The following is a 72,089-nucleotide window of genomic DNA, read 5'->3' on the forward strand; positions in this document are numbered from 1 at the left end:
CTGGTGAGAATGTAGCCAGGCCCAAAGCGGACAATATCCTGCTACGGCGGAGCCGGTCCGGGGTGTGACAGTTTGGTATCAGAGCCACTCTGCCGTGTGGTGCGAGTGTGCCGACGAGGACGTCGGATCCCTTAAGGGGGGTGGATTGTGAGATCCCACATCGACCAAACGGAGATGGGGTGATGTGCCTTATATGGCACACCTCGCATCAATATAGTGGGAGGCCTTTTGGGAGCTCACTGGCTTCGGGTTCGTAGGAACTCCGAAGTTAAGCGAGTTGGAGGCTGGAGCAATCCCAGGATGGGTGACCACCCTGGGAAGTTGCTTCGTGAGCTCCCAGAAACAAAACCGTGCGGGTTGGTGAGAATGTAGCCAGGCCCAAAGCGGACAATATCCTGCTACGGCGGAGCCGGTCCGGGGTGTGACAAGAAATCTCGTTTTGAATGACTTATTTCTCTAAGTCTGAACTGAAGTTGGAGATTTTGATTTGTAGCTGGCTTCTTTCTTGTGGCTCAATGAGCTTTTGGTTGCTTCTGTTTGTTTGAAGGCTTTTGAGATCAAGTGATCATTTGAGTTTTGTCTTTGATTGATTTTTTTGGCTGTCTCCTTATGTGTTCATCTCCTCTCATATTTATAGAAAAATGCTGGAGTGAGATTTTTAATCTTTAAAATGGGTGGCAGATTTTTCTAAAAAACAAGATCTTTTTTTTTTTTTTCAGTGTAAAAGAAAAGGGAAGTTATCTTATTCTGGCAAGTAAACCATTAACAGTCAGTTCTACGGCAGTCATTTGTCTATTTCTCTGGAAAGAAATCCTACTCTTTGTAAAAGTTCAAACTGTCGTGATGGTTAGTTTGATTTTTCAAATGAGCAACTCCCTGCACCATACTTATCTCTTTTTTTTAGAAAATATAGCATGCTTATCTCTTGGAAATGGCACCTGCTTTGGTGCAAAACTTCTCTTTATATATATAAAAATTCTAACCTTCTTCTTTTGGCTGAGCAAAAATAGAGAAGTCCTTTTGTAAAACCTGCCTTCATTAATTTTCTATCAACCTCTCTGTAATAGTTGAAAATTTTGACTTGTCAACGCCAGGTAGTCACGTGGGTCTGTTTAGAAAAGATTTTCTGATTTTGTCAATCTTCTAGGTAGAGATTTAGATGGTGTAAAAAGGCTGGGCTAGTCTCTTTTTAGTGGATAAAAAGGCCCCAAATGTTTTGTCTCATGACCCTTTTTCTAAAAAAGAAATGGCTGGGCGTGCATATTTTCGCCCAAACAGATAGGATCCTACGAGGTTCCAATTTTTACAAGTAGATCTAGCCACTTGCTGAAGTCAGCTGGTGAGAGTTCCAATTTGATTTTTCACTTGGCTGATCCTTTAACCTAACTAGTTGGATTTTATTTATTTATTGCTATTTGTTTGTTGCATTTTCTTACTTGGCTAGGCCTCTTGGAATTGGATCTCCACCTGACTTGGCTTGGATTTGGAACCACTTGACCTAGCTTGAAATTGGAGACCACACCCAAACTGCTCATAAGCTTCTTTTTTTGTCCTATAGGCCTTTGCCGTGGGTTTGAGGTTTGTGGGAGCGCTTGAGTTTCTGGAACGGATTCATACGGTGAATCATCATCTACATAAATGGATTCACTCATTCGATGAGCATTCATAGAGGGGGAGGATTGGAACCCTTCAAAGGGTTGCCACTTATGAGCATGTTGGACAACATTCCAATAGTGGTCAAGGGGGAATGCTTTCTTGAACCTCTTAAAAAAAAGTCGCTTTGCATCAATAATCTACATATATTATATGAAAGAATTTAAATTAGTTGACAAAATATTAATTGACAAAATAAATTAATAAATTACAAAACTCACATTGTCCATTTTATTTTGGCCACTCTTGTTTAACCTTGCCACTTGAGTAAGACATTATGAGAATTTGTTGCACATTTAAGAGATGTTCGTCCAACGCAATTTCAAGCTTTTTGATGACCTTACTTGTAATAACCCAAGCCTAATTTAATTTTTAATTATTAATTTATTGGAGGAAAAGACTTAAATACCCTTAGAATAATTTATTAGGTTTAAAGTTGACCTTTTGACCGGGAAGGAATTTGAAAATTCCGATTGTACGGTTGCGTAAATCACATCGAATCGAGTCCATAGACACGTAGTGGGCTCGAATCGGAGTTATAACAAGGCAAATACGATCAAAATATGTTGAGGGGCAAAATTGTAATTTTTGCAAGTCATATTTTAAAATCTGATTCTTCTATCTCTCTCCCTCTCACTCTCTCTCTCCCCCACGACCAAAACCCCCTCCCCCGATATTGTGAAACAGCCGTAATGCTTAAAGACTCATTGTCGTCACCACCGTGAACCACCGGCCACAAGATCGGACCCATTCGAACCGCCGTCCTTTCTACATCCTGTCTCGACCACTTTCACCCGTTGCGGACCATGGAGCTCACCAGAAACTGGAGAAAACTAGCTGGTTTTCGTTCGATTTTTCACGGCTTCGATCCCTCTCCTACGACCACCAAACCGGATCTGTGATGGTTGGGTAGGTTTTCATCAATTTGTAGTGTAAGTAATCCAATTTTGAACCCAAAACTCAGCCGGATTTCGGGCTGAGATTCCGGGCACTTCCGGCCATTTTTCAAGGTATGTCCAAGAAGAAAAGTGATTCCAAATGAGGTTTTGCATCTAGGGTAGGAAGCTTGGCAGGCAGTTTGGAGTTTTTCGACAGCCAAAATTTACTCAAGGGAGCCACGCACTGCCGGCGAGTGTCGTGGCGCATGGGCCAGGTAATGGACCGGCATTATGTCCTAAAATGTTCTCCTGGTCCTCACGAGCGCTTAGGTACTTTTAGATTCCAATTTGGTTAACGTTCTATTTCAGGGTTCGATGCATTTGAACGGTTGGATCGTAATCAATTTAATATATGTTGATCTAGATAATTCCAGAATCATATAGGATTCAACGGATCGTGAATCGGAGTCCCAGATACTCCAAAATCGCTAACCCTAGGGTTCAATAACCATAATCGTGCGATCGTGCGATCGTGATCAATCCGACCGTCCGATTTGGAACAAACTTGCAGGAGATCATTATTACAATATGTAGAACTTACAGAAACTCTCGGATTGTCAATTGGAGGTCGTGGACCCCACGGGATCCCGGGTTGACCAATATGAAAGTTTATTGCTTAGCTAGACTCGCATCTTTTCAGACCGTTCTAACCATCCGAAATGCTTAAGTGGGCATAGGAATGATCTTAAATTTGGTGCACGCACTCTTGGTAGCCGGGGGTCAGGGTTTTGGGATTAAATATTTCTATTGAGTATTTTTATTGATTAAATATTTATGATGGCTTAAATAGGTACTCGGGCACCAGCTGACCCACAGGAGGGACCTTCAAAAGATCCAGCTAGCTCAGACCCTCTGTGAGTGGACTTTTGTTTTATAAATGATTTTTATGCAATCGAATTTCATTATTCGATATTGAATAAGTTTAATTGATGGTGATTTTCCTAGCATGATTGATGAATTTAAATATTTTTATTTATATGTTGCCTAGTTGAATATGTTTAAAAGGGGTATGGAAAGTAAGAATTGAGATAAATTGTTGGATTGAGTGGCAGCATAATTTAAGGATAATTAAGAAATAGTTTTATAAATTTCAATCATTTTCAGAAACATGTATTTATTTTAAAAACCACCCTAGGTACCCAAGGTTGCCTTCGGATTAAAAATGTTGCCTTCGGAATAAAAGTTGCCTTCAGATAAATTGGTTGCCTTCGGATATGACGATGTCCACGGACATCCTAGTTGCCTTCGGTTTTGTCGGCACCCTTGACATTTGCCCCACGAGTTTCATAGACGCCCGAACCGTGGGAGCGAAGAATGCGAATCAGGCGGACTAAATGTCCCGTGGGAGCGAAGAATGCAAGGATTGCGGCTCGGGTCGACTTTGTGTTTCCTGAGGCCTGCGAGGACGTGTCACTTCAGTAGCATGAGGAATTGACGGAAAATAAAGGAATTGACGGAAATAAAATGGGTATACCTAGGTGGTAGAGAAATATTTATTTTTCAACCTTTAAACTGTTTGATGATTTCTGCGAGTGTTTGAATCATTATATAAATATAAATATGCGTGTAATATTTAACTATTAAATTATTAAGAGGAAAGGACACTTTTGCCCTTAGAATATTCTTGTACAGGAAAAGTTGACTTTTTGATTGAGAAAGAATTTTACTATTCCACATGCATCATTGCGTAGAGCGTGACGAAACGAGTCCGTAGACACGGAGTGGATTCGAATCGGAGTTGTAACGAATAAAATACGGTCAAAATACGTAGAAGGGCAAAATGGTAATTTTGATATCAGGATTTTTAAAAAAAAACTAACTCTCTCTCTCTCTCTCTCTCTCTCTCTCTCTCCTCCCTCACTCTTATCTCTCGACCAACAGCCCCCCCTCTTATTTTTAACCCGTCACCTTCTCTCCCGTCCCGTCCCGACCAGCCTCGACCGTCGCCGACCACGGAGCTCGCCGGAAACTGGAGAAAACTCGTCGGTTTTCATTCGATTTTCCAGGCTTTCGTTCTCCGTCATCTGGCCACCAAATCGGACGAGTGAGGCATTGTTTTCTAGCTATTTTCCATGCTCTAGCTGCTGGTTGGGCCCGAATAAATTATTGGCCAAAACGACGCTCTATTAAGAAAAGACGTGAAGAGAAGTGCACAAAAATCCACCACATGCGAGTTACAGTTCACGTGCCACGCTAAATAAATAAATTGTCATGCTAGGAGTTGAGATAAAATATTCTTGATTTACGAACCCATGCTAAAATTAAACATAGCAACCCTTCCCAAGGATGATAAAATAAAAACATGCCAAGCGACATGCCATGCCAAGCATGAAATCTTCATTTCGCACACAACCACACTACAAGCCAAAGTGGGCCCGAGCCACTCAAACGCTCGAGGCTTGCTTGTGTGGGTTGTGGTATGGATGGTAATGAATCAACATGAGGCCCATTGATGGGCCGAGAAATGGAAGGTCTCGGGGTGCTTAGGAGCCTCGAGACTCAAGTCCATTTCTTAGGCCCAAACATGTGGGTGAGCACAAGAGAGAAAAAATAGCCCAATAGCCCAAGCAAAATAGCATATTGACACAACCAAAAAGCCCAATGTTTAACAAAAACAACCCACTTGCTTAAGGAGCCACCTTGGCCAATACAAAACCCCAAAATAAGCCACAAAAAACCTCAGCCCTTTGCTAGAAAATAGAAGCCACGTAGAGAAGGTCTGCAAGATCATTGAACAAAGTTGCTAGGAGGTTCCAACACGTGGAGGGAGCAATTTCAAAGCTAAAACATCCAAGGAACCAGGGGGTATTAGCGTGTAAAATACCAAAGAGAAAAACACACTTCGAACCAGCATATATATCCAAACTCCTTTTCTCATCAGACTCAACCATGGAAAAAAGGGAAGAAAGCGATAAAAGAGATGGCTGGGAATGGAAGTCTCCCATAGAGACAGCTGCGGGAAAAGGAGGCCTTGAGCTCCAAACTATGATCTGGTGCAAATAGGCAGAAAGGATTTCATCAAGAAGGGAAAATTCAAGGAAGGAGATGAGAAAGGAAGGGAAAAGCTTGGCCAAAATGAGTAGAAGCCATTAGGATTTCTTGGGAAGTGATGGTTTCCAGCGGCTATAAAATGAGGTCTCTTCCACCTAACAAAACTCAACTCAAACCCATGCCTAGAGAGCAAGCTGTCTCTCTAACTTGCAAAAATCCAGCAATCTCGTGCACTATTCACCCTCTTCTCCATTCTTCTCTTTGGGCAGACAGAGTCTCTGTCAAGCTGCCGGAAGAGCATTGTTCTTCATTTCTCTCTTCCTAGCCAAATCTCCCACAAATCTCTCATTTCTCACCTTAACACTTCCCTTTTTCCCCCTAAGAAAGCCTAAATTTCCCCTCAGTGCTAAAGCCATGTTGATTTTGCTTCCATGTCACATGCCACTCACGCTGAGCTTAAAAGCTTATCTGTAAGCATGAAGAAATTACCTGTAAGTTGTCATTATTTTGGTTGGTGAAGGTAACCAAAATACTTCCTAAGGCTCTGCTGCCATGTCGAAGTGTTTTCGGGGCTGAATTTTCGAATTCATACAAGGGGGACAATTCCATCAGTCTGCCTTTTACGGCAGCCCAGCCTATTTACAGCTGCCGAAAGAAAAAGCCACACCTGCTGAGTGTTGGGTATTATTGGCCTACTATGAAGAACGATGCGTACAACTTTGTGAAAAAGTGCCACACATGCCAAGTCCACGCCAATTTAAGTCACAAGCCTCCCATGCTGTTGCAGGATATGCTCACTCCTTGGCCTTTTCACACTTTGGGGCTTAACTTGATCGGGACTATCCATCCACCATCCGATGGCTACATATGGATCCTCACAGCCACTGAATATTTCACAAAGTGGGTTGAGGCGGTTCCTCTTCGGAAGGCCACGGGGGCTGCTATTGTAAACTTCATCCGTGAATACATCGTATGCAGATTTGGAATCCCGTACAAGATTGTCACCGACAATGGCACCCCGTTTGTCAATAAGCAAGTAGGCTCGACGCTTAGTGGCTATGGTATCAAGCATCGTCGCTCCACGCCCTATTACCCACAAGGAAATGGTCAAGCAGAGCCACAAACAAAACTTTGTTAAGGATCATAAGCAAAATGGTCTATGGGTATGAAGGAGGTTGGAGTGTTCACCTGCCGGATGCCTTATGGGCTTACCGCACCTCTCCAAGAAGTGCCACAGGTTTCTCGCCTTATTCGCTAGTGTATGGGTCTGATGCCATTTCACCAGTAGAGATTACCATCCCCACTACCAGAGTATCAGCCGTTAACGACCTCGAATGGGAGAGAAAGTCATGCTCGGATTGGCACCTGCAGGACCTAGAAGCTTTGGATGAAAAAAGAGCGGAAGCCGAGAGGAGGACAACGCTGTACCACAAAAATGTAGCCCAAGCCTATAACAGGACAGTCAAGCCTCGATCCTTCAAGCAAGGAGACCTCGTGCTAAAAGTCGTGGAGCATGTAAGAAGGCAAGTGTCGGGACCTTCCAAGTTTGCCCCGCAATGGGAAGTGGCTCAAGCCCTACTACTGCTAAGTTAATTTTATGCCTTGTACTTTTATTATCATATTTTCCCTCTGTGTTAAAATGAACTCCTTCTCTCTTATTTTCATATTTTGAAAAAGAAACTTTTGTATGATGCACCATCATGGTAGCAAGGGCTTTGCAATGAGAATAAAGGAGTATTTTGAAAAATATATATATTGTGTCTCTAAAGTTTTACTGTTTGCATATTTCAAATATCCTTTGCAAAAAAAAAAAGAGCAAAAACATGCCGCTTAGCGGTAAGGCATGCCAAGCAAAGTCACTCGGATGAGATCCCAAACCATCAAAAAGCATCACGCTTAAGAAAAAAAAAGAAAAAAGTATAAGGCATGAAAAGCCAATCTATTATAAAAAAAGCACACAATTTCGAGGTGCTGGGACAACATGATGCGCACAACACCTGGGAGTTTTATAAAGCCTGAAAAAAAAAAAAATTCATGCACATACTAGCTTGGCCTTTTAGGCAAGGCGAGAAGCTATTTTTCAGGCCTAAAGTCTAAATAAACCATGCAAAAGAAACTTTAGAAAAAATTCTGGTCCTGTCAAAATTTTGGTAGCATATACCTTGTTTTTAAGGGTATCCAACCTGTCAGGAAATCTCAAGCAGTTCACAAGGAAAAAATTTGCCAACTAAGCAGTACATATATATATATATATATATATAAGACATGCGAATTACAATATGCCTCAAGTATTCAGAAATTAATACAAGCTTCACTGGTTTAATACCAAATTACAAAGTCATGACGACGTAGCCGCTAGAATGTTGAGAAAAAAAAAAAACTACAGGCAAACCAAGATAAAGCTACACGTGCTAAAAGTTCATGTGTCCAGTAGTCTTAAAAAAAAAAAACATAACCATGCGCCAAGCTAATTGATTACCAAGCCAAGGAGGGATGACCTGCAAAAAAAAAAAGTATGTGTCAAGACTAGCTAATGCTGGAAGGAGTAGCATGATAAAAATAAAAACAAATAAGGAATGAGCTAAATACCTTGAGGCTACAGAGAACGCCCGAAGAGGACAGAGAAGGCCCTGGGAGATGCTCTGGCTGCTGCTTCTGTCACGCATTCAGAATTGTCAGCAGAAATGCCTTTAGCAAGAAGGAGGGCATGTAATTCCCGGTGTTTGTCCTCTAATTCTCGCTGTTTAATATTCAAGGAGTTGGCGGCAGCTCTTATCTCATCAGGACCGTGTGATAATGCCGTACTACGAATGGCCCGCGCTCCAAAGACGGCGCGTGCTATGTCCTTCACAAGGTTGAGAAGGAAGTCCACGTGAAAGCCTAGGGTTATGGCCTCACATATCGCGTCTCGCCAACAAAATCGTTTGTGATCAGTGATATCAAGAAGCTGCATGGTGTCTATCCCGTGAAGCGCTAAGCCAAGGGCTCGAAAGGTAGCACACCTTGAGAAAGAAGGGGTGATGTCGGTAGCTTCCATAAAGTTGCCGTATTTATCCATGAATTTTCTCAAGACCGCAACTGTCTTTGGATACACAAGTGCGCCTTGGAATGCCACATAACCGTTGAATTTGTGGCAAAGCGGAAGAAGCTCGTCGACGGACTTTGAATTAAGGGGGCTAATGTTGAGACCCAACAAATTCATAGTTGGGCCCGAATAAATTATTGGCCCAAAGCGACGCTCTATTAAGAAAAGACGTAAAGAGAAGTGCACAAAAATCCACCACATGCGAGTTACAATTCACGTGCCACGCTAAATAAATTAATTGTCATGCTAGGAGTTTAGATAAAATATGCCTGATTTACGAACTCATGCTTAAACTCATGCTAAAATTAAACATCGCAACCATTCCCAAGGATGATAAAATAAAAACATGCCAAGCGACATGCCATGCCAAGCATGAAATCGTCATTTCGCACACAACACACTACAAGCCTAAGTGGGCCCAAGCCACTCAAACTCCCGGGACTTACTTGAGTGGGTTGTGGTATGGATGGTAATGAATCAACATGAGGCCCATTGATGGGCCGAGAAATGGAAGGTCTTGGGTTGCTTGGGAGCCTTGAGACTCAAGCCTATTTCTTAGGCCCAAACATGTGGGTGAGCACAAGAGAGAAAAAATAGCCCAATAGCCCAAACAAAATAGCCCATAGACACAACTAAAAAGCTCAATGTTTAACAAAAATAACCCACTTGCTTAAGGAGCCACCTTGGCCCATACAAAACCACAAAATAAGCCACAAAAAATCTCAGCCCTTTGCTGGAAAATAGAAGCCACGTAGAGAAGGTCTGCAGGATCATTGAACAAAGCTGCTAGGATGTTCTAGCACATGGAATGAGCAAGTTTCAACGCCAAAACATCCAAGGAACCAGGGGGTATTAGCGTGTAAAATACCAAAGAGAAAAACACCCTTCGAACCAGCATATATATCCCAACTCCTTTTCTCATCAGACTTAGCCATGGAAAAAAAGGAAGAAAACGATAAAAGAGATGGCTGGGAATGGAAGTCTCCCATAGAGACAGCTGCGGGAAAAGGAGGCCTTGAGCTCCAAACTCTGATATGGTGCAAATAGGCAGAAGGGATTTCATCAAGAAGGGAAAATTCAAGGAAGGAGATGAGAAAGGAAGGGAAAAGCTTGGCCAAAATGAGTAGAAGCCATTAGGATTTCTTGGGAAGTGATGGTTTTCAGCGGCTATAAAATGAGGTCTCTTCCACCCAACAAAACTCAACTCAAACCCACGCCTAGAGAGCAAGTTTTCTCTCTAACTTGCAAAAATCCAGCAATCTCGTGCACTGTTCACCCTCTTCTCCATTCTTCTCTTTGGGCAGACAGAGTCTCTGTCAAGCTGCCGGAAGAGCATTGTTCTTCATTTCTCTCTTCCTAGCCCAATCTCCTACAAATCTCTCCTTTCTCACCTTAACACTTCCCTTTTTCCCCTAAGAAAGCCTAAATTTCCCCTCAGTGCTAAACCCATGTCGATTTTGCTTCCATGCCACATGCCACTCACGCTGAGCTTACAAGCTTATCTGTAAACATGAAGAAATTACCTGTAAGCTGTCATTATTTTGGTTGGTGAAGGTAACCAAAATACTTCCTAAGGCTCTGCTATCCTTTCGAAGTGTTTTCGGGGCTTAATTTTCGAATTCAGACAAGGGGGACAATTCCATCAGTATGCCATTTACGGCAGCCCAGCCCATTTACAACTGCAGGAAGAAAAAGCCCCCTACAATCTTGAATAAGTTTTATTCAAAGATTAGTGTTTTATTAGTTGATACATGCTTTTAAATGTTTTGAATTACATGCTACTGCGAGAGATATCTGTTATGGATATAGGAAAAGGAAATTTTAGCTAAATAACATATAAATGGCAGCAAAGTTCTAGATTTAACAGAAATTCAGTTAATTATCATATTTTTCAGAGATTTTAGATTTTCTTAAGCCACCTTAGGTACCCAGTTATAGAAACAGGTTGCCTTCAGATAAGACGATGTCCACGGACATTCAGGTTGCCTTCGGTATATGTTACCTCTGGATATGACAATATCCACGGACATCCAGGTTGCCTTCAATTTTGTCAGCACGCTTGACATTTGACTCACGAGTTTTGGGGACTCCCGGACCGTGGGAGCCAGGAATGCGGATCAGGCTGACTACGGTCCCCTGAATCCTGCCAGTTTGCGGCTCGGGTTGACTTTGTATCACCGAGACCTACCAGGGGAATTGACGGATTATCAAGAATTGACGGATTATCAGGAATTGACAGAATTAAAATGATACACCTAGGTGGTAGTTTTAAACTGATTGATGTGCTTTTAAGAGTTTAAAGATGATTATGAGTATGACTAACATATATTTATAAATATATGAGTGCATTGATTTCAGTATGTATATGATTAAAAGAGTGAATAGTTTTGTATAACTATTTTTATAGTAGGGTTAGTATGTTCTTATGCTATTTTTCTTAAAACTTTGTTTTTGGGTCCACTCACCTTTTAAATGTTTTGCGCCCCCAGGCCGTAGACGTGCATCTGAAAGCCACCACATGGCAGTTTCCACTTCCTGCATCTCTTCAGCTTAGTGTAGTGTCCTTGACCCTCCAAATGTTCTTCTTGTAAATTAATCTGTATAGATTCTTTGATATTGCCCTTGGGCTCGAACTTTACTGTTGATTATATATACGCATGCTGGAAGTTGGATTGGGTATATATGCTTGTTTTGACAGGTGTAATTTTGGGGATTGAACAAATTACAAGGGAGACTCTGCCGAATTTTTGGTAGAAGTCAAGGCTAAAATGAAGTTAAGTTTGTAACCAGAAGGGCAACCAGGTCATTTGGCTCGGCACTTGCCAGGTGTCGATCACGAACAGGGTTCGGCTCGGATCCCAAAGGGGAATTTGGGTCGGGCCGTGTCAATGCGTGTGTGACTTCTGTACGAATATATTATGCATAATGGGTTTTCTAACCGGTTTTACAGTGGGGTTAGTATGTTCATATATTATTTTCCAAAACTTTATTTTTCTCCACTCACATTTTTTAATGTTTTGCGCCCCCAGGCATGAAAGGTGCACCAGAGCTCCATCACCGGGTAGATTCCACACTTCGCTCCACTCCCTCTCTCTCTGATGTAGGATTTTCTTTTGAAATCATATTGTGTTGTTGTCAATTCTTGAATTAGTTGCTATGATGAATTGCCCTAGGACTTTCTGTATAGCCTGAGGCCGTTTAGTTCAGTTGAATGGTCTAGATGTAGATTGATTGCATGCTGGCAATTGAGATATGTATAAATGTGCTTTTGACAAGTGGAAATTCTGGGAAATGATCAGATTACAGGGGAGACTGCTGAATTTTGGGTAGAAGTCGAACTTGTAATAAATTTAAATTTTAACTAGAAGGGCAATTTAGTCATTATGCCCGGCACCTGTCAAGTATCGGACACGCACAGAATTCGGCTCGAATTCCAAAGTAGAATTTGGGTCAGGTCCTGTCATAACTTCCTGGGCATTGGGATGAAATTGTATGAATTGATCCCTTATCCAATTTCACATCGTTCCACTTGATTGACAATTCCCAATAATTGGATCTTCACTAATGATTATCCAAGCTCGGCATAGAGCAACATCTTCATCGATGGAGTAATTTGCACCTTTTTGCTTCGAACCTTCGGCCATTGGTGGAAAAGAGATTAACAAAAAATTAAATAATTTAGTAAGTGAAAAAATTTGACAAATTGATCAAGAGTGATAAAGATGTTGTGGTGTGTAAAAATTATGAGAGATATGGTGGATATTTATAGGAAGAATTGAGTTGCAAATCTATTTATAAAAATAAATAAATAAAAAAGAAAAAGAATATAGCCGTTTATAGTTGTTGGTCTCACTTGTAGCCGTTTATAGCCGTTGGTTCTACAACTTTTGAAAAAGTGGGTCAACATGATGGCAAGCATGCTGTTGACAGAAAAAAATAAATAAAATAAATAAAAGGGGCAAGTATGGCTTTCCACAGTCACAAGGAAAGTGAGAGACAAAATATGTGGCCTGCAGCTTTTCTCCTTGAGGGACCCACTGAGTTTCAAGGGCTTCAACCAAGCATATAGATTTAGCTAGTGCTCCGGTTGGGCTTCAAGTTTTAGAGCCCTGAACTTGCACCATTGGGGATGCTTTTTTAAGGATAATTTGTATTTATGAGAGCCTTATGGTGGTTAAACCCCAAATAGAGATCCTATTGGGGATGGCCTTACAAACGATATTGTAAAGTTAAATGACTTACTTTTCAGTTGTTACGTTGTAATTAGATATGAAGTTGGATTTTCTTTGTGGGTGAATTTGGTCCTTTGTTTTGTTGGGGTTTTAGGAATCACAGAAAAAAGAAAAAGAAAAACCATAGCACTGGCTCTCGTTGCGTTCTTGTTGATTGATTGATTGATTTATTTATTTATTTTTTCTTTTTTTTAATTATTTTTTTCAGTTTTTTTAATTCGTAACTGGTGAAACGGATCGTGTCGTGTTATTCACGAATTGTAATGGGTAGTGTTTGTGTTTAGTATTTTCCACTCGTTTTCTTAACGGGTTGTGTCGTGTCAACCCATTAAGAAAAATGGGTTGACACAAACACAACACGACACGATTGCCAAGTGTTGAGCTCCAGCTAGTTCTTATGAATACCTCCCACATATGAAATGGAACTGGTATGATACAATATGTTATAGCCGTAATAACCCAAAACAAAATATCTAAAAAGAAAGAAAATATCTAAAAAGTAAGGAAAATATCTTTTAGCAAAAAGACAAGTTTGCCCTCGCATTTTTAAATGGGGGAAATTTGACTTTTTAATCGAGAAAGAATTTGGGAATTCCGCTTACGCTATTGCGTAGAGCGCGGTGAAACGAGTTCGTAGACACGGAGTAGACCCGAATCGGAGCTGTAACGAAGAAGATATGGTCTAAAAACCGCGAAGGGCAAAACGGTAATTTGGCCAAAAAGTCAGATTTTTATCCCTCTCTCTCTCCTCTCCCCCGTCAGTTTCTCTCTCTTCCTCTCTCTCTCTCCCGTCGCACCCTAGCTGTGCGACCCTTCACCTTCTCGGCGACGGCCCGGCCACCACAGGCCGAGCTGATCTCCGCCGTGGGTACCGACGGCTCCGCCTCCCTCTCGCCGTCAAAACCTGACCGACCTCCACCCTTGGGCCGCCCGGAATTGGTCGGAAAGTCGTGATTTCCGACGGAGGTTCACCGACTTTCACCCGATTTTCCAGTTCAAATTTCTCCTTCGTTTCTGCACCAAATCAATCGAGTAAGGTATGGTTTCTCAGCTATTTTTCACGTTCTAGCTGATGGATGTATGGGTTTCGATCGATTTTAGCTCTAAAGCGATTAATTTTCGACTTGAATGCTGGCCGAAACTTCGGCCGCCAAAAACTACTGTTTCCGATCACTTTTTGGGGTATGTTCAAGAACAAAAGTGACTCCAAATGGGGTGTTTTACCTAGGGTAGGAGTTTGGAGTCTTGGTTCCGAGATTTTTCGGCCACCCGAAATCGCTTAAGACACCCAAATCTGCCCGCCCGTGCTGGGGCGCGTGGCCGAGGTTGGGGAAGTAATTCTGTGCAGTTTTGTGACCCTCGTGTCGTCACGAGCGCGTAGCATTTCGCGGATCTCGATTCGGAGTCCGTTTGAGCCCCGAACGGATTTTCCACATCGCGCGATCCGTGGGTGCAGTGTCGTCAAATCGTCGGATCGCGCTGGATTTCGGATATGTCGGTCTACATGATTCCAGGATCATGTAGGATTCGACGGATTGCGAATCGGAGTCCCGGATAATCCGACCGCTCGTTTCGGACCAAAATCGCAGAACAAGGTTCCTTCTCTGTAAGGAACCTTCAGAAGAGCCCAGATTGGCCATCAGAGACCGTGGACCCATGGGGTCCCGGATCGGCCGATCTGGCAGCTTATCGCTTACTGAGGCTTCGGGTCTCTTAAGACCGTTCTAATTATCTAAAAAGCTAGTGTGAGCATAAGAGTAACTTTAAGTTGAGTGCACGTGTTCCTAGGAGCCGGGGGCAGGGTGTTGAATTTAATTCTTTTATTTCAGCAGTCTATTGATTCATTATTCCTGGATAATCAGGCACCAAAGGTCCGGTCGACCCGCAGCCGGGACCTTCGAAGGGTCAAATTAGCTCGGATCATCTGTGAGTGGACTTTCTTCATGAATGATTTTATATAAATGAGTTATATAGAGGATTTCTATAAATAAGATTTCATAAGTAATTTTATATTGATTTTATATAAATAAGTTTTTATAAATGAGTTTATTTGAATAAATTTCTTTATTTGATCTTGAGTAAGTTTTATTATGGTTCCGATCATGATTAGCACAGTAATAATTCCATAGTTTTGTTGCTAAAGAGTTATAGAAAATAGAGTTTGAGGCTTATGGCAGGTGAAATAGCAGCAAAATTGAGATTTCAGTTATAAATCAGATTTTTCTAAAGGAATTTATTTTAAAACCACCTCGTACCCATGTTCTTTGGTGATTACCCAGAGTTGGACCGATGTCTACGGACATTCAGTCCGATTTCAGTTTATGTCAGTGCACTTGACTTTGCCTCACGAGTTACGGGGACGCTCGGACCGTGAGTGCCAGGATTTGTGGCTCGGCAGACTTGGTGTCCCAAGACCTGCCAGGATTGCGGCTCGGCTGACTCTGTGTCCCCGAGACCTGCCAGGATTGCGGATCAGGCTGACTACGGTCCCCTGCATCCTGCCAGAGCGACTCGAGCTGACTTGGTGTCATCGAGAAATCTGCCGGCGGGACAGGCTGATCATAGTCCCCTGATTTCGCCAGTTTGCGGCTCGGGTGGACTGCGTGGCGCCCGAGACCTGCCAGGGAAATTGACGAATATGACAGGGGTACAAATAGGTGGTGTTTTCAAAGGATTTTCAGCTCTTTTATTCAGTCATGATTTTCAGCTATTTCAAACCAGTTTCTTTGATATTTGCGCATTTTATATCTTTATATAATTGTTCAGTTTTACGAAGCCATAGGCTTACGATTATATTTACATTCAGATGAAAAACCTTATATTAAACACAGGTGAACTTTAGCCTTACTTATCAAGTTATTTTTTTTTTATGGGGGTTATTATGGTTATAAAATTGTTTTCAAGAACATTATTTTTGTCCACTCACATTTTCAATCTGTTTTTCGCCCCCAGGTCGTTGAAGTACGCGGGATCCACCACCGGGCCATTCATAGCTTCCGCGCCTTAAGATCAGGTAGAGTGTAGTAGAAAATCCTTACAACCCTAAAAAATTTAGGAAATGCTCTGATATCTGATTGGAACTGAGAAGCTAGAGTTGAAAGTGGTTACATGAGATATTCTGGCAGTTGGTGTGAATTTATTGATTGTTTAACAGGTGAAAAATTTTGGAATTGGTCAAAATACAAGGGAGACTCTGCCGAATTTTCGGCAGAAGTCTAAGGGAATTTTAAAGAGAATTTGAAGCAAGAAGGGTAAAAAGGGTCCTTTGTGCCCAACATTCGCCAGGTGTCGGACACGCACAAGACTTGGCTCGAATTCCAAAGTTTAAATTGGGTCGGGTCCTGTCAATAGCATCTCCAATAGTAGTAGCAAATTAAACTTTTTAAATTAAAGTTTATTGACCTATGTGGGAGGTAGGGGGTTTGGTCTAGAGTGAAGGGTGGTGGTCATGGGGGAATGGGGAGGAGAAGAAAACTAGGGGGGTTACGAAAATTGATAAAATCCTAACCCATTTTTCTCCCTTCTTGGAGATACACAGCAGCAAAGTAGACTTTCTCAATGCACTGCCTGTGAGTTTTTCTCTCAAACTCCATATTAAACTATCAAGTTTTAATTAGGTTAATTTATTTAATTAAAGTTTTTTTAGTAGTTCTCTTTTTTTCTTTTTCTTTTTTTTCTTTTTTCTTTTTTTTTTTTAGTTCTTAAAATTTTGATTTTTTTTTTCTTTTTATTCATTTTAATAGATCTTTCAATTTATGTATAAATGATTGCTTCGTTGCATATATCGAGAGAGACATTTTTGATAGTATAGATGACAAGGCTGTTAGGCAATGATTTCAAATTATGAAAACTCGTCAAGAATAATGATGATTGTAATGAATACACAGCATGATTTTTGATGTTTTGGTATGTCTTGTGAGTTCAAATTTTTTTATTGTTTATATTTTGTGAGAGGGCCCCACACACATGAAATTCTGGCTTCGCCACTGCCCATGACCACCACCGCAAGCCACCCTCCATTTTCTCTATCTCTTCCTCTCTTTTTTTCCCCCCTCTCTTTCTTCCTTTCCCATTCAAGCTCCTACCCTTTGTATTTTTAATTACAAAATAAGGGAAAGAGATGAAGTGGGTGGTCCCCTATGTTTATTAAAATAATTTTTTAATTTAATTTTATATTATTTCAACATATAAAATAACCAAATTGCCCTCATATTTGACGGCAAATTGGATGAAATGTTGAGATTTAGACAGTAGGGGGAATTGGCAATAAAAATTAATTAGTGTACTTGATTTTCCACCCCAAAAAAAAAAAATTTGAAGGTGCAAATTGAAAGTAACTGTTTGGGCCAAAATCCTGCGCACCTAGCCCAACACTAAAAGCCCAGAATAAAGCCACAGAGCCCACGCTGTCTGAGCTTTGCAAATAAATAGGAATCGAGGGCCCAAAATCCGAAAAAGCCCAGCCCAAGATTTGTCGAAACCCCGACAATAAACTTGGGCTTCAAAAAAAAAGAAAAAAAGGGAACTAGCCCATAAAACTCCACACACAAAAAAACTCGACCTGGGTTTTGTTACAATTAAAAGGAAGATAAGCAAGAAAGACCCACGTGATCTCCTGACTTGGAAAAATCACCAAAATCAACTGAGTTGATAAAAGAGTTAAACAAGGGCAGGTATGAAAAGACATCTCTGAAATCTCTGCCACCAGAAGATCAAAATCTCTTTCATATATATATATTTATGTATTCAGAGATATTTTCTACTCCAAAGAAAGGCACTGCTTCCAAGAGATAAGCAGACTACGTTATAGAGATAAACAGGAAGCATGGAGTTGTTCAAACTGGAAAATCAAACTAACCATCACAGATTGAACTTGACAGGACCCGATCCCAATTTCACTTTGGAATTCGAACCAAGTCCTGTGCGTGTCCGACACCTGGCAACTGTCGGGCACAAACGACCATTTTACCCTTCCTGCTACAGTTACTAATAAAACTTTCTTTGGACTCCTGCCGAAAATTCGGCAGAGTCTCCCCTGTATTTTGACCAAACCCAAAATTTTTCACCTGTTAAACAAGCAAATAACGTTTCACCAACTGCCAGAATAAACAACCAAACAATCACCAGTTCAAGTTTTCCACTAAAACTGGATATCAGAGCATTTTCTACTAATTTACAAGATTTCAAGAAACTTTTACAATAAAATCCTACGTTTCTTGGTGATGCGGAAGCTAAGAGTGGCCCGGTGGTGGATCTCTGCGCACTTCTACAGCCTGGGAGTGAAAAACAAGTTGAAAGTGTAAGTGGACGAAAATCATATTCTTGAAACAAATTCATAATCATCATAACCCCTATGGTAAAAATAAAATGATAAGTAAGGCTACAGTTCGGCTGTACTCAAACACGAGGCCTTCATTTAAACATATCTATATATATATATATATATGTTCGAAAAGTTGAACAAATATATGGAAATATAAAGCATGCATGAATATCGAGAAAACTACTTTAAAATGACTGAAAACAATAATTATATAAAAGTACTGAAATTCCTTTAAAATTACCACCTAACTGTACCCCTGTCAATCCGTCAATTCCCCTGGCAGGTTTCGGGCGACACGCAGCCTATCCGAGCCGCAAACTGGCAGGATACAGGGGACTATGGTCAGCCTGGTCCTCCGGCAGGTCTCGATGACACCAAGTCAACTCGAGCCGCTCTGGCAGGATACTGGAGACCGTAGTCTGCCTGATCCGCAATCCCCGCAGGTCTCGGGGACACAGAGTCAGCCGAGCCGCAAATCCTGGCAGGTCTCGGGACACCAAGTCTGCTTAGCCGCAAATCCTAGCACTCACGGTCCGAGCGTCCCCGAAACTCGTGAGGCAAAGTCAAGTGCACTGACGAAACTGAAATCAGACTAGATGTCCATAGACATCGGTCCAACTGTGGGTAATCACCAAATAAAAATGGGTACGTGGTGGTTTTAAAATAAATTACTTTTAGAAAAGTCTGATCAATAACTGAAGTCTAGAGTCATGCTGCTATCTCCTCTGACATAAGCCTCAAACTGTGTTTTCTATAACTTTTTAGCATGTGTAAGTAAGCAGCACAAAACTATGAAACTATGTCTGTACTAATCATGCTCGGAAACATAATAAAACTTATTCAAGATCAAATAATGAAATTTTATTCAGATAAACTCATTTGTAAAAACTTATTTATAAAAACTTATTTATATAAAATCAATATAAAATCATTTATGTAAACTCATTTATATAAATCGTTTATGTAACTCATATATATAAAATCCTTTATGAAAGACAGTCCACTCACTGCTGGTCCGAGCTAGCTGGACCTCTTGAAGGTCCCTCCTGTGGTTCTGTCGGGCCTCTGGTGCCTGATTACCCATAAAGATTAAATTAATAAAACTGCCGATAAAAGGATTAAATTAAACACCCTGCCCCTGGCTCCTAGAAATGCATGCACTCATTTTAAAGTCACTCCTATGCCCACTTTCATTTTTCAGACAGTTAGAACGGTCTTGAAAGACCCGAAGCTGTTCCAAGCGATAAACTGTCAGACCGGCCAATCCGGAACCCCGTGGGGTCCACGATCTCCGATGGTCAATCCGAGGTTCTCTATAGATTCCTCATGGGGGAAGAACCATGTTCCAAAAATTTGGTCCAAAACGGACGGTCGGATTAGCCAAAATCGCGTTATCGCTTAAAATCCAAAACCCTAGCCCCAGGGTTCGCGATTTCGGAGTATCCGGGACTCCGATTCGCAATCCGTCAAATCCTACACGATCCTGAAATCATGTAGAATGACATATCCAAAATTGAGTCCGATCCGACAACTCGACGACACTGCACCCCGGGATCGCTTAATATGGAAAATCCGTTCGGGGCTCAAACGGACTCCAAATCGAGATCCGCGAAATCCTACGCGCTCGTGGCAACACGAGGATCACAAAACTGCACAGAATCACTTCACTACCCTCACCCACGAGCCGCCACACGCGCGGGCAGTTTGGGTGTCCAAAGCAATTCCGGGTGGTCGGAAAATCTCAGAACCAAGACTCCAAACTCCTATCCTAGGTAAAACACCCCATTTGGAGTCACTTTTGTTCTTGGACATACCCCAAAAAGTAGCTGAAAATGGCCGATCACAGCGGCCGAAGTTCGGCCGATTTTCAAGTTGAAAATCGAGTGTTCTAGAGCCAAAATCGATCGAAACCCAGCCAACCATCAGTTAGAACACGAAAAATAGGTGAAAATCCATACCTTATTCGAACGATTTGGTGGAGAAACGAAGGAGATCGAGAGGAGAGAAGTTTCGACTGGAAACCGGCGGTTTTCGCCAGTTTTCGGCGAACTCAGAGCGGCGCCGTGGCTGAGATCGGTAGGGGAAGAACGGCAGCGGCGAGACGATTCCAACCGTACCCACGCCGGAGATCGAGCCGGCCTGTGGTGGCGGCTGCGGCGTCGTGAAGGAGAGGAGCCGCGCGGCTAGTCGCGCGGGAGGAGAGAGAGAGAGGAGAGAGAAAGCTGAGGGGAGGAGAGAGAAGGAAGGGATAAAAATCTGACTTTTGTCCAAATTACTGTTTTGCCCTTCGCGGTATTTTGACCGTATTTTCTTCGTTACAACTCTGATTCGGGTCTACTCCATGTCTACGAACTCGTTTCACCGTGCTCTTACGCAACGGCGTAAGAGAAATTGCCAAATTCCTTTTCGATCAAAAAGTTAACTTTTTCCCTATTAAATAATGCGACGGCAAAATCGTCTTTTTGATAGAATAAATTAATCCTACTTTTTAGATATTTTGTTACTTTTCAGATATTTTATTTTGGGTTATTACAGAACTCTTACAAGGGCAGTTAAATTGGAAGAAGGGTTAGGTTTCCTTTCAAGAAAAACAAGGAAGTGATTGCTTTAGGAAATGACTATTGAGAGCTTATAGGCCATAATTGATAAAATCCCCTTTTCTTCACATTTAAAAATGAAAGATCTTTTGAGAAATTTTGCCGCCCATTATTAAAAGAATTAGAAGCACTATTACAAAGCATTTCTTATAAATATAGGAGAGGGTGAACAGAGCAAGAAAAAATCAATTAGACAACCAAAATCAACCAAAGACAAAAACTCAAAATCAACCAAAGACAAAAACTCAAGATGATCACTTGATCTCTAGGAAACTTCAAACAAACTGAAGTAACCAAAAACTCATTTGAGCCACAAAAGAAGCCAGCTACAAATCAGAACCCCCAGTCCAGACCTAGAGAAATAAGTCATTCAAAAAGAGATTTCTCTCGTTACAAATTTGGTTCAGTAAAAGCCAAAACAAGCAGAGTTTGAGTTTTTACAAATATGAAAATCTCAACAAATTTATGGCGAGCCCTGATCAAGCAGAACGGGTACCACAGTGCAGTTCTAGCTCACTAATTCTCATAGTCCAGCCACTTCTGCCCCTTTCAGATTGAAGAGGCAGCAATTCTATCCATTCAAAAGCCTCCCAGGGCTCAAAATAGATTAAAGCTCTGCCAAACTCAAACTTTGGTATTGATTTACAATTGAAGCTCAGCAGTTGAAGTTAGGAACAGTCTAGTCCAGCACAAGCATACCCAATTCAGCCCGGATCAGAAGCTTCTATCTACGCAGAAATAGGAGTTCAGCCTTCTTTTTGTCTTTCTAGAGTTGATTTTTTACTGTCTAGTTTTGTAGAAGTCAGTTCCGCCTGAAAAACAGCTCATTTTCTTACTATTTATTCTGGCAAGAACTACCGATTTTGTACTGTGAAAAATTGTGAAGTCCTCACCATTCTGAGGCAAGAAAATAACTTACTTGGGAGATATTCCTCACCCAAATTCACAATTGCTTGTTTAGAGATCAATAACGTGGGGCGCAAATTATCTATGTTTAAGAAGTCTGCTAGGATTTTCATTGCTAGCAGTGGCATGCTCGCACACAAAAGAAAGTTGACTTGTTGACCAGTCAATGGTTTTCGAGGCAATGAGGAACTTTACCCTTCCATCACAGGAACAAACACAAACGGGTGAACAGTAGCGTACAAGTTCAGGGAGTAAATCAACAGTTAACCCAATTGTCTTAATGAATATCTCTTATAAAAATGGATATATAAATAATCCAAAATCTGGAAATGGGTTTACCATCATTACAGTATATATATGAAGAATTTTGTTGGAACTCTTGAAGTATTTGAAACATATCGCCATATGCAATTTCCTGAAAAATACAAAGCAACAAATCCTAAGAGATATAATGTGTCATGCAATATATAAATTGCACAAAGAAATCTTGAATGAGTGAAAGAGCCTGAAGCTCAGTATAAGTACTCAATCATCTTGAAATGAATAAATTGTCTCAGTGAATAGCTTGATTGAATTCAAATTCAAAGATGTTGCAACGTATTCAAATGTTTTAAGTTATGAAAAATATTTAAAGATTTTGAAGAAGAGCCCATGAAGAATATCATATGCAATTGCTCTCAAAACATACAAGAATATGTATGAATGACTTATTATACCATATTAAGTTTCAATGCTCTTATCATTATAAATATAAGCTTATTGTTTTTGATATTGGAGAGCATAAAATTATTCAAGCCATTGTATACAGTAAAAGGCTTATGAAAATAGCTTAGATATTTTTTTAGTACTCTAACCCCAACAAGGATTAGATGAATGACGACACACATGGATCCTCTAATGATGCTGCAACAACAGGTTTTATCCAAGTATTACCATAGATCACTTTGTGAAGGACGGATGTGTGATCAATATCATTTGTGTTGGATCATCAAAGAAGTATAAAGACATCAAGAGGAGTAATTCTTTAGGGGGAGTATCCAATAATATTGCAAGATTGATTCACAGAAGCAGCCAACTGCGACATTCAAAAAGATGGTCAACAATATGGCTTAAAGATATTTTGTCAGCATCAGGGGGAGCATGTCATTAATAATATCTTCACAGATTGTACTCTTTTTCCTTCATCCAGGTTTTCGTCTCACTGAGTTTTTTCATGCAAGGTTTTAACGAGGCTGTGTCGCACGCGTGTCAATGTTCTATACACATAATTGTATGTTATATATGGTATGTACTCCTTTTCCCATCGACTAGTTTTTGTCCCACTGAGTTTTACTGGCAAGATTTTTAACGAGACATACTCCATGCATGGTGGACATCTAAGGAGAAGTGTTATAAATACATAGAATATGGATGATCACCATTACATCCATTACCTCCACCTTTTGATATATTGTAACCTATGTAATTAGTAACCTTTAACTCATAATTTGTGGGTTAGCTTCCTATCATTGTAAGTCTATAAATAGGTGATTATCAAAGAAGAAGATAACAAGTTCAGAGAACAAATTCTCTTGTCTTTCTATTCCTCTTATTTCTCTCTAATTTCCCCTTAGTTATATAACAATTTAAAAATACTAGCCTCTCTGCACGCGCTTCAGCTCTTGCGGGAGGCTTTTTTTTGAATTTTTTTGAATTCATTTTAGAATTAAAAAAGATAATGAGTAGTTGTGTTCCACAAAAATAGGATATATTATCTGAATTTTCTTTTAATTATAATTTTTTTAATATGAAAAAGTGTTAATTTACCATATTATCCCCATTTAATTAATAATTTCAATTCTTAATGTTTGCATTAACTAAGGGCATTTTCTGGTATTTTGAATGTTTTACCATTCTCTGTCTTTTGCTTTATATATAGAACTAGCCTCTCCGCACGAGCTTCCGTGCTTGCGAGAGGTCATTTAAAAAAAAATTAAAATTTATTTTAGAATTAAAAAATATAATGGTAGTTGTGTTCCATAAAAATAGGATTCATTATCTGAATTTTCTTTTATTTTTAATTTTTTAATATGAAAAAGTGTGAATTTACCATATTATCTTAATTTAATTAATAATTTCAATTCTTAATATTTACATTAACCAATGACATTTTCTGGTATTTTGAATGTTTTATCGTTCTCTGCCTTTTGCTATATATAGATAGATATAGAGAAGATATATAGATATTATAACAAGAGTTTTTATGTGTTGGGTAAACTTCTATATATTGGCCTATTTGAGAAAATTAAAATAATAAAAAGGGTTATTCGCAGCAATGGTCCCTCAACTATACCCGTAGTTACAGTTTGGTCACTCAATTCAATTATTAGTTGCAGAGGTCACTCAAGTAGGTGTTTTGTTGCACCGTTAAATTTTCTGTCAAAAGTGAAGGTAAATTCGGAAATTCATCCACAACCCTTCCTCTCTCCACAACCCTCCCCTTCCTCTACAACCCTCCACTTTCTCCATTGCCGCAACCCATGTCTTCCTCCAATTCTTGCACCATTTGACTGCTGAAATTTTTTAAAGGGCAGAAAAATTGAGGCTCATCAATTAAGAAAGAAACTTAATGGTGTGCCGTCGTGCACTGGCAAATAAGAAGGGTATTTGGCACAAAAACTCAACAGAGGAGTTAATTACTGAAATGACGAAAAAACCAACAAAAACCTTTCATCCATGTCTATCTACCATTCAAAACACAGAAAGTGTTGAGACTTTGAGACTTTGCACATAATTCCCAAACCCGTCTCCATATCCCTCACTAATTCTAATAGTTGTAATATAGGAAGCTATGTTGCACCGATACGGATACGGATACGGCGATACGATACGATACGATACGCCGATACGGCAAATTTCTAAAAAATAAGATACGGGTACGGCACCGATACGGCGATTAAAATAATATAAATATAAAAATCATAAAAATATAAACATATATATGTAAAATTATATATATATGTAAAATTAGCATTTTGGGCTTTTTTTTTCTGGTTCCTTATGTTTTTCTAGGCCATATATGAGTTTCAGTTCTTGGGCTCGGCCCAAATGAATGCATCAGAATTAAAAAGGTATAAAACAATTTTTTTTAACAAACATGCAACTAAAACGGTGAGTATTGTAATTAGGGCACCCAACATCATCTTCTTCACTAGTTAGCCGCCTCTTCTTCGCACAGCAACTATCTGCAACTGCAGATTTGCAGCAGCTGCAAGCGCAAGTAAGTTATCTTCTTCTTCATTCTTCCTTCTTCCTCCTTCCTCCTTCTTCCTCTTATCTTTTAGTTGCCGTCAAAGTTACCCATTGATGTATCGGGACCGTATCAATGGAGTATCGGAGCCGTATCGTAAAGTCAACATCCTAGAAAAGTCTACGATACGCCACATGGCGTATCGGATACGTATCGATGCCGTATCGGTACCGTATCGTATCGGCGCCGTATCGGATACGAGCATACCCCAAAAATCCGGTGTATCGGTGCAACATAGATAGGAAGGAAGAGGCGAGCTCTCTCTCTCTCTCTCTCTCTCTCTCTCTCTCTCTCTACATTTATGTATTTTATGGTTGATGGTTTATAGTGAGTGTTGGGTTAGGGTGGGAGGAAGGATTGGGTGGTGAGTTTGGTATAAGGTAGGAGAAGCAATCGAGTTGTCTTTCTCTTTTCCTTTTTTTGCCTAGATTTTAGTACAAGAGAGGAGAAGTAAGGATTGGGTTGTGACAATGGAGGGTTGTGGATGAAGGAGATAGTTGTTGATGAATTTCCAAATTTACCCTCACTTTTGACAAAAAATTTAACAGAATTTGACAAAAGGACTAATGGTGCAACAAAACACCTAATTGAATGACCTCTGCAACTAATAATTGAATTGAGTGACCAAACTGTAACTACAGGTATAATTGAGGGACCATTGTTACGAATAACCCTAATAAAAAAAAGAGTGCTGCTAAACAAACCCTAAAATTAACTAAGTACACCCACTATAAAAGTATATATTGAATTACTGATTTGCCCTAATATAAAATGACCAAAAATGATATATGGAATTGTGAAACAAATATAATTTTAATAAGTACACCATACTAACCATATTCAACCCTAATCAAGAGACTACTTGTTCTATTGTGTTTTTAACGAAAGAGGTGGTGATTGCAAGAACTTGGAATTGCAAAAAAAGTGTCAACAGTTTTAGTAGAATCATAAATCCATATGAAAAGTCAAAGATTTATAAACACTATTAAAAAAATCAAGCTGAAAATCAACTATAAAATAATGCTACAAATATTAGGGTGTACTAGGGGTATTTTTTGTAGTTTTATAGGGTGTACTTAGTTAATTTTATATTTTAATTAAAATATTAGAATGTACTTAGATCATATGGTATACTCAATTAATTTTAGAGTTTATTTAGCAGCACTCTAAAAAAATTAGCCGATTATCATAAAGCCCAGCTGATTATAGAACATGCATGGAGAAAGAGTAGTTCTAAAAGTAAAACACACCGTTTAAATAAAGGAGGCTAGAGTTCTCCCAAGCTTTCACTTCGTCATTCCTTTCCCTTGTAATCGGCTTGTCTTCTTCTTCCTCAATTCCTCTCATCTTCTTCTTTTTCAATCTCATCGATCGGCTCCCACCAAGGTATTTTTAATCTTCTTTTTTATTTTTGATTTTTTTAAATTTACGATTTAATTTATGTTCGTTTTGCTCGAGTTTTTTTCACTTGCAGTCCAGTTTCCTTGTTTATGGTTATATGATTCTTTACCGGATTGTTTCAGAGTTTGTACATCTTTTTCAGTCTTATTGAACACTTTCCACACAAAATTGTAGCAATTAGGGATGTTGAGTCTCTCATCTTGTGCTTAAAAAATTTTGCATTCTTGCCCTACCGAAACGGATTGGGAAATGCCAAAGAAAACAAAAAGGGGGAAAGAAAACCCTAACGACACTGCTGAAATTTTGATGGCATTTTGGTTTTTTAGTATTTAAAATAATTACTCAAAATAATTGTACAACATGTCAGATGTCTAATAGTTATATGGGTAGGAGTTGTTTTATTCAAGAGAACCATTTTGATTGAGATTATTGATCTTAAAAGTCCTCTATCAGTTCCAAGTGTAGGACAAGAGAAGGAGGGTTTGGAGGTGAACATAGAGAAAGGAAAAGATGTCGGGCATGGGAGATGGATATGTGGGCACAGCCCAAGATGCCGTGAGGATCCGAAGACTCGAAAAGCAAAGAGAAGCTGAGCGCCAAAAAATTCAAGAGCTCAAAACCAAGTCAGCCTCTGAAAAAGGCCAGCCAGGTCTCCTCCAATTTGGGTCAAGTACTTCTGAGGTTTGTCTTTGAAACCTAACTTTTGAAGTTCCCCATGCACATGTACTTCAACTTCATCAATCTGAGGGTTTTTTTTTTTTTTTTTTTTTTTAAATGTTGGTTTTGTGTACTCTGTTTTACAAATGGAAGAAAAGCTTGAAAAATGTGCAACTATTCATTCAGATTTTTTTTTCCTTGTTCTTACTATTTCTGTGGTACCAGTAGGTGCGTTAAAATATATAAAGATAACAAGTATTGTATAGACAGAACTATTGTTGTTGATTGGTAATTTTCTTGAATGAATATTTCAGATTCTTGAGACAGCATTTAAGAAGGAAACCGTTGGTTTGGTTACAAGGGAGCAATATGTTGAGAAGGTAAATGCTAAAAGCACTAGCATTTTTTTCTTTTAAATTTACTTATACTAATGGAAGCATAAGATGGTTAAAAAGCGTGTTTATAATGTCAATTTCTGTTGTAGAGAGTAAATATTCGAAACAAAATTGAGGAGGAAGAGAAGGAGAAACTTCAGAAGCTTCAGCAAGAGTGAGTTTCATAACCGAGGACTGTGTTACTGTTTGATTTATGAACATCTTAAAGTGTTCATATTTGTCAATGCTTACAACAGTCTAAATCTTTTTTTCTTTTCTTTCCTTTCATAATTTAGGGAGGAGGAATTTCAATTACAAAAGCGTAAGAAGAGGAAGATAAAGGGAAGTTCTCGATTGTCCTTTGCAGAAGACATTGAGGATGGAAGTGAAGAGGAAGATGGAGAAAATAGTAAGCACTTCTCTCAAAGAGGTTAAAAAAAATTATGGTTATGTAGTGCCTCAAGTTGCTCTCAGCCATCTTTGTGTAGGCTGAATATTAAACGAATCTTTGATGAGCACTTTATCACTAAAGTTCTCGTAGATTGATTTGGCATTTCTTTTCAGCATTTTGTGTGACTTATTCTCCCCTGATGAAAGGTGTAGATCTGGACTAATATCTGTTGCAACTTGTGTGTATGAAAGTTTCCATTCTAATTTGTTTGACGGGTGTATATTTTAGATCCAGATACCTGACATTTTAGTTGTCACTCAACAGTATTCTCGTAGTGTTTTTATGGATGTCCATTAGAAACTTATTGCTACTTCTCTGTTCTTTCATTTTGATTATGCTTTATACAGAAAGCTCAGAGGCTACAAGAGTCTGGTGTGGTAGACTTGGGAAAGATCCTACAGTGGAAACTAGCTTTCTGCCAGATAGGTGTCATATCTATCCATCTCTCTTGCTCTCATGCGCGAACATTTCTAACCCTCCCTGTATTTGGTTCTTTTGGGTCTAACATTAAAACTTAGGAGGTGCTATGAATATATTTCAGTGAGAGGGAGGCAGAGGAACAAGCTGAGCGTGAAAGGTTGCGGAAACAGTGGCTTGTTGAGCAGGATAAGATACGAAGTAATTCTTTTATCTCATTGTGTCTCTTTTTTTTTTTCCTCCTATTCGAAGTAAGAAGTTTTGAAAGAAACTTGTACTGTGGATTTTCAGATGAACCACTTCAAATTACTTACAGCTATTGGGATGGAACAGGGCATAGAAAAGTGCTCCAGGCAAGTAAAGCATACTCAAAGTGCTTTTGTTTTCTCTTTATGGTTTCTCTTTTAATCTTGAAATTGTTGTTTTTTCTATTTAGTTTCATATTCTTTTTGTAACATTTCAGGTAAGAAAGGGTGATAAAATAGGAGATTTTCTTCGGGCTGTTCAACAACAACTTGCACCTGAGTTTCGAGAGGTGCGAACCACCTCAGTGGAGAATTTGTTATATGTAAAAGAAGATCTTATCATTCCACATGTAAGAAGAATTTGATAGAAATACTTGTTCTCTTAGATGCTTTGCTGAATATATGCTAATGAATTTCTCCTCACTTGTCTCATGCTTGTGGAAGTACAGCAGCATAGTTTCTATGAGCTAATTGTAAACAAGGCCAGGGGCAAAAGTGGACCGGTAATATTTCTTGTTCTTGTTCTTCCCTTCCTGGGAATGACTTGCATTAAAGCTAAATTTGTTTGAATTTTTATTGTAGGCTGTGTTCATTGATGGCTACTCATTACTATATTCTGTTGTATTTTGCGTAGCTTTTTCATTTTGATGTGCATGAGGATGTGCGAACAATTGCTGATGCTACGATAGAGAAGGATGAGGTAGATTCTCGTTCCATTATTAGTTTCTAATCCTGTATTACATAGGAAAAAAAGATAAATAAATAAATAACTGAAAAAATGACACACAAGCATAAACAGGCTAAAGTTAAGTTCATGTTGGAATGTGTTGAATGCTCTTTCAATGTACTCTGAACTTGAAATGTAGTTAGTGTATCCCATTATTTCAGTTGTAAATGCGGAATCTATGCTGGGCATCTTAGCAATGTAGGATTCTAGTTAGACGGCTATGAATAGGTCCATAATTTAACCTTGGCTGTGTCCATTCCAATATTTTTGTCTTATCCTGCATCATGCAAGAAGTTTCTGAAACTGAAAATGAAACAGAAGTATAAGTAGTCTAAAGTTAACTTCAAGACATACTGCATTAAATGCTTCCAATGTATTGAGATCAAGTCAGTGCTTTCAATGGTGGATGCGGAGTCTGTGCTGGACATCTTCTAAGCTGTGGAAATATGTTATTATTTTGATAGTGCACAACAACTTTAATGTTAAATGTCCAAAGTTAGAAAAAAGTTTCCTGCCCGTGGACTAGTCTACAATCTAGGCCAAACTGGTGAAATAAAAAAGAAAAAGAAAAACCACTCTACATCTGTCTAACTACAAATGACTAGAACTAAGATCAACTCACAGTTTCCCTACAATCCAAATGAAGAATATTAAAAGGAATGTCTCTGAAAACTGCAGAAACAAATGGTCATAAAGAAGCCCAGGGCCTCATGCCTCATTCTATATCCCACAAAGTTTTTTGACTTACCCACCCCCATCCCTCCCCTCCAGAAACAAAAAGCACAGCGATACAGACAGAAAGAGTTGGGAAATTGTTAGCAATGAAGATTTTAATCACCCTTAATATGTTGACCTTACTTGATGAGTCATTTTATTTTAGTGAACAGAAATTTCCTGCCGTATGAATCTATTATCAAATTACAGACATCTGCTTTGAACTTCGCTGCATTCAAGTATTATACCTTTTATCTGGAAGATACATGCTGCATATCATCACAAGAAACAGACTGTAGGCTTGAGACATGCTACGTATTATCATAAGAAACCGACTGTAGGCTTAAGCATGTCATTCGGGTTTCTATTTCTGGTAATGCCATGGCTAACGATGTTCTTAATACTCTGATTTTATTTTTGTGGCAGTCTCATGCTGGGAAGGTTGTTGAGAGGCATTGGTATGAGAAGAATAAGCATATCTTCCCTGCTTCTAGATGGGAGGTACTCTTTCGGTCCCTTGCTGTCTCTGTCTGTATATATTTTTGTTATATATAATAGGTATATTTGATAAAAATTTCTAAGTAACCACATAGTGGTCCTTTCACGTGTCACTCCAGTCAGGCTTGATAGTGTGTCATACTGATTGTCATTCAACTGAGGGTTTCTTGAAATATTAACTAAAGTGCTCTTGAGTACACAATTTCTGAATATATAGTGTGACCAATGTCTGAGTGTTGCTGATAAATTGGAATTTTAGTGGGATGATATATTGTGCACACCAGCATGTGAGCTAAATAAGTTTTAGTAGGGTTGGGGTTTCAAAACCCTAACTTCTCTCTTTCAATGGGATGATTGCCTACCATCTTGGCTACTTCATCTGAGTATTAGAAGATGTTTATTATACTTAATACCCAAAAACAAACATAGACTTGCAGTGGTGTTCGTTTTTTGGTTTTTGTTTTTATATGCATTATTTTGTTAGTGTATCATTGTTGATTACCTAATCTCTTAAAGTAACATTATTATTGTTAACTTATGATTTGCAAATTACTTAATTTATTAATATTGTTATTTTGTAATTATTGTTTTATAAATTTATATAAACTAAGGAATGAATTTTTTTAGATGATTTTATATACTAATTGGTGAATGAGATATTTGAGAGATTAAGTGTTTGAACCTCCTAGGAACTCTTATGTGGTACTATGTTGTTTCTGGCATAAATAACTGTATTAAATCATTATACATAACTTCAGAGGTATATTCAATCAACTTTCAATAAGAATGGAGCAGTTTTTTAGTACACTGTTGTTGGTGCACGGTATAATCACCTTAGAAGCGTATACACCTTTTATGTGTCAAAGTGTACCGAATTCTTTAATCAAAATAGTTGATAAATGATTAAACAAAAGACATGATGTGTCATTCAAAGTTATGCTCCAAATTTTCCAATATCAATATTTCCGTATTTTTAGGCCAATACTCAAGCACATTGGGTGCGACAACAATTAGACTATGTCAGCTAATCTCTACTGCATTAGGCATTTGTGCTGCATATGAAGTGCAATTCTGTAATGATTCCTTCAGTTTTCCGTACTCACCCGTATTGTCCATTTTAATGGCAGATATATGATCCAACGAAGAAATGGGAGCGTTATACCATCCACGGGGACTGAGTACATATCACAAACATGGGGGACTACTTTTTTCCTATGCTGCACAACATTATTTAGTTGTTGGGCTCAACTTTTGTACCAGTATTCATGTATAAATTATACTAAAGAACTTCTGGTGGTGAGGGTTGAGATTCTGTTATGCAGTTAATTTTTTTTCTTAACTAAGTGATCAACATACAGATCAGGCAAAACAATTCTTTTAGCAGATTGTAGATGGCATCTGTTTTGCTCATCTATTTCGGGATTGTAGTATAGAGGAATCTGCTATAAGCATCATTCATTTACAACTCAATTTCTTCAAGATTCTCCTCTGAAAAATACATAGATGCTGTTTTGCTCAGCTACAAATCAGTCCCTGTGTAGACGGTAAACTATTTTTGCTTGAGATTGTTTGAGAAAACAAGAAATGGAGAACAGAGATAATCAGCATGCAAATCTAACGTATAGACTAATCTCCCAAAAAAAATGAAGCACCAGAGCAAAACAATAATCATATAACAGCGGTGTACAGTATAAGAAGAAGTCCGAAGAATTGCATAAGACTTTTCTATTGAAAATTTCAAATTCAATATCATAACAATGCCAAAGGCATAACATGAATAAAGATGAAAAATGCGGACCATTTTATTTATTTATTTTGATCGGCATAACATGCTTGTACAAAGTAGGGGTGGCATTTTAGACCGAAAACCCGTAAAAACCAATCGATATTTAACCGCAATCGCGGGAAATCGAACCGCATTTGCTGACAGGACCCGACCCAATTTCCACTTTGGAATTCGAGCCAAGTCCTGTGCGTGTCCGACACCTGGCAAATGTCGGGCACAAATGACCTTTTTACCCTTCTTACTTCAATTTATCTTTAAAATTCCCTTAGACTTCTGCCGAAAATTTGGCAGAGTCTCCCCTGTATTTTGACCAATCCCAAAATTTTCACCTGTTACATATTCAACAAATCCACACCAACAGCCAGAATAGGATAAACCAATATTTGCCAGTTTCAGTTTTTCCACTAAAGCTCGATATCAGAGCAATTTTCCAAAGTTCACGGGCTTTCAAGGATTTTTCTACAAACCCTACCTGACTTTGAAGCGCGGAGGCTAAGAGTGGCCCGGTGGTGGATCCTGTGCACTTCTACGACCTGGGGGCGAAAAACAAGTTTTAAACTGTGAGTGGACAAAAAGTGAAATTCTTAAAAACAATCCAGAATATAATACCCCCGTTTTGAAATAACTAGGGATATATATTTATATATCGAAAATTTAACTATATCTCAATATAAAAGATTCTATAAGCATGAATCAATATGCTGATGAATAAACTTACATAATCGATCAAATATACAAAGATATCACTGCCTGGAGGAATCAAGAACTGGTATAACAGAATAAAGATATAGAGATATAACTGTGCGAATACTAAAAAGCCGATATAAAATCGCTGAAAGTCATCCTTGAATAAAAGAAAACTCAAAATCCTTTGAAAATACCACCTATTTGTACCCCTGTCATATCCGTCAATTCCCCTGGCAGGTCTCGGGCGCCACGCAGTCTACCCGAGCCGCAAACTGGCGAAATCAGGGGACTATGATCAGCCTGTCCCGCCGGCAGATTCCTCGATGACACCAAGTCAGCTCGAGTCGCTCTGGCAGGATGCAGGGGACCGTAGTCAGCCTGATCCGCAATCCTGGCAGGTCTCGGGGACACAGAGTCAGCCGAGCCGCAATCCTGGCAGGTCTCGGGACACCAAGTCTGCCGAGCCGCAAATCCTGGCACTCACGGTCCGAGCGTCCCCGAAACTCGTGAGGCAAAGTCAAGTGCACTGACTGAACTATAATCAGACTGGATGTCCGTAGACATCGGTCCGACTCTGGGTAATCACCATAAAGAAACGGGTACATGGTGGTCTAATTAAAAATCTGGTAACTTTCTGAAATCTGATAAATTGACTGTAGTCTCGATGCTGTTGCTATTCTGTTATATAAAACTCGAGGTATGCTACTAAACATAACTTTCATCATATATGTAACTCAAAATATTTAACAGTATAAAACATGCTCAAAGATTTGCAAAATACTTATTCAAGATCAAATAATAAGATTCGCTTATAATAACTTATTTATAAAAACTTATTTATATAAAATCGAGATAAAATCCTTGTATAAAGTCACTTATAAAATCTTATTTATGGAAACCTCTATATAACTCATTTATATAAGATAATCCATGAAAGAAAGTCCACTCACAGATGGTCCGAGCTAATTTGGCCCTTTGAAGGTTCCTCCTGCTGATCGGCTGGACCTCTGATGCCTGATTATCCATGAACAATAAATCAATAAACCGCTGAAAAAAAGAATTAAATTAAACACCCTGCCCCCGGCTCCTAGAAATACGTGCGTTCAAATCCAAGTTACTCTTGAGCCCACACTAGCCTTTTCAGACACTTGGACCAGTTTCAAAAGGTCCGACGCTCAGCTAAGCGATACACTGCCCGATCGGCCGACCCGGGACCCCGTGGGTCCACGACCTCCGATGGCCAATCTGGGCTTCCCTGAAGGTTCCTTACAGAAAGGGAACCATGTTTTACGAGTTTGGTCCAAAACGGACGGTCGGATTGGCCAAAATCGCGTTATCGCTTAAAATCCAAACCCTAGCCCCAGGGTTCGCGATTCCGGAGTATCCGGGACTCCGATTCGCAATCCGTCGAATCCTACACGATCCTGACATCGTGTAGACCGACATATCCAAAATTCAGCGCGATCCGACGTTTTAACGACACTGCACCCACGGATCGCGCTATATGGAAAATCCGTTCGGGGCTCAAACGGACTCCGAATCGAGATCCGCGAAAACCCACACGCTCGTGACGACACGAGGGTCACAAAACTTTACAGAATTACATCACTACCCTCGCCCACGCGCTCCAGCACGCGCGGGCAGCTTTGGGTGTCCAAAGCGATTTCGGGTGGCCGAAAAATCTCGGAACCAAGACTCCAAACTCCTACCCTAGGTAAAACACCACATTTGGAGTCACTTTTGTTCTTGGACAACCCCCAAAAAGTGACCAGAAATAGTAGTTTCGAACGGCCGAAGTTTTGGCCAAACTTCAAGTCGAAAATCGAACCCTTTAGAGCTAAAATCGATCGAAGCCCATATACCCATCAGCTAGAACACGAAAAATAGCTGAGAAACCATACCTTACTCGATCGATTTGGTGGAGAAACGAAGGAGAATTTCGAGCTGGAAGTTCGGGTAGCTTCGAACGAACCTCCGTCGGAAAACACGATTTTCCGGCCAGCTCAGGGCGGCCCCGGGGTGGAGATTGGTCAGGTTGTGACGGCGACACGGAGGCGGACCCGTAGGTACCCACGGCGGAGATCGGCTCGGCCTGTGGTGGCCGGGCCGCCGCCTGGAAGTCGAACGGGCGCACTGCCCAGTTCGCGCGGAAGGAGAGAGAGGAAGAGAGAGAAAGTGACGGGGAGAGAGAGAGAGGGGTATAAAAATCTGACTTTTTGACCAAATTACCATTTTGCCCTTCGCGGTTTTTAGACCATAACTTCTTCGTTACGGCTCCGATTCGGGTCTACTCCGTGTCTACGAACTCATTTCGCCGCGCTCTACGCAATGGCGTAAGCAGAATTCCCAAATTCTTTCTCGATTAAAAAGCCAAATTTTTCCCCATTAAAATATGCGAGGGCAATTTGGTCATTTTTGCTAAAAGATATTTTCCTTACTTTTTAGATATTTTCTTTCTTTTTAGATATTTTTGTTTTGGGTTCTTACAATTGCAGTATGAAGAACCGAACCGCATTTGCCGTTGCGGTTGCGGTATTTGATTTTCACAACTTGCGGTTACCGTAAACCGTGACTATATTTTTTTAAAAATAAAAATTGCATTTTATTGTTTAATCATAGCCTTTGTATAACAAGACCACTTATCTTGTAAGTAATTAGTTTATTTATGCTTATGTTATTTATGCTTCTTCTTATAATAAAATGTACTAAACTTATGTTGTTTTATTTGTAGATAGCATTGGTGCTCAAACAACACAACGGGTCCTTCAAATCCCCTCACCACCACCAACACTTGAGTTTGTAACTTTAGTTTGTAACATTGGTGCATTACATTTTCCTTTTAGTTTGTAACTTTAATTAACTTCAAATTGGATTTTTCCTTTGGGTTGTAACTTTAATTCATTTTGCATTGCATTTTCCTTTTGGTTTGTAACTTTAAATGATTTGGAATTGGAGTGCTTGAGAAGTTGAGGTTGTGAATGCTTGAGAAGTTCAACTTTAATTGGAATGCTTGGAATTATAACTTTAATTTTCTTTAGGTTATGAATGCTTGAGAAGTTGAGAAGGTTGTGAATTTATATATGCTTGAGAAGTTGAGGTTGTGAATTTATATTTTTGGGTTAAAGTATGCTTGAACTCAAAAGGCTTCAAAAGAAGCATCAAAACTAGGCCTAAAATGTGGAAGATTGGATTTTTATGACACAAAAAGAACTTGTGGTTTTAAACAGCTAATTCACGGTAACCGACCACTAAAGCGGTCGGTTTGCGGTTTCAAAAATCACCATACCTTAAATAGTTGGTCGGTTTGCGATTTGAGCAAAAATTCGCGGTTACGGAACTGCAACCACCCCTAGTACAAAGTGTGCTTTCTAGATTTATAATGTTTTTCTAACTGCTTTTACCTTTCATTTTCCTTTTGTGTTTATATGTTTGGAAATAATATGATAAGTATGCGACAATTTTAAGTATGTTATAAGGATCATTCAATGAATAGATATAATGACTAAAAATCCAAAGAAAACTTTGTCGTTCGATCAAAATAAGCCTAAATGAAAGTTTAATAATCTTTCTCAATAAAGTCGGTTGATTGGGATAAAATTGTATCCCTTAGAAACCATACATGCACCTTTTGATGCATATGGTTCTATGTGGGTGTCACCGGGTGAATTAATGCTCCCTTTTATGTTAAGTATAAATTTAAATGAGCTAAAGACTAGAGTTTTAATTGCTTGACCATAAAGCATTGTATAACATTGTGTTTCTTTTGTCCTGGTGTCTACAACTTCAAACTGAGTTAATAAAGAGTTCACAAAGGCAGACAAAAAGAAGGGACATCTCTAAATTTCTGCCACCAGAAGATCAAATCCCTTTGATATATTCAGAGATATTGTTTCTACTCCAAAGAAGGCACCATCTTTCAAGGGATACGCAGGTTATGTTTTCTTAAAAAAGATAAGTAGGAAACAGGGAGTTGTTCAAACTGGAAAATCAAACTAACCATCACAGTTTGAGCTCTCACAGTGGGCAGTTGGAATTAAAGAGGGGTTAGGTTTTCTTTCAAGAAAAACAGGGAAGTGATTGCTTTGGGAAATGACTATTGAAAGCCTATCTGCAAGAATTGATAGAACCCTTTTTTCTTTGCATTTAAAAATGAGAGATCTTTTGAGAAATTTTGCCGCCCATTATTAAAAGAATTAGAAACCCTACTCCAAAACATTTCTTATAAATATAAGAGAGGGTGAACAGAACAAAGGACAATCAATCAAACAACCAAAAATCAGTCGAAAATCAAAAACTCAAAATGATCACTTGATCTCAAAGAACCTTCAACACATACTTAAGCAACCAAAAGCTCATTGAGCCACGAGAAAGAAGCCAGCTACAAATCAGTTTCAGACTTAGAGAAAAGTCATTTAAAACGAAATTTCTCTCGTTGCAAATTTGGTTCAGCAAAATCCAAAACAAGCAGAGCCTGGGTTTTTGCAAATATGAAAACCTCAACAAATTTATGGAGAGCCATGATCAAGCAAAACAGGCATCACAATGCAGTCCCAGCTCAGTAATCCTTGAATCCAACCACTTCTGCTCCCTTCAGACTGAAGAGGCTGCAATTCTGTCTTTTCAAAAAGCCTTCCAAGGCTTGAAATAGATTAAAGCTATGCCAAACTCAAACGTTGGTATCGATTTGTAGCTAAAACTTGACGGTTGAAGTTGCTGACAGTACAAGTCCAGCACAGACATACCCAGTCCAGCCCGGATCAGAAGCTTATGTCCAGACAGAAATGGAATTCCAGCCTTTTTTTGTCTTTCTAGAGTTGATTTTTTACTGTAGAGTTTTGTAAAAATCAGTTCCACTTGAAAACAGTCTATTTTCTCACCATCTATTCTGGCCAGAACTACCAACATTGTACTGTGAAAAATTATGAAGTCCTCACTAGTCTGAGGCAGGAAAAAAACTTACTTGGGAGATATTCATCACCCAAATTCACAATCGTTTGTTTAGAAATCAGTAACTTGTGGCGCAAGTTATCTATTTTTTAAAGAAGTCTGCTTAAGACCAAGCACAAATCAAACACATTTTTTTATTTATGTTTATTTCTATTGTGGAATCAAAGAGTATTCTCTTGTAGGAAGAGATTACAATTAAGAGACACTTTGTGTCGAATGAGACGAACCTAAAAATAATAAAGCCCCTTTACTTAGGTAGCGGTAGTGAAATTATGTTGGGTGGCACATTTTACCTTAACAATGCCTTTATGTTATTTTGAAGGCTTATTTATGGATATGCCCCCTTATGCTTTCAAAATAGTCTTAGATTGCCACATGTTCTTTGAAATGTCTCAATGTACCACCTATACTTTCATTAAGTGTCTCACGTTAGCTATTCCGTCAGATTTGAGAGAAGTTCCGTTAGCTAATGTGCCCCCCACTTCTTTTCAATCTCTTAACAAGGGAGAGGAAGGGTTAGTCATGTTGAGAAAAGGGGGAATTTGGGAGAAGGGTTTAGGGTTGAGGGAATTTCAGATTTGGGATTCTAGAGGTTCATATTTGGGAGAAAAAAGAGGGATTTTGGAGAAAATGGGGAATTTGGTTTGGGGATTTCATATTTGAGAGAAAAGGGGAGTGGAAACAATGACTGAAAATTTGATCTTAAACATTCTCCCAAATCTGAAATCCCCAAATTAAATTCCCTCTTTTCTCTCAAATCCCTCATTTTCTCCAAAATATGAAATTCCCTAAACCCTTCTCCCAAATTCCCCATTTTCTCCTAAATTCCCCAATTTCTCAACCTGACTAACCCTTCCTCTCCCTTGTTAAGAGATTGAAAAGAAGTGGGGCCGCATCAGCTAATGAAACTTCCCTCAAATCTGACGGAACAGCTAACGTGAGACACTTATTGAAAGTATAGGTAGTATATTGAGACATTTCAATGAACAGATGGTAATTTGAGATTATTTTGAAAGCACAGGGGCATATCCATAAATAAGCCTATTTTGAATAAGAAACCCATTGTGGTTATTTTTTTCCTAAGTCATGCTCATATTGAAGTTTTTCATCACCTTTTTATTATGTGAAAACAGAAATTACAAAGCGAAATCTCTAGGACAAGAAAGCCCAAAGAGCTCAAAATAAAAAGAAGAACAGACTGATAAAGGAAGCCCAAGCTCCCAAAAAACTTGCGATGAGAGCCCATGGCCTAGATTGGCTATATCGTCTGCAGTGAAGTTTGTCTCCCTAAACACATACTGGAAGCGAATAAAAGCTGCATAAGAGCTAAGGTGCCAAATATCTTGAATAATTTGTTGGAAACTCCAAGGGGAATTAACTTTTTTGAGGACATTGTCAATAACAAGCTTAGAGTCACCTTCTACCAGAGTTTGACCCCAACCTATATCAATAACAACATCGAGACCATCCCAAAGAGCAACACTTTCAACCACATTTATGGAATTTTAAACAGTGTTATTGGCACCAGCCAGTAACACATGACCACCATTATTCCTAATGAAAAAACCAGTGGTGGTTTGAGAATTAATGATAGACCCATATAAGTTAATTTTAATCCAATTTGTAGGCGGGGTGCCATTTTATCACCATAGGGATATCATTTTTCTTTTTGACCAAGTAGTTATGATGCCAACAATATCTGCAACATGAAAACAACTAGCAGGGTGTGGTTGAGAATCTCGGAACAACAGATTATTCCTAACTTCCCAGATCTGCCAGGAAATGAAAATAACTTTGGACAAGTGAAAGTTGAGTAATGCAAGCCAAAGAGGATAACCAACTTGCTATGTTGAGCTAATCCTTCAACCAAATCTTTCTTCCAAAATTCTATCTCTAAAACTCTTCATTTTCTCTAAATTTATTTCTACCTCACATTTGATCCTTACAAAAACAGAAATTCATAATCAATGCGTGCGTCCAACCCTCAAAAATCTCATGCGTATGTGTCGCAAAAATGAAAATCAAAGTCACACAATCTTCATTGGCACGTGCACCCGGGCGCACGTCACGTGAGATCCTGGTATACTTATAAACAACTGCATATTAACGAAACATTGGTGATCACAAGGGAGGCAATTATCTGTAAATGAAACCCTAGCAAAACCCTAACCATGCCATTGACAACCACCATGAGCGAAGAAGCCATGAAGGTGGACCAACCTCAGCCACCGCGGACCGAAGCCCTCCAAACCCTAACCAAAGGTCCTCTCTCCTCGTCGATATCCAAGCTCTCAGGCTCATCGCGAGGCATACCTTCCAACCAAGACTTCTATTTCTACCGCAACTTCGACGAATTCAAGGTCCCGATCGAACACATCACAGAACAGTCGCAGTTAATGCTCGGCTCCGTTGGCTCTTCGGCGCCTATTTGGGGCAAAAAGATGGCTTTCCCTCAAGACTTGGACGACGCGTACGATTGGCTGGTTAACGTCAACGACGAGGTGCTCGAAAGGTTTGACTCGTCGGTGGACGAGTTCAAGAGGATCAGGAAAGAGGCAGAGGAGCCCAAGCGGCCGATGATTGCGGATTTTGACTCGGAAAATGGGTTTCAATTGGTCTGTGGGAAGAAGAAGAAGGGGCCCAGTGGCTCGGCGAGTGCTAATGGTGATTCGACTCAGGTCTCGAGCGTGAAGGTGGCTACCAAGGACAAGAAGACTGTGGGGACGAAGCCCAAGGTACCGTTTCATATACCGACAATTCGGAGGCCTCAGGAGGAGTTCAACATTTTGGTTAATAATTCAAACCAGCCGTTTGAGCATGTTTGGTTGCAGAGAAGTGAGGACGATCAGCGTTTTCTTCATCCCCTTGTAAGTCATTAATTGATGTTTTTAGTCTGTTCGAACATTATGGTGTTTTCTGTGCTCATGGAGCCAGTGGTGTAGGAATTCTTTATGATTCTTTACTGCAATTAAATTCTTAGAATTGGAAAAGAAACATGATTTGTGTTGGTAGATGTGCCATTACTCAATATGGTTTTGAAAATGGTTACATTTTTTAGAATACATGTCAAATCATTTTGGGGCTATGCTGTCAAAAGATGGGTCTTTAGAGAAAGATGTATTTTTGACAATGTGGGAAGCTATATACTAATGGGGTGCCCTGCACCAAGTTTATCATGTTATGTTCCCTTCCCTTAATGTTTAAACTCATGAGGGAGGATGGATGGAGTGTTGGGAACTTTATGCAGGCTTTACCAATATAAATTTGAGTTACAAATATTTCCGACATTTCTCTATCCTAAGGGGTTTTCCAAAGGCATGGCTGGTCTAAAAACGATAACTGAGTGAAAAATTTGGAATTTACCACTTTCCATCTATAAAATATCCTTTATTTATTATTTACATGGCACTGCTTGAGGCAAGACCTCTGGGCCTGCCATTTATTTCATTTTCTAGAGTGTGTTCTCCATCTTCTTCAGTCTTACACACCATTACAAGCATCTTTTAAATCAAGACAAAAATCTTTTATGTGTCCGTAGAGGAGTGTATAAACACATTTATTCAACCAAATAGTATTCCTTCTATAATTACTCAAGACCACCAGTTGTAGACCCATGACTTAGCTAAGAAAGCTCATGTACCCTTTTTTGTTACAAACACAAATGTACATTAGCTAACAGATGGCGAAACAAATCTGGCCTGAATAAAAAACACCTGGAAAGCCAATAGCTGTCTGTATGGAAAGGAGTATACAATGATAATTTTTGAAGCTCTTAGTTTGTTATTTAGTTAGGTTTGTTATTGCAAAATGGCAAAAGAAGCATTGAGTTGCACACTTGATGCTAGTTTGTCCGTTCTTTTTGTTAACTTTTATTCTAGTTTTACTACATGGATATCTTCTTCTGACCATGGATTTGTTGAGCATTATTAAATTTATCTGTTCTTATTGACATAGTTGTATGGAATAGTGTGTTTCAAGGTTTTTGTGATTTGACGTATTAATCTGAACTACTTTTTTGGTTGCATGAAGTGATAGATTTTATATTTTATTTATGCTCATTGGATAATGAAACTTTATCTTTACCTTGCATAATTAGGTATGCTTGCTAAAATTAAAATACCTGTTTTTCCCTTTTATCTTCTAATTTTTGTTTTCTTGAACGAATAAAGGATAAGCTTTCTGTTCTGGATTTTGTTGACACTGACGTTGGGGATGTTGAGCCTGTAAAACCACCCTCATTAGAGTCTATGCCATTCAAGCTTGTGGAGGAGGTCAAAGATCTGAAAGAGCTGGCAGCTAAGCTGCGTGGTGTTAATGAATTTGCGGTAAAATTGGACAGCAAGGATTTAATTTTTGTTGTCAGTCGATCTGAATTTCATGGTCATTTACACTATATTAGTTTTGTCATCATTGCTGGATTGTATATCAAAGTCATTAATGTTTGGGGAAGTTTGTTGCACTTGCAGTTACCGTGATAATCATGAGTTTTTTTAAGGTTAGGAAGTATGATTATATTCATAGGCACTAGCATACAAATTATACTTGCAACAGCAATACTATCTCAAAATCTGGGGGTGTGATGTGACAAAGTTGAAAAATGAAGGTCCATTTTGAGAATCACCCCAAACCTCGATGGTACAAAATGTAGTTAGCCCTTTTTTGTGTCCACATGCAATTTGGAAAGTTGTAAAGACCAAAGATCTGAATGTAATAACTATTTGTTTCTTTCCATTCAACTTATATTTATTTATTTATTTTATATGTATTGTTAGGGACTTTTTTTCCCATAAAAGTTTGCTCTTTAATAACATAAGATATATGTGCACATACATATTCTTTGGCTGTTCTTTAAGTTTTGCATGAAGTTACTTTCGTTTAGCCTTTTCCCTTCGATCTCTGTAATATTGCTTCTAAGGTGTGTGACAAAACTGAGTTTTCACAATGTATTCACTGGTACCTGCCATGAAATTGCTTAAGTTGGCATCTCAATATTGTGGTTACTTCATTTACCTTAGACATTTCAATGTGGCATTCATTTCCATGCATTTTAAACCTCTATCCTTTGCTGTTTAGGTTGATTTGGAACACAATCAATATCGATCCTTTCAAGGAATGACTTGCTTGATGCAAATTTCTACTAGAACTGAAGATTTTATAGTAGATACTTTGAAGCTTAGAATTCATGTTGGTCCATATCTTAGGGAAGTTTTCAAGGACCCTGCCAAGAGAAAGGTTTGTATCATGCTCATATGCATTTCTCAGTTTGTAACGTATCAGCTAATTTTTTTTTTTTTCTGATAAAAATTATAATTCATTAGGTGATGCATGGAGCAGATCGAGATATCATGTGGCTCCAACGTGATTTTGGCATTTATATCTGCAATTTGTTTGATACTGGCCAGGTGATTTACTTTGAAACCACTGAACAAATGGATTCACTTATCATGTAAAGGAATACTTATTTCTGTTTCCTTAATTTGGAAAAAGTATCATAGCTGTACTATTTGTTTCTATAATTTTAGCCCCTTTACTCAAAATGTATTTCAATCTTCATAATGTGCTGCTAACCAAGGACAATGGGGTCGTCTTAATCTTCAGGCCTCAAGGGTATTGAAAATGGAGAGAAATAGTTTGGAATATCTTTTACATCAGTTATGTGGTGTTACTGCTAACAAAGAGTAAGTGTTTTATTTTTACTTTAATTTCTTCAATCTTCTAAGTGTTCTAAATACTTGTTATTATTTATATTTTCAAAAAATTTGCTTGTTGCTGCTTTGACTGTCACCTATTTGTCCAGCTCATATTTTTCAAGCTTGACTGGTGAACTCTTTGCAGATACCAGAATGCAGATTGGAGATTACGCCCTCTTCCTGAGGAGATGGTCAGGTAAAAATGTGGATTATGGCATATGTTTACTGGGTAATATAGCTAGTATTAGTTAGTCGATTATATATTACAAGTCCGTAAATCATTGTTCTCTCAATTTTGTTCAATGCAACTTTAACTTTCTGCCTTTATATATGAGAGTGATTTGAAACTGAAAAATCCAAAATCTAGTTAGTTGGTTTCTTCCTAATATCATTTTAATATACTTTGCTTCTTGTTTGATGTTAAAATGTTTGTCCCAGTTACGACTGATTGATTGTTAAGGATAATATGGCTTGTGGATAGCAGTTAGTTTTATGATTAAGATTGCCTCCAAATTGAAAAAATTGGATTGGACAACTTATTACATGAAGTCTGCATGGACGTTCCGACCAATAAAAACCCTAATGAACCTAAAAAAAGAATACAGGCCCAGCAGAAATGACTTGTTTTTTTAGACCCCGTTATAAGATCTATCCATATACGTTAAGGTCCTCAACTCATACTATAACAAGATCCCTCTTTAGAAATTTTAAATTTCTTTTATTCTTATGTATTTATTTTTCTCTTTTTGGTGGTTCATATTCTAGTTATTTAAGATGTTGCATTCTTGTGACCATTCTTTTTAGATTACTTTGAGGTGATGAAGTTTAAGCTCCCCAATTGCCTAAAGCAGTTTTGTTATCTTGACAGATATGCCAGAGAAGATACACACTATCTGTTGCACATGTATGATTTAATGAGAACAATGTTATGTTTGATGCCAAAGGAATCAGAAAACTTGGACACTCCTTTAGTAGAGGTATAGTACATATGAGGATCCCATGCTTCTCTCTACTCTCCTGGAATTATATGTTTTTAATCTTTTGTGTTATGCACATTCTTAATGCTTTTATGTATTGTAAACTTTTGTAGCTAACTGCTAGTTTTGATTTATGGCTTATGGATGAGTATACTTTTAATTTCCATTAGAGTGCTCATTGTTCCTGCAAGACTGTGACTTGTTCCCAAGTCATTGTTTTGCTTTTATATGAGTGCAATTTCATTATGTAATTTGCATACTTTTGGTGGTTAATGCAATGTTCCTTGTTGTTTCATTTCTAGCATTGAAGTTGACCATATGGGATGTTGAAATTCTATTTTTATTCCTTTTTCTGAATGCTTGTTGGATCTGGTCAAATTTGATTTAATTAGTCTTTGCGTAGAAGTTTATGAGCTCTGTGAAAATGCTCATGAAATGCATCAGGGATGTCTCACCAAAGATTAACAAGTAATCAAGAAAGCCTCCCTGTTAATTAATTGTTCATTCCAATCTATTTGTTGAGGAGGTGATTTATGGCATCATGTAATTTTTGGTAATTTGTGGTTGTGTGAAGGTTGAAATATTCTGCTAGATGTTGTCTTTGGTTGTTGTAGCACTCTGTTATCTTTCATTGTAGTTACGAACGATCTAAAGTCTAAGGGAAAGATAGCAGAGGGTTATTTTTGAAGCGTCTTTTGGGTCCATCTAGTGGAGCTATTAAAATTTTTGTATTGTTTTAATCAAGTGTTATTAGTTTGGAATAATTTTTCTGCAGGTGTGGTTATTTTTTTTTCTCTGTAGCTGATTTGGTCTTAGGCCTCAGCCAATTGGCTTCTTGTTCTGATGATGGAATGGCATATTTGTTTCTTTTTAAAAGGAAATTTGTTTGATCTTTTAAGATTAAAAAATGGGGTTCTTAGTGCTTTTTCTAGTCCCTTGTGCGAAAAAAAGTATGTTAAAATTGAGTTGTTTATAACATATGCAGATGGATGATTGTTCGAGTTGGTGTTTTTATTATTTGTGTAGGTAACCCTTCTCGTATGATTTGAGCTGAGTATTCTTTCATATGAAGTAAATATGTCTTCATGGTAAATTAGTTGATACAGCTTAGAAAATGGTTCTTTAAATTACATTCTCTTGTATATATTTACGTTGTTTTCCATTTATTAATTTTATTGAAGACCCTTTAAAAAAAAATTTCCTGACAGGTTTACAAGCGGAGTTCTGATATATGCATGCATCTGTATGAGAAAGAGCTTTTGACAGAAAATTCCTATCTCCATATATATGGGTATGTTTCTCTATTTCAGGTTAAAAGGCTAGCATACTGTGTACCTTATTTATTTTCTTTGTTTCTCTCTTCTTTTCTTCTCTCTTTGTTTTGTTTTGTTTTTTTTTTTTTGGGGTTTTGTCTTGGATGGTAGATCACCTGTGAATTCCCTCCTCTCCTTTCATTTTCTTCTGGGATGGTAGATCACCTCTGAATTCCAGAGAGTTTACATCTTTTCCAGTTGCCATTGCCCAAACCCACCACCACCCTATCCCCTGGATCCCATTATCAAACGTTCAAAACTGGGGTAAACCAATAAAGCCCAAGTCGCTGTCTCTTCCTCATCCCCATTACAATTTTTTAATCCAAACAGATCAAAAATACCTAAACTAGAAACAGAAATCTTGTTGCTTAACATCCAACATCAAGTTGTGTGGTACCACCTTCAAAAATTAAACCTTTACCAATCCAGTTAACAAAACCATCTGTAAAACGCCAAAACAATGTAATATGTTATGTGCGTCCTCTTCAGGTCCACAACTCGGACCTAAACTCCCATACAGTGAAAAAAATTTCAATCAAATTAATTGATTACCATTAAGTGGTTGAGGTTTTTGCGAGAAAATTGAACCTTTAGACCAGATTGAAACTAAAAACCTACTAGAGATTAATATGTGTGAGTAGATGATTACTGGTTCTGTCAGGGAGGGAGGTTTGCTGTTCTAACTCCAGCAGGAGTGCCCTATGGGTCTTGAGCCTTCAAGTAAAATTGGTGACATGACCTTTATCCAACTACGTGTGGTAATTGGGGGAGTATAATATATGAAAATGACAGGAGTCCGGTTCTTTTATATTAGGGAGCTTATTTGAGGGACACCTTTATGGGGCCCACTTCGGGTTGTACTTCAATGATCCAAACCGTCTAGTTTTTAGGTCTTCTCTCAAAGATCATCGCTGCTAAACTTACTCAGACTCAATACCATTTAACCACTCAATTACTTGGTTGTAATTTTAATGTTTTCTTGAAACACCGAATTCTTCTATTTTTTGGTCACAACTAAGATGTTTTCTTGGTTTCCAGTTTGTCTAATTTTTTTTTTCAAGGATGATCTTTAAATGAAGATTTGATTTTGGATCCTTGAAGTATAAACCTGTAGGGGACCTCACAGGGTTATTTAATGCCCTTGGTTAACCAAAATGTTCGACAGAAGAATTTTATTTGAAAGGCTAAAATAATAAAAAAGGAAAAAAAAAATGTCACATGGGGGAGGGTGCCAACTGGCTAGGATAAATTATAATATATTATAATGACAGATATATTCTTTTCTGTTTTGATCCAGGTTGCAAGGTGCTGGTTTCAATGCTCAGCAGCTTGCAATTGTTTCCGTAAGTTGCCTTCTTATTTTCTTCTTTGTATCATCCAAATTTTAACATTGGTTGATTCACTTAAACTGTAAAACACTGAAGATATCCCCTCTGCTATTCCAATACGATTTTCATTGTGTAGTACCCTGATCCATTTATCGTTAATGATTTTTCATGTAGGAAGACTAGTTTAAATGTTAAAATGATTGCATGAAGGAAATTGTTAAATGCTTTGTCACAGTCATAAGCATATAATCTGTTGTTTCCTTATTGAGTAATGTCTTCTATATTTTACAAGAGGCACTTATATTCTTTAGTAATGTGTAAATGTGTAATATTAATGGTTATATGCTACTTATTCTAGATGTACTTTAAAAATGATTTTTCAGGGTCTTTGTGAGTGGCGGGATGTTGTTGCTCGTGCAGAGGATGAAAGTACTGGCTATATATTACCAAACAAAACTCTTCTTGAAATTGGTAATGGGAAACTTGTACAAGTTACATCTCAATATTTCTCTATTTTTTCAACATGTTTAAACAGTAGACATTCAACTTATTTATTTATTGGTAATAGCTAAACAGATGCCTGTCACCACTAGCAAGTTAAAGCGATTGGTGAAATCAAAGCACCCGTACGTTGAGCGCAATCTTGCTTCTGTGGTTAGCATCATTGGGCATTCTATGCAAAATGCTGCTTTTTTTGAGCCTGCGGTCGAACATCTGAAATTGGGACATGCGGGTATGGTAAGGCCTTATGTTTAGTAGTCTGATGATCACGGTGACTGGGCATTGTTGTTTGCTTTTCTCTATTAGGCTTGCATTCATTGGTGACCTGTATATTTTTGGATCATAGGACAAGCCATCCCTCCTATGGGGTGAGATGGCTAAAAAATTATGACTATTGCAGATATTGGATTGCATTGACTATGTTATCATGATGACTACGTTTTTTAGGAAAGATTGGTGGGGGAGGAAGAAAAGTTTGTAAGGAATTCAGCTGCAAAGTTAATAACTGAAGCACTTTAAAGTCATTAAATATACTTTACCAATTGATTAGCTATAAATTATGCTTTGTTAAATATTTCATGCCAAATTCCTTGTGCTGAACTGTTGAATCTGATTAGAACTGTGGAATTAAACTCTGCATTTTGATAAATTTTATTAGGAAAAAAAAAAACATTTGTATTCCATTGTCAGTTATAATGTGCATTGGTTTTTTCCAATTTACCTTTGATGTCATGGGGTTACCAATTTGTGGCATTCCATGAAAAGAAATGAATGTTTACAAAGATATACTGGCTCTATGGGTCCTGTGCAATTCAGGTTGCTAAGTGCTGCAAAATACATAACCTCCTCTCGTCTGATATGCAGTCTACTTTGGTTGAGAATATCTATTTGTTTTTATTGTTGCTCTTTGGTTTTACCTGAGCACTCAATTTGTGAATCCCTTAGGCCATCCATTATATGAACAGGTGAAAATGTATATTTTTTTTCCATCCACATTATGTTTCAACCAAGAAAAAAACATCCTTAATATGCATTTTTGTTTGTCTAGAAGTCTTGCTATCCTTATCTTTCCTACTTGAGTACTATCAAGAAGAGTTTTTTTTTTTCGTGCTTATATTTTAAATTATTTTAAGGGCTCGTTTGGGACTTAGGAAGCACTCCTGCTCTTAAGCGCATCTAGTAAAACTACTTTTATTAAAGATATTGAAATCTTCATTAGAAATCCAATTGCTTCCTGAAGAAGCAAATAGCAAGTGCTTCTCCAAAAAGCGCTTCTATGAGCTAGAAGTGCTTCTAAACTTTTCTGTCAAACGCTGTCAAAAGCGCGTTTGGTTGTCATAAAGCACTTTTAGCCCTTCCAGAAGCATTCCCAAACAGACCCTTAAATTGAAATCCATATTTTATTGGGACTTGGAATATGATAGAGAATCTTCTTCAGATGTTTGGGATCACTATAATTTCAGTTCTTTTGGTAACAGTAGGCCTGTTTGCAGGCAACTGAAGAGAATATATTGGCAAATGAAGGATCTGAAGCCGTCTTACCTGATGAGTCTGGCAGCAATTCAATTAAAGGTGATATATCTGCAGCTTCACCTGCTTCTCCGCCACATAAAATGGAGGATACTGAACTTGGATGTGGTGCCTCGGAACTTGTAAGAGGTGGACAAGAAAGCTCTCTTGAGCATCCTGGTGAAAATAGGAAAGGAAAGATTGAATGTGGTAGCAACGCTTCTGTGCTTCCTAGACAGAATATTGTTCCGTGGCAAAGCAGAGAAGCAAGCAGCAATGCCTGTTTATTAGATTCAACAAAGGTTTTAAAACCGTTGGCTTTCTTTGAAATTTTATATTCTTTGTTTCTTGCTCATAAAGCTTTAGTCTTAAAATGATTGTCCATTTCTGTTGTAGGTTACTGGAGTAAGTGTTCAGGTGCAAAAGAAGCCTAGCTGTGCCTTTAGTTCCCTGTTGGGGAGTGGAGTTCCAAAAAGAAAGTTTGATGCTGATAGAAAGGTTAGTAAGAATGCTGTAATCAATTTTTCCTGAAATGGCATAGACCATCTTTGTCGATTCTTTTATTGTTTGCAATGGCAGCTAGACTTGAACCTTGCACATTGCAACTCTCAAGTCAAATTGAAAGATTGCATCTTGAAATGCTTTCTTATATAGCTTAGTATTTCCAACTGGAAATGCTTTCTTATATAGCTTAGTTCTCCTACTTTAGACAAGACACTTAAGTGACCCCCTTTTTTTAAACATAAACTGTAATTGAATAATATATTATTGGTGAAATTTTGTATTTTTACGTGTTTCTTGTATTCTTCTTTAGTAACCTGTACTTTGCTAACTCTTTTGCTACATGATTTTCTTTATAGAACAAGGAAGACAAGTTGGAGCAAATTAGGTCGTCAATGAACTTTCCTTTCCACTCATTTACGGGAAGCAGTGAGCAATCAAAGCCAATCATCGAAGCACCAGCTACAAGTTCCGAAATTCCCCAATCTGAAGGGCCTCTCACTGCATCACCTGAGAGGTCTAATTTAGATGATATCATAACACTGGAAAATGATTCAGATGTGGGTAAACCAATAAATGATTCAGTGGCATCTGCTTTGGAGAGGAATGGAGAAGATGAACCTATGTCTCTCTCTGATTTGTCCTCAAGCTTCCAAAAATGTTTTCAGTCACGTAAGCAAAACAAGAAACCCAGAGAAGTGGAGAAATCCCAAGAATCTGGTGGTTTGCAGGTGAAGCCTTTTGACTATGAAGCAGCAAAGAGAGGGGTCATTTTTGGTGCTAAGCCAGTTAAAGAAGCTGGGGAAGGTGTAAGGAGCCTGAATTCAGGAGGGAAGAAAAAATCTTTAGGCGGTATAGTCTCAAATGATGATGGGTCAAAAGAACTAGCACAAGGTAGACGACGACAAGCTTTTCCAGCAAGTGGAAATAGAAGTGCAACGTTTCGTTAAGTTTCAGGCATAGATTTGTTCTGTATTACACAAGTGACAGAATGTTTTAAGTTGTCAAAAGAAAGGGAATGAAATTGAAAGAAGTAAAAGAAAATTATAAGCGTCTTTAAAGAGCTTCAATTTTCAGAATGGTGAGAACGGGGTTAATTGGAGGTTATTATGTGAAGCTGCCTAAAATTGACCGTAAAATATTCAACTCTCCAAATTAAGAAATTAATATTTTTAGGTTTCATCTAATTCTAATCTGCGTAAAACACAGGTTAAATTAAGTTATGCCACGCCCAAACGTTTATTCTGCGTTACTATAATTCTAGCCCATAAGAATGATTAGAGGATAAGTTAGTTCACTATAATTGTAGAACCCCAAAAAAGGCAAAAGTCCGAACCTTTTGCAACTGCCGGAGTCCAATTACAGTATCAAGCGGTATTACTACTCGTGAAGAGCATGAAACTTTACCCCACGCACATTGAAACTCTTTCTCCAATAACATACCAAAATAAGCTCCAATATCAGACTCAGGCACATCTATGGAGTGCAATCTTGAACTGTCTATTGCAGAAGCCACAACACCAACAGTGCATTCAGATGTTTAAAATATTACCATACTTAAATATACAGAGGCCAGAAAATTCCATGTTAAGCCACAATGTGGAACTAGAAAACCTATGATGCATGCAAGGTTGAAAAAATGATAGTCAAAATCTACGGAATATTGGTGGAAATATCTATATAAATCATGAGAATCATGGAAATTTTGAAGTAAAACTTTCAGGAAACGTGGAACTATTCAATAATGCACCTATTAAATATGGTATTTAATAGGTGCATTATTGATGGAGGAGATATCAAACTTGTTGAGGCCGCTGGAGGAGGTGAGATTATTTCCATACAAAGAAGATGCAAGAAGATGGTCCTTAGAGCCTTCAGGGAAATTTTCTTGTAAATCCTACTTAAATCGATTGAGAAACATACCAGGTAGTCCACCGTTTCTCCCTTAAAGTCTGATTTGGAAATCCAAGGTTCCTCCCAAGATTAAGGTTTTGGCTTAGTTGGTGGTACAAGGGATATTAGCTTTTGGTAGGAATAGGAAGTCCGAAACAAGTGAAAGAGACAGAGACAGAGAGAGAAATCCGCTTTAAATTCCAACAAAATTCACCAAACTCTATTACTCTATGTATGTCTTTCAAAGTCGATGACATTTTGAATACATGGCGTCTTTAATAATTTGGTTTGAATATGCCCAAATTTGTATGAAGGAATTAAAAATTATATAGAATTCTAAAATAACGGAATTTAGATTTTCAGTAATTGAAGATTTCAGTGTTTGGATTTATGTATGTCGAATTTTGTAAATGCCAAAACTTGTAAATGACATTATGGAAATTGTGAAATGACGCATATTTTGATGGAAATTAAACTTAGAAATTTGATGCCCTAATTTTCACGATTTTTCCAAGCGTTATTTAATAAATTTCGTGCTTAAGTTTCTCCTCTTAAATTCTTGACTTTTAGCTAAATTCCGAGTTATTTTCCCTCATCTAAACGGAGGGTGAATGTTTGAATTAAATACATCGGAACTATACTACTTTAAAATCCTGAAAATACCCTTGAATTTTTAAAGTAATTTAGAATCCCTTAAAAAGTTCAAATTGAATACATAAATTTAGGGGGATGTATTCAATTAGGATTCTAGAATGTTTAAAAAGATTTTGTTTAAGTGCCAGATTTCATAGAACTTGATGGAACTTTAGATTTCATATAGACTTTCAGAAGACTTCTATATAATTTTTTAATAAACTTTCTTAAGATTTGTGTGGCTTTTATTCTAGACTTCTATAATTTCTTTAACATATTTTTTTAAAAACGAATGCTAACTTCAACATCCTCACCCAGATGAAGCACTACATCATGCAGCAAGCTAGTTCATAGCATATATGTTGAGATGAGAAAATTTCTGCACTAATGTTGAGATGTTCTGATACTCGATTTGTACCAAGATTACAACTCTAAGCAGATGGAACTACATGATTTGTACCAAGATTGCAATGATGTTAGTTGAACAACATGAAATAAAAAGCCAAATTCATAACACCTTTTCCTTGAACAACATGAAATAAATTATTTTTTTTAAAAAAATTATGTTTAACGAAAATAAAATTCATAAGAAATTCACAAGAAATATAGTGACAAATGTATTACAAATTTGAAAGAAAAGTTTAAGGAAAATCTTTAATTTTCATTAATTAACCTCGATTCTCATTGCTGTCATTGTGTCCAGCATCTCTCAACATATCCAAAGCTATACCAACTCTTCATTCATTAGAATTCTGTCGTCGTTGTTTTTGTGTTTGGAAAACTAGTTCAGGATCCCCTTCATTAACCGGTAACGATGAAGATGAAGAAGATTCATTTCAATAGGAAATTCGTCAGATCTACACTCTTTTCAAAGAAAGTTGTGTAGTCCTACACAAACTAACACTATCTCTGTTTGTGTCGTATATGGGAGTGGAGGTGCGTACTTGAAAATTGTAAATCGTGACTTAAATATACCAAATATCCTCTCAATGACATTCCTCAAGGACGAATGACGAAGATTGAACAACTCAACTTCATTTGCAGGTGCACGACCTTGACCACCAAACTCTTGGAGATGATATCGAACACCTCGAAATGAAGCCAAAAATTGGCGTCGATTTGGAAATCCACAATCCACTAAGAAAAATGTACCTGATAATAGATTACACATATGTTAGTATCCAATGTACGACCTAATGTAAACTATAAATGAAAAAAATTAAAATTAAAAAATACATTGTAGCACTTTAAGTCCATTCCTCCTTGTTAAAGCATCATGTAGTACTCTCGAATCATGAGCTGAGCCCTCCCACCCATTAAGAAAATATATGAATTCCAAATCAAAGTTACAAGCCGCTAATACATTTTGTGATATCGTACCATGACGAATACAATAGCTGCTTACGTCGCGTCCTGTTACCATTGCTGGAATATGTGTGCCGTCAGTAGCTCCGATGCAATCCTGAAATAAACCCAAAAGTTTAAAAGATATTATTAAACATAAACAAATTGAATAAAACAAGTTGCACCAGACAACACATTTACCTTAAAGTATAGGTAAAACCTTGTACTTTCCCTTATTTTAGTTGGTACCGCGGATCCAGGTTTGGCTAGCATCTCCGGTGCTATTGTGTTCAAGGCCTTTAAAACTTTGTTAAAATTTTTACTAGCAGTGAAGTGCGATCGGCCAAATGTATCATGTACTAGACAATATCTATTTTTTTGACCCACAATAAGCAAAAAGGTCGCAACCATTTCTTCTACACAAATGAATCTTGTATCTTGTGTGAGTGTTTTTTTCTCTAATAAGACTGAATAACTTTTGAAACACATCAAGATACATTCTATACCTTTCTCGGAAATGCTCTGAATCGTCATTCAATACATGATGTATATAATTATATCCTTTCATAGTAATTGGTCACCGGGTTAATGGACGTTCAATATTTTCACTATGCATGATAATCTCATTCAATGCATGAGCTACTGCTTGAATTGACATTAATAAATTCCAAATTGTTTCACAAATTTCTTCGTCCTCCTCTATTTCTTGCCTCTCAATTTCTTCTACCTCCATATATATATTGATACCGCCTAAATAAAATGATAAACAAATTAAAAACACAATTAATAATAAAGTCACATATGCACTGGAGCTACAATATTTAAATTGCAAGTCACACATTTGCACTGGAGCTAATAAAAAATTGCGAGTAATAATAAATTGCACTGGAGCTAATAACAAATTGCAATTAATAATAAATTCCAGATTTCCAAAGGAAATAAACGATTCAGAAAAGCAAAACAAATTGATGAATTCATCATCAACTATTTAATAACCAATAGAGTATTTAAACATAAACAACAATGTTTGATAAACAAAATAAATAGTCCAAATATCCTGATGCATTATCAACCGAAAAACAATCCCAAAAATCAGTCATTCCAAAAAAACCTGTCATTCCCAAAAACTCTCAAAAAAATCACTCATTCCAAATTATAGGATATCCAATTTGAGCGCCCTTTGGGGGACATTTTCAAAAATTGCATCCTTTTTTGTGTTAGTATTCAACAAAGAAAGTGCTTTATAACAAGCACGTTCATCCAAATTTGGAGTATCCTTAATAGCACCCCCCATATAACTCTGCTGCTCTCTCTCTTTTCCCTTTTTTGGTTGTTTATTATTATTGTTAGTCTGTGAGCTTGTGGAAAATAATATGTGAACTTGAATTTGTAAATTCAAGCCATGTGGATGACTTTTACATATATATAAAATATCTAACTTTTGCATCTATAAATATTATATGACTTTTGCTTTATATGATGTTGTGATGGTTTGGAGCTTGTCTCACCATGTTTGAACAAAGAAAGGAAGAATAAAAGGGTAGAGGTCATGTGGCTAATGGTTTAGCAATTGACAAACAGATATTTTGTTTTTGCAAATTGTGATGGCAATTGCATGTTGTGTTTGCAATTACTTAGTGACGGTTTGGGAATTTACATTAGGGAAGTTGAGCTTTCACATTTGGGAAATGTTCTTAAAATATAGGCAAGTTTTGGAAAATTTAATACCAATTTTTGGCCTTGGAATTATAGTAAAAATAGTTGATAATTAAAATATTATTATTTCAAAGAAAATTTTAAATTTTTTTGTCCCAGTCCGCGCACAAACCAAACACAGGATAGTACTATTTTCGCTGTTCAGTTCCTTAAACTGACGCAGCACTAAACGTAGGTTTGTACTTAATCCAACTTAGACAAAGCTAAGCCAATCTACGATAGTCTCAAAATTTAATCTAGTCCATGACAGTCTGCCATACCAAACGACCCTTAAAATATAAAGCTCACGGTATTGTGGATAGGTACAAAGCACATTGAATTGTAGATTGATGTTGTGGTGAAGATCGAGGTGAGGTGGTGGGGGCTCGTGGGGGTTACGGTGCCAAGGAAATCGACGCAGGGTTAGTTCGGACTGTTAGTGAAGATCATTGAGAGAGAGACGGAGAGGCTCATGGTGGGATGGTAGCGGTTGATCTAGAGAAGAAGAGGGCTTAGAGGCTGGTGGGTTTCCAAATTTTTTATTTTATTAATTATTAATTTATTTTATTTGTAAATTGAACTTAGTAATTTGAGAGAGAGAGAGAGAGAGAGAGAGAGAATGGCTCAAGGTAGTTGGGGTGGTAACTACTCTAGACCCTAGAGAATAAGAGGAGCATAGCTGGATTTCCAAATTTATTTATTTTGCTAATTATTCAAATTTTTTTATTTGCTAATTGAACTTAGTAATTTTTTATTATAAACAATTACAGTTTTAATTAATTTTTAAAATTTTAGTGAATTTTTTAATGGTAATTTAATTTAACGGACAAGATTGTCTAACAAGGTAAAACACAAGGACTAAATCGGTCAAATTAAAAACAAATGAACTAAATAAGCCAAAATGGTAACATATATGGGCTAGTTTGATATTTAAGCCATTTTTTTTATTTAATGAGTAATGCTATTTAGACACACAAGAATCAAGATAGACCACATTAACCGACCACCTTATCCCAGCAACTGATGTGGTCTTGCCATGTCAATTAATGAATACTGCCATGTGGACTCAAACTATTCTTTATTTATTATTTCTCATCAATAATCTTTAAAAACCGAAACAATAAAATTAAAACTAACCCTTGTGTCTTGGGTCTGTACGTAGCCTTGTTGGTTATGAACTCTTCCACACGTCTCCATCAAATCTACTTATTCCTCTCCCAAGGGGAACAAACAAACCCCATTTGAATGAGTCATTCGCCATGGTAGGAGCACTTGAAGCTAGGGGTGGGCATCTCATTCGAATTATTTGCTATCGACGGTTTGGTTTGATTTGGTTAAAAAATTATTTTTTAATTTTAATTATTCCGATCTAATCCGTACCGCCAAGATGTTTGGTTTGGTTAACGGAAACAATATTCCTAATCCGACGGAAACCCGTACCAATCTGATATTTATACTTATTCTATTATTTAAATACAAAACAAAAAACCAAAGATAAATACAATCAGCATTTTTTATCACTCCTTTATCACTGCTGTATCACTTCTTTATCACCATTCTATCACTGCTTTATCACCATTCTATCACTTCTTTATCACCCGGTACTGTAGCACTTTTTGGTCAGAGAGGAATTTATGAATTTCCTATGTTTTCCAGTTTTGACCTTTGTCCTGTTTTTTACTTGTAACTTTCCAACCGTTGATCCAAATTTTATGTTGTTTATATGGTTGGATTCAGCATGAAAAAATAAAGAACTCAACACAGAACAATGTCAAAATCATTTACATAAATGTAGAGAATTCAGTAAATATAACACTCAAATGTTCAAACAACAAACACAAGTGGCTCCTAGTACATCTTGAGTATATATTGAATGATATAGTGACTAAGTTATTTGATTCCATACTTGGATGAATTAGACTATAGAATTTTTATATTTTACAAGGATGATTTGGTGTATTTATTCAAGAACTTATGTTAAGTGAAAGTATATAAATTGTATTTTTATTAGTATGTTTTTATTACGGTACTACAGGCGTACCGAACCAATCCAAACCGAATATTAGGTTAACCGATCCGAAGTCTACCGAAGTCTTTAGTTTGGTTAACGGAAGAGAAAATGGTTTACCGATGTCTTTGGTTTGATTAACAAAAGAGCTTTCTACCGTTCCGAACCGATCTGTACTCAGGCCTACTTGAAGCCAATCTTGGTGGCCTCACAAAGACAACTAGCAATTTCAGGGCCTTCTATTTTCCCAGTATGAATACAAAGACAATTGGAAATGGCAACTCCTTTTGATGGAGGAATGGAGGGCTGGAGACGTGAGGAAGTACTGAAGGAATGAGAGGCTACAGTCTGAGGTAAACTAGGGTTAATTTTAATTTTATTTAATTTTATTGTTTTAGTTTTCAAGATTATTGATTTGTGAAATAAAATTATAATTCACATGTTAGAGTTCATTAATTGACATGGCATGACCATATCAGCTGCCACATAAGGTGGTCAATCTTGTGTGTCTAAATAGCATTACTCTTATTTAATTCAAATCCCACCAAGCATAGTAGTAACCCAAGTCATTTCCTCTTTCGCACTCTTCACCAAATTCATAAAATTGAAATTCCATGCTCATCGAATAGTTGTGGATATGCTGCGATACAACATTTGTACAGTGGCAAAGCCATGTTTCACATTAGAGGGGTCCCTACACAAAATTTTAAAAAATAATTTGAATAGGAGCACTCAAGCACTAACTGGTTAATAAGTTATTACCACGCTAACTATTCGTTTTGGCCCACTTCATAATATCATTTTATATTGATTAGTAATATATACCATAATAATTTTCTTGAATGCCATACTTTAAAAAAAAAAAAGCGATAGAATATTATTAATGAACAAAGAAAAGTACAAAGCAACTATGTGCCGAATATGGGTAAATCTTCTTCAATGACCAAACACAACAACATGTTGAATTGATCTGGAGAGAATCACGCATAACCCAAACAATGACTAAATCCCCGATCTAGCAACCAGAAGCACATGTATTCAAACCTACAATACAAATCCGCCGCGCAATGGCATAAATGGCAAATACGTATCGAAAGACAAAAACAAAAAATAAATAAAAATTCTAAATAGAAAACAAATCACACAAACTCCTAAAGAGTTTCAAAAATTATTAGTTTAAAACAAAACTAAGAGTCATGACCACCGCTCCACATCTTCCGGGCAACCTGAAGAAAATCATAGTGTCATACTGGCTAAACCCATAGTCCAGCACTGGCTAAACCCAAACCCAAAGCAACCAAACATCTTCCCCTCTTTAGAGCTCCAAACTATGTCGAAGGGAGCCAACTCCTTGTGTACGTGGGCCAAAATACGGTGACTATCATGACGACGACATTGTTTCATGGCGACTGCTTGTCACAAAATAAACTAACAATCTTGAGGAAAAATGGAGGGGAGGAGAAAAGAAGGGATAAAAGAGAGGGGATAAGGGAGGGAAGGAGGTCACCAAACCCCAAAGGGGCCCACAACTAAGACTTTTTTCCTTAGGGTTTTCTCAGAGAGTGATAAGTTGACAATTTTTTTACTTTAAAATTGTTGAATACTAATCTTATCATCTACACTATTAAAGACTATAAAGTTAATAATTTATATTCCAACATAGAGAAGAAACACAAAAAAGGTTCGTAAATTCCAACATTAAGGTACCCAACTCATACATGAAAAGAGAATGAGAAAAAAAATGTTGAAATGTAGGAGTTTTTAGTTCAAATATTAGATACTAACCTACATGATTTAAGGGAGCAAAGTAGAAGATAAATTAAGAAATTTTATGGTTAATTTGTAGAAAAAGGAACATAATATATTATTTATTTTACGGTAAACATTGTCACACCCCAACTTCAAGGTCAATACTATATTGAAATATGGCACGTGAATCTGCTAAGCAAGTTGAGGAAATAAATTTCCCCCGTTAAAAAAAAAAATCATAGGAATTTATTGATGCAAATTTTAATTCATAAATATAAGCTTGTTTACACGTAAGTTTAACGTCATTATAGTAAAACAAAGTTCGGTTGCTTTTAGAAAATGCGGAAACAAAATATTTAATCAACTTTTAAATAAATATCTTCCCATCCTCATGAATGCACTTGTTACCTGAAACCACAAATTTGTATAATATCATGAGTCAAAGTGACCTAGTAAGTACATGTAACCAATATACAACATGCATCATAAAATAATCATCATGATTAAAACCAAGGCAATTATCATAATATTGTATAGATTGCCTGTGTGGGTCCTTGTTTGGGTTTGAATATGGGTTCAAGTTATTGATTGCCTGTGTGGCTATTGTGATATTTCTATCATTTGACAAAAAACAAAAAAAAAAAATGTTTGGCATCAAATTTTCACAATAAAAATAAATAAATGAATTGTCATGAAAAAAAAAAAAAAAAAAGCCCGCTAGAAAGAGAAAGAAAAAAAAACTGAGCATTGAAGTTGATTTGCAATCAAAATATTTGATTGAAAGCAAAGCAGGCAAGTATCAAGGAAAATGGATTGCGAAAAAAGAAAGAATCTCAAGGGTTTTCCTATAAACGAGAGACATTTATCAATAAAATGGTGAGGGTCACTTCAATTTTATTTTAATAAATTGGATTTTTGACTTGCAGTGGTAAAGTTCAGTTTATTTCTGAGATCATTATTTCATATTTTGGGGATGAATAGCTCATTTCAGAGATCAATAAAATGAACTCTGAAATGAAATTTGTTTCAATAAGCTGGCCCACTATAATAACTCTACAGCCTCTCTCTTATGGGTACATGGACAACATTGCTTTTCAATTTTTAATTTTTCCATTACATTTAATTAGTGTAAACTAGAAGTTACCTTCTTTTTTTTTTTCAAAGCAATTAGCCGTTTCTGATTTATTTCACTATTTTTTTTTTTTTAAAACAAACATATAGTTGATATATACACTAGCCATTACTGATCTGTTTCACTTTCAAAAAAGAAAAGGAATTATTATCATTTTTTTTTTTTGGGTAGAAAGGATAGCTAATTATATATACTAGCCATTGCTCATTTATTTCACTTTTTAAAAACACAAATGGCTAGTTCCCTTTTCAAACAGCTAGTTATTTACCTATAAATACATATGTAGAAAACAACTCTCCTACAACTTCCTACACCCACAAAAAACTTGTTTATGTTGAAATTTTATTTTTCAATAGAAATTTTTTTTATTTTTTATTTTAGGCTTCTTATCACAAATGGTCCATGAGATTTACACAATTATCATTTTTGGTCCTTCATATATTTTTGTGACACGGTTGGTCCTTAAGGTATGTTGTGTACATCAAATTGGTACCTGTCGTGAGATTCTGTTAAATTGATGACGTGGCACTATATGGATCCCATATATCCAATAACAACACGCCATGTGGAATTGAATTAAAAAACATATTTTGTTTAAAATTTGTGTAAAAAAAAGGTTTAAAAATTGAAAATCATAAAAACTTTAGAAAACTAAAATTTTAGACTGAAACCAAGTAAAAAATAAAAAAGCTGCAACTCCCCATCCCTCCCTTCCCCCTCGTACTGCCTCTCTGCTCTCTCTATACCTTTGAGATTTAATTAAAATATATAGTGATAACATATGTAATGGTATTTTTGTAGAAATGTCACTTAAACTTATACATTAGTTTCAATTTGTCACCTTAAAGAAGTGTGGGGGTCTTTTTGTTCCAGCAGCTCTAGGTGGACTTGGGCTGCTGTAAAGAGAGTGAAGTTGCCCCTTTGCTTCGGTTCAAGAACTAGGTCCCAAAATACTCCGAAAGAATGATGATTCTTTGGGCTTAGTGAGTACTCTGGTTTTTCTCACCAAGCAGATAATGTTATTGTGAACTGAGATTTTGGCTTGGCTTGAGTGGCTTGTGGCGTGGGAGCTAAGTCTCCATGAGTTTAGTAAGAGCGTCTGCTTGAGTTGAAACAGGGTTTTGGATAAAGGCTATTTTAGAGGCTTGGAATGGTTTTCTTGTTTCTGCGAAAAAAGTAGAGAATGGTTTCTGGAAAAATGAGAGGATTGTTGTTGGGAGAAGAAGATGATGGTTTCTGGGAAAAGAGAGAGGGATGGATTCTTGGGTTAAGCTTGAATGTTTCCAGCAGTAAAATTATAGCCTGCTCTATTGCTTTCGTTATGGTTCTCCTCTTCTGGGTAAGCCACTGCTTCCATTTATAGCATGCTGAGGCTCAAGCAGGTAATGAATGAGTAGCTCAGGTTGGTGACACAGTAAACTGAGATTTTAGTGATGGGCAATTGGGGTGTAGGTGATTTAAAATGAATTTTATAGGTCCAAGCTCTATTTATTATATAAAATAGGGGAGGCTTACGACAACATGCAATGGAAATAGTAAATAAATAATATTTTATTATAAATCAATAAACTTCTGACTATCTGCATGATCAAAGGTGATAAGAGCATTTCCAGCAGCTAAGGCTGGACTTGGGCTTGGGGGGGAGGGCGGTTTGGGCAAAAAAGTGGTTTCCAGCAACAAGGGCAGATGGTGGGACCCAGCAGACTGGGCTGGCCCGAGTGTTGGCCCGAGGGCAAGGCTGATGTCAGCGTGCTGACGTCACGTCGACGTCAGCCCTGCATCCAAATTTTTTTAAATCGTCCATGTGGTGCTCGCTAGACTCTCCGATCATATTTTTTCCAGCAATCCAACGGTAGCCAATGTTTGTGCAATAAAAAAATGAAAAAAAATGGATAAAAATTTAAAAAAATACCAAAAAAATTACTGATTTTTTTTCTCTGTACCTTATTTCCATTTTCAACATTTAAGTAAATGTCTTTGTCCTTTTACTTTCATTTATTTTTATATTACTCCATTTACTTAAGTTTACAATGTAAATAAGGAAGTACCCCCCATTTGGATTCAAATAAAAATACTAGAAAATCAAATTCCCACCAATTCAAAATATGAAAAATCTGTTTTAGTGCAAAATACGATTTTGGCTAAAAATGATGGCTCATTAAGTCAATATATACTTCATATTAAAATTCCATAAAATCAAGTTTTCTTATTTGATGTGTAAGGAATAAAAGCCACAAAAAATTATATTGAGAAAATGATTATTCCGAAAAATCATTTTTCATACTTAGTCAATATTGCACCTCCGCTACAAAAATTCTAGGTCCGCCAGTGTCTATAAATACCAACCAATACTCTTTACTTTTAACACCAAATCCTCATGCTTTTTTTTTTTCCTATAAATACCAACCAATACAACTAATAAAATAAAATACAACTAATAAAATAAAATCATATCCAAAAGTATTATCCAATATGAATAGTATTGACACGTAGAAACCCAAAAATATTATCCGAAAATATTGTTTAAGTAAAAAAAGTTGTGAAAAAAATAAAAAAATGAATAGTATTTGCCATGGCAAAGAGCAACTGCTGTAAACACATTTTGCTGGGGGGCTAGGGCAGCCATTATTTACGTAAATAGTAGCTGCCCTAGGGCTCCCCTTGCCATGGCAAGGGGCAAACTGCTGGAAATGCTCTAAGAGCAATAATATAAAGCATACTTTTTATTTTATTTTAGAGATAAAAAAGTGTGGCCAAAACGGGTTAAGCATGCTAAGATCAATGATATGATGGAATAAAGTAATAAAGTAAGAGTGCTAAACAGCAGGCATGATTTATTAAACTATAATAACCCTCTAAATTATAACAAGCCTGTGGAAATTTGTCAAGTAAGACATAACGCAAATATCTTATCTGGTAGTAAAGTCGTTCGATAGTGGGAGGTTTGCCTCTTGCTTCTCTACTTCTTCCCACCTTTGCAGTGATATTAGAGCCTGCTCTATTGCTTTCGTTCTGGTTCTCCTCTTATGGGTAAGCCACTGCTTCCACTTATAGCCTGCTAAAGCTCAAGCAGGTAATGAATGAGGGGCTCAGGTTGGTGACACAGTAAACTGAGGTTTTAGTCTTGGGCAGTTAGGGGTTGGATAGTAGTTGCTAAAGTAAGAGTGGCAGTGGTTTATGACCATGGTTTTGGAGCTGTAAGAAAATTGGAGATTGGGTAATAAAGGCTGGAAGAAGACCACAGCTCTCTTTGCTTACCCATTGAGTGGGCTCAAGAAAATGGGCTTGGGTTTTTGGGCTTCCAAGCAGCTCAAAACTGTTCGCATATACAGACCATTATCTTGTATATTTATTCAATCATCAATGTAATAAGGCTTATAGAAATGCAGAGAGATTGGCTAGATGAAAGAGGAGAGAATTTCAGAGAGAGAGAGAGAGAGATTGGAGAAGAAGCTAGCTAAGATTGTATTAGCTCAGCTCCAATATAACATGCATATATTGTGCTCTGACAAAACCGTTAGGAATGGAATATTCCTCATTACATCATTCAATCCTAGGCACTCATTTAACTACCCTATGAGATAAAGACAAGTGGCACAAGACTATTACATTTTATGCTGCATACTTGGACTATGATCCAAAGCTGCCTTTTAAATGAAGAATAGAAACTTCTTTGTTCTAATTACATTTCAGCAATCACACTTATAAACCAACACTCCCTTCTAAGTGTTGTGCTGAAATGACTCCTAGAGCTTTCCTCATATATTCAAATCGATCTCTTGCCAAAGGCTTGGTGAAAATGTCAGCAAGTTGCTCTTCATTTTGCAATATAGTAGATCAATCTCACCATCTTGAAGTGCATCTCGAATGAAATGAAACCTTCGATTGATATGTCTGGTTTTGTGATGATGAACTGGATTCTTCGATATAGCAATAGCTGAAGTATTATCACATAGCAATTTAGTTGGTTCTACTTGCTCTTCCCCAAAGTCTGATAATACAAACCTCAGCCAAATAGCTTGTGTAGTAGCTTCTGCTGCACTCATATACTCAGCCTATGCAGTTGAAAGAGCAACACTGCTTTGCTTGATTGAAGCCCAAGAAAACACACCTGATCCCAAATTAAATGCATAGCCAGATGTGCTTCTCATGTCATCCTCACTTCCACTCCAATCACTATCACAGTAACCTATTAGCACTGCCCCTTTTCCCTTTTCATACGCAATTCCATAATTCATAGTACCTTGAATGTATCTCAGCACCCTCTTTGCTGTTCTCATGTGCTTCTTGGTTGGATTATGCATGAATCTAGCCAAGAGGCTTGCTGCAAACATGATATCTAGTCTGGTTGCAGTCAGGTAGAGCAAGCTCCCTACCATTTGCCTATACAAAGTTTCATCTGCTAGATCACTTCCATCCATTTTTGACAATTTTTCATTCACAGCCAGTGGTGTTGCAACAGACTTGCAATCCTTGAGTCCAAACTTGTCAAGCAAAGTCTTTGCATACTTCTTCTGGTGTAAGAAGATGCAGGTATCAGTTTGTAGAACTCCAAGGCCAAGGAAGTGATGAAGCAATCCTAGGTCAATCATCTCATATTGCCTCATCATCTCATTCTTGAATTCAGCCATCATTTCTTTTGAGCTCCCTGTGTAGATAATATCATCTACATATAGTGACACAATGAGAATACCACTTGTAGACATCTTAGTGTACAATGTAGCTTCACTTGGACTCCTATAAAAACCAGTTTTAGTAAGTAGGAATTTATCTCTTCATACCAAGCTCTTGGAGCTTGTTTCAAGCCATATAAGGCCTTTTTAAGCCTATACACCTTATCTTCACTTCCTTGTATCACAAAACCAGATGGTTGATCCACATACACTTCTTTTAGCACTCCATTAAGAAATGCCGACTTTACATCCAATTGAAATAGCCTCCAATTTCTCTGTGCAGCTAAAGCCACCAAGGTTCTTACAGTATCAAGTCTTGCCACTGGTGCAAAGGTCTCATTGAAGTCTATTCCAGGCTTCTGAGAATAACCCTTTGCCACCAGCCGTGCCTTGTTCTTCTGCACAGATCCATCCAAGTTCAGTTTTGTCTTATAGACCCATTTAACACCAATGATTGGTTTGTCAGATGGTCTATTCACAAGTTCCCAAGTGTTATTTTTGTTTATCATCAGAATTTCATCTTCCATAGCTTTCTTCCAGGAATCATCCTTTGCTGCTTCTTCAAAACTCTCTGGTTCTATGATGCACATATTGCATTTCTCATAGATTTCTGCAATGCTTTTGTACTTGCGAGGTGTGTGATCAAAATCCTGGGAGTTTGGCATTTTTTCTTGATCACTAGATTCAGTACTAATACCAAATATTTCACCTGCTTCACCTTGTACTTCAGGATTACTGCTGTTTTCTTCTTGTTCTTGTTTACTTGCAGTTATTTCAGCAATTGGAATCTTCACACTTCTTTCTTTCTGTGTATTCCAATCCCAACATGCATCTTCATTGAACACAACATCTCTAGACACAATTATCTTTCCAGTTTCAAGACTATAAAGTCTATACCCCTTTTCACAGCTTCCATAGCCTAAGAAAATGCACTTCTTGCTTGTCAAATCCAGCTTCTGCCTTTGTTGACTTGGAATATGAGCATAGCACAATGAACCAAACACTTTCAGATGCTTAACTCCAGGCTTTCTTCCACTATAAGCTTCAAATGGTGTTCTCTTATTCAAAGCTTTGGTTGGACACCTATTAAAAATATACACTGATGTATTAACTGCTTCAGCCCAAAAATCAAGAGGGATCTTCTTCTCTAGTAACAAACACTTTGCCATTTCCACAATAGTTCTGTTCTTTCTCTCTGCTACACCATTTTGCTGTGGTGTATATGGAGTTGTTAGCTGCCTTTCTATGCCTATATCTGCACAGAACCTATCAAATTCCACTGAGGTGTATTCTCCTCCCTTATCACTTCAAAGCTTCTTTAATTTATAGCCACTCTGCAGTTCCACAGTAGCTTTGAATCTCTTGAATACACTCAGAGTCTCAGACTTTTGTCTTAAGAAATAAACCCAACACATTCTTGTGTTATCATCTATGAAAGTGAGAAAGTATTGATTTCCAGCTTTTGTATTGTTTACATTGGACCACAGATATCACTGTGTACAAGCTCTAGAGGAGTTGATGCTCTAGTAGTAGCTTCCTTTGGAAATGACTCTCTGCACTGTTTGCCTAGAATACAACCCTCACAAACTTCTGTAACAGCTGTAATTTCTGGCAATCCCACAACCATTTCTTGCTCTTGTAGTAATTTCAGACTACTCAGATTTAGATGCCCCAGTCTTCTATGCCATATTGCAGTAGAGTGACAAACACTTTCCTTGTAGGCAAGATGTATTTCAGCCTGCAATTTCATTGGAAAACTTCGATTTCCTCTCATTTTTATCCTTGCAATCAAATTGGAATAAGAACTGTCATTGTAAATCTCCACCTTGTGATCTCCAAACACAAAGTAATAACCATGCTCTATCATCTAGCCCACACTGAGTAAGTTTTCTTTCAAACCAAGTACAAGCATAACTTCTTTGATGTATTTCTTGCCCATTTTGGTTTCAACCACAAGACTGCCCTTACCAGTGACTTCAACAAGCTGTCCAGTTCCCATTTCAACTTTTGCAGTCACATTTCTGTCAATGTCAACAAGTAGATCCTCCCTTCCTGTCATATGATTGCTACATCCCTTGTCCAAGTACCATACCTCATCACCTCCTTTTATACTAGCATCAGTTTTATTGCTAGCATAAAACATAGTTGGAGTAGCATCTACTTGGTTAGCATAATTGACTTGCTGTGTTGGTTTCTTACTGTAACAATCTTTGGCTATGTGCCCAAATTTGTCACAGTTGAAACACTTTGGTTTGCCCTTGAATCGACACTCTCCAAAATGTAATTTGCCACAGTGCTTGCAAGGATTTTTAGCACCATCATTTGTTTTGTTATCCCACTTCTTGCCTTTTGTTTTCCAACTCTTATTTTGCTTAGAATTTTGATCACCAGCTTTAACTGATTTGGCATCCACACTGAGACTAGCAAATGCCTTCTCAGTTTTGTTTTCAGAATGTCTGTCCAGCCTTAATTCAAAACTCTTCAATGATCCTGTACTTCAATTACATTCAGATCTCTCGAATGCTCAATAACCGAGCAGATAGAATCATAGGCAAATGGCAAACTAATGAGTAATTTTTGAACAACCCTTTCCCTAGGCAATTCCTCCCCATAACTTCGCATTTGATTTATCAAATCAAACAGTTTAGTAATATAAGCAGTTAATGATTCATCATCTTTCATCCTTGTATATTCAAATTCTCTTCTAAGACTTTGTAATTTAACACTTCTTACCTGCTTATCTCCATGGTATTCTTGCTGCAGAATGTTCCAGGCACCTTTTGATGTCTCCTCATGAGAGATTCGTGGAATATCTCATCTGAAACTGCTCCTTGAATCAATCCCAGAGTCTTAGCATCCTTCATGAGTACCATAGCAAACGTGTCTTTTCCAATACCACTTGATTCTTCTTTTTCCTTTTTCTTAGCATCAGATTCATCTGACTTCTTCAGATCTGTACTATCGAATCCCTTTATCACCAAATCCCACAGTCCATGAGATTTGAAGATGGTCTTCATCCGTATACTCCAGAAATCGTAGTTCTCACCATTGAAAACTGGTGCTCTCAATTCACCACCACTTGACCCAGCCATGTTAGACTCAGATCTCCAAAACTCAAACTCAGCTGAAAACTTTGATTGCTCACAACTCTAAACGCCCAGTGTTATTTGATCAAACCTGGCTCTGAGGCCATGTTAACATATACAGACCATTATCTTGTATATTTATTCAATCATCAATGTAATAAGGCTTATAGAAATGCAGAGAGATTGGCTAGATGAAAGAGGAGAGAATTTCAAAGAGAGAGAGATTGGAGAAGAAGCTAGCTAAAATTGTATTAGCTCAGCTCCAATATAACATGCATATATTGTGCTCTGACAAAATCGTTAGGAATGGAATATTCCTGATTACATCATTCAATCCTAGCCACTCATTTAACTACCCTATGAGATAAAGACAAGTGGCACAAGACTATTACATTTTCTGCTGCATACTTGGACTGTGATCCAAAGCTGCCTTTTAAACGAAGAATAGAAACTTCTTTGTTCTAATTACATTTCAGCAATCACACTTATAAACCAACTTGGTGCTATTACCTTAATTAGCTTGCATATTAAAAGTTCCATGATCCTGCGGGTTTCTTCATCCGCAATCTGGCCTTCGCGAAGAATATCAGAAGCCAAGGGAGTGCCACCATAGGGGCTCTATACCAGTGCTAAGCCAGCAACTTTGTCTTTCAAATTACACCAGTAGACTGACAATGCAGCTGCAGCATCAACGCCGCCCTTGCTGTGCCCCAGCAGAATCACACGCTTACCGGATCCCCAATAAAGCACCTCAATGTATTGCTTGAGTTCCATGCATTGTGCTCAACAGATGCCTTCATCCAAGAAAACATATGAAAAGGGAAGACAAATTTCACAAAACTCAGTCAGCAATGATCACAGAGTAATGACTCATTACCTTACTGTGAATTTTTGCAATGTGGCAAGCTAGACCTATCTTCGAAAAGAATTTCTTTGTTCCAACAAAATATAAGGGGCCGTGATTGCTAAAGAGGCCTGGAAAATCAAAGTTCCCATAACTATAGGTGCCACAACACTAAATGTCGATTGAACAAGTGAGAAGAACAAAGTCCAAAGGGAAAATTAAATTTTCTTTACCCGGAATAAGCAGATAGACAAATGAGCTAGGCAACGTGTGCTCTCCATTCCTGAAGTATATAACATGACATACAAGCAATAGGAATATACAAGAATAGACTAAACAGATATGATAACAAAATTGAACACAGTTCCTTAACAGGTCCAACCATCTAGTGCAGTGGAGCTATTATACTATTACTAGCTTGGTACCTTATTCCTGCTAGGCGGGTGCCCCTTTTTTAAATAAAACGTATAGCCGCGCGGTTATACTCCAAATTATTTTTTATATAAAAAAGGGATATCCGCCCGGCTATACTCCTTACATAGATACTGTTTTTTTTTTTTAAATAATTATTTTTTCCCAATTTTTTTTTTTCAACAAGAGTAGTTTAGAGCATTATCCATTACTATTGGGCCATTAACCTAGTATCTATTGTCCTATTTATAGTTTTTATTTTTTCAGAGTTATTGCCCGTGACCATGTATTCCGGGTATCTCTTATTATGTATTTGACAAAACTCTAATATATGGATATCTCTTCAAATGGTACACTAAAGCTTATGTATTCCGATTGAACATGGTGAGAACTGGAATCTTACCTACAAATAAGGCCTTTGCATCCTTTTGTTGATCCTTCTTTAGTTGCCTCAACTGTTCCACGGTTGGATTTTCTGGATTATTGAAGCCACTATCAACTGTGTCCCATAAATCTTGAGACATAAAATAGGTCTTCATTTTAATACTCTAGAAGTCATAGTTTTCTCCAGTGAAAATAGGAAGAGGGACAGAGTTCTGGCTAGTGATTTCAAAATATGGTTTCAACTATTTAAAAATGATAGAAAATTATTTTAGTATTCCAAAACCTAAATCCAAATCTCAAACCAATAACCCTAGCTTCCGAGAGTTATTTCATTTATGGTTTGTACTAAGATGGATGCAAATAATAAGTTCAAGAGTTAAAAACAAATCCGTCCCCAAAAAAATAATATAATAATAATAATTCAATAGAGAAATATCATACTTGAAACAAATTTATTTTCATAATCTCAATCAGTTCCAGTCCTACACTCCTTTTAATTTCAACTCACCTATGAAGCGGATACGGATACGGTGATACAATACGAAAGGTAATACGAAAAATATCCAAAAACTAGAATATGATATGGTAATTAAAAATATATGTTAATAATTTAATATATAGTTATCAAAATATTTATAACATAAAAATAAGATAAAGATACTGTATAAGAAGAAGAAGTGTTGGAGTATGATCGTGCAAAGTAGACCTACGGCTGGCAAACTCTTCGAATTTTTCAACCAGCAACAATTAAAGCTTATCTCCTCTTTATTTTCCCTCTTAAACCTCTAAAACGAGTTGTCCGTGCATCAAAGACTGTATCCGTTGACTTCGATACGTATCCGACGCGTATAGTAGCATATCCGATACGGGATTCGGACCTAAATCGGAGTATCCGTGATGAAACAAACCAAAAGAAATATATAGTAACCATCACTGATCACTGCAATTAGAAGAAAAGGACCCCACAAATGACATAATGCAGGGCATGAGAGTTGCAGAAGAGATGGCGGCCATTGCAACTGCAGCATCATTCTTCTGCTCGTTCTGGTCAGCAGATTGAGGTGGGCTTGCTGGTTCCAAGACCTTGATGATCTTCTGGCCTCTTTCGCAGTGCCCGGAAACCCCACTAATGAAATAGATCAAACCAGGCCGCCGGTCCAATGTGAACACCGTCACACCATTGTTGGAGAAGAAGATGGGATGAGCAGAATGGCATTTTTCGTACCCGTCCTTGGTCACCACCATCACCGAGTCTTTGGTAGTTGAAATCTAAGTCCTTGAAAAACAATATCTATAAAAATAAAAAATAAAAATAAAAGTCCCGCCTAGGCTGCCGCCCAGGCTGGGCCGCCTAGCTCCTGGGCGCCCACCGCCGAGGCCGATTTTTCGAAAATGACTATCTAGTAGCTCAGGGCAAGGCATCGAGGAGTTGAAGAATGAGTCCATGAAAAACAACATCTCTGAAAAAAAAGACCCGCCTAGGCTGCCGCCTGGGGCCTAGGCGGCCGCCTAGCTCCTAGTTGCCCGCCTAGCTCCTGGGCGCCCACCGCCTAGGCCGATTTTTCGAAAATGACTATCTAGTAGTAGCTCAGGGCAAGGCATCGAAGAGTTGAAGAATGAGATTCTGTTGATCTCCGAACTCCAACACAAGAATCTTGTAAAGCTCAACAAAAGCTTGGATATGATATTGTTGGGTTAGTTTCACTTTCCCTTTATGTTTGGCTGCAATTTCTCATTGTCACCTAATCTTTCTTCTGTATCATTGATAATGTCTGAGTTCTTCCTGTTAACATTTGCAGAACATGATCATGCATATGTATTCAATCAAAACATGTAATAAAACTTAATGAACATGCAGAGAGCTTTTGGATTAGGGGAGGTCAGATTTGTGTGAATGAGAGAGAGAGAGCTTTGGAGAAGATTGCTAGCTGTCTCAGCCCAGCACCAAAAACATGCATATATTCTCTTGCTGACCAAAACCGTTACAAAGGAAATGTTCCCCTATTACATCACACAATCTAACCAAACTTTCATAACCCTATAAGATAATGACAAGTGGCAAATGCTATTACATTCACAGCTGTACACTTGGACTGTGATCCAAGGCAGCCTTCTAGAATAGAACCTTCCTATTCTAATTCCATTACAGCAGCTACACCTATACACTAACACTCCCTTCTAGGTGTTGTGCTGAAATAACACCTAGAGCCTCCCTCAAATACTCAAATCTGTCCCTTGCTAAAGGCTTGGTGAAAATGTCAGCAAGCTGCACTTCAGTTTTGCAATATAGCAAATCTATCTCACCATTTTGTAGAGCATCTCTTATGAAGTGAAACCTGCGGTTGATGTGTCTGGGTTTGTGATGATGAACAGGATTCTTAGATATAGCAATAGCTGAAGTGTTGTCACACAACAACTGAGTTGGTTCTACCTGTTCCTCTCCAAAATCAGATAACACAAACCTCAGCCACATAGCATGTGCAGTAGCTTCTGCTGCACT

General features: G+C 37.7%; 3 protein-coding genes across 5 annotated transcripts; 2 read left to right on the forward strand and 1 right to left on the reverse strand.

Moving 5' to 3' along the window:
* Window positions 1-26,242: 26,242 nt before the first annotated feature.
* LOC117635883 (protein XAP5 CIRCADIAN TIMEKEEPER) lies at window positions 26,243-31,998 on the forward strand. The gene is made up of 13 exons (XM_034370259.1): window positions 26,243-26,400; window positions 26,869-27,096; window positions 27,387-27,452; window positions 27,557-27,621; window positions 27,743-27,855; window positions 28,245-28,323; window positions 28,439-28,515; window positions 28,606-28,667; window positions 28,778-28,909; window positions 29,009-29,062; window positions 29,194-29,259; window positions 30,427-30,501; window positions 31,626-31,998. The coding sequence occupies exons 2-13, from the start codon at window positions 26,926-26,928 to the stop codon at window positions 31,674-31,676; spliced, it is 1,011 nt and encodes a 336-aa protein (XP_034226150.1). The 5' UTR covers window positions 26,243-26,400; window positions 26,869-26,925; the 3' UTR covers window positions 31,677-31,998.
* Window positions 31,999-39,951: 7,953 nt separating this feature from the next.
* On the forward strand, window positions 39,952-50,807 carry LOC117633992 (protein RRP6-like 2). Of its 3 annotated transcripts, XM_034367884.1 has the most exons (14): window positions 39,952-40,785; window positions 42,088-42,243; window positions 42,992-43,150; window positions 43,237-43,320; window positions 43,517-43,596; window positions 43,754-43,804; window positions 44,477-44,585; window positions 45,794-45,876; window positions 47,196-47,241; window positions 47,610-47,697; window positions 47,795-47,964; window positions 49,221-49,538; window positions 49,633-49,734; window positions 50,097-50,807. In XM_034367884.1, the coding sequence occupies exons 1-14, from the start codon at window positions 40,090-40,092 to the stop codon at window positions 50,685-50,687; spliced, it is 2,733 nt and encodes a 910-aa protein (XP_034223775.1). In that variant the 5' UTR covers window positions 39,952-40,089; the 3' UTR covers window positions 50,688-50,807. The 3 variants fall into 3 exon arrangements, with proteins under 3 accessions (XP_034223775.1, XP_034223776.1, XP_034223777.1); XM_034367885.1 differs by lacking the exon at window positions 47,196-47,241 and having other exon boundaries at window positions 40,026-40,785; window positions 47,803-47,964; XM_034367886.1 differs by lacking the exons at window positions 47,196-47,241; window positions 47,795-47,964 and having other exon boundaries at window positions 40,026-40,785.
* A 15,924-nt stretch (window positions 50,808-66,731) lies between these two features.
* LOC117634012 lies at window positions 66,732-67,956 on the reverse strand. The gene is made up of 2 exons (XM_034367909.1): window positions 67,598-67,956; window positions 66,732-67,359 (listed from the first exon to the last, which is right to left on the reverse strand). The coding sequence occupies exons 1-2, from the start codon at window positions 67,954-67,956 to the stop codon at window positions 66,732-66,734; spliced, it is 987 nt and encodes a 328-aa protein (XP_034223800.1).
* Window positions 67,957-72,089: the final 4,133 nt, after the last annotated feature.

The sequence above is a fragment of the Prunus dulcis genome, chromosome 7, assembly GCF_902201215.1.
Source record: "Prunus dulcis chromosome 7, ALMONDv2, whole genome shotgun sequence".
Classification (NCBI taxonomy): domain Eukaryota; kingdom Viridiplantae; phylum Streptophyta; class Magnoliopsida; order Rosales; family Rosaceae; genus Prunus; species Prunus dulcis.

Bases quoted from the DNA above. Each gene is read 5' to 3' on its own strand.
- LOC117635883 (XM_034370259.1), top strand. From the start codon at position 26,926: ATGTCGGGCATGGGAGATGGATATGTGGGCACAGCCCAAGATGCCGTG. The intron at 28,910-29,008 runs GTAAGAAGAATT...GTGGAAGTACAG, and splicing joins AAGATCTTATCATTCCACAT to CAGCATAGTTTCTATGAGCT. The intron at 29,260-30,426 runs GTAGATTCTCGT...TTTTTGTGGCAG, and splicing joins CTACGATAGAGAAGGATGAG to TCTCATGCTGGGAAGGTTGT.
- LOC117633992 (XM_034367884.1), top strand. From the start codon at position 40,090: ATGCCATTGACAACCACCATGAGCGAAGAAGCCATGAAGGTGGACCAA. The intron at 42,244-42,991 runs GTAAAATTGGAC...TTTGCTGTTTAG, and splicing joins GTGGTGTTAATGAATTTGCG to GTTGATTTGGAACACAATCA. The intron at 47,698-47,794 runs GTAATGGGAAAC...TATTGGTAATAG, and splicing joins CAAAACTCTTCTTGAAATTG to CTAAACAGATGCCTGTCACC.
- LOC117634012 (XM_034367909.1), bottom strand. From the start codon at position 67,956: ATGGCTGGGTCAAGTGGTGGTGAATTGAGAGCACCAGTTTTCAATGGT. The intron at 67,360-67,597 runs GTAAGAAGTGTT...ATGTAATTGAAG, and splicing joins AATACCATGGAGATAAGCAG to TACAGGATCATTGAAGAGTT.